Genomic DNA, 72089 nt, shown 5'->3' with positions numbered 1-72089 from the left:
AAATTGCACGACCACTTATCAGTTGGTTGAACCAACAACAACAACAACAACGTCGTGACTTCTCGGCTAATATTCTGTCTCCTCTGCTACAGTCTCCAATCTCCACCTGTGCGCTTGCAAAGGGAGAAAAATGTTATTTCTTAATACTAACTTATATGATGCTGCGTCACACTGCGTCTCTGCAAAATTTTCCAACACAATAACACACGCCCTTTTCTCTAAAACTCTGCTTTCTTTACTACCTGTATCTATTCTGATCCCAATCTATGCAAATAGCTATTTAATACATGAAGGAAAGTTCTTGAAAGTGCTACTGCTGCGACGTGCCACACATAACTATCCTGACACTTTCCTACCTTGGTAGCTTACCTATTTTACCTATCCTGGCAGGATTGCCATTTTCTGTGGGTGTGTGGGTGCTATTCTGTCATTCTGCGCAACGGATTAATCTAAGATGTACTCTTTACCCTGTGGTTCTGGCAAGATGCAATTTCCACCCCCACACTACTACAGAAGTCAGACAGACGCTCCTAACGTTCTAAAGAGAAATGCCTGAGAAACCTTCAGCAATAAATATCTTCTGGGGTCGTTCGCGGTAAGGAAATGACACAAAAATTCACAAAATTCCTTACGTAACTATTGGGACACATGGGTACTGGGGTAGTGCTAGTTAATGTAAGAAAAACATGAAACTAACGAAAATTATTTTTTTTCCAAAACCTCTGAGAAATCATAATGCCACTTTTAGTTATGAACTTAACAAGTTATTTCCGAGTTCTTTTCGGAATGTGAAGCTACCTCTTAAAGATAGGGTCCGTTAATGAAATTTTTATACCAAGTTTAAGATTGTTATTGACTTGGCAGAATGGCTGAGAGCTGCGCCTACTTAACTTGAATAATTATCCGATAGAATGTTGCTAGGTACGGTCGAGGCTGTCGCGTGTGAAATGCAGTGAAGTGTACTGTCGTGGACGTATGTGGCTCGCAAGAGCTGTAGCGCACAATACCGTAAGCTGCAATGACTCCTGTCTGCGCCGCTCGCTGCTGACAAATAAGATAACTCTCGTTCTATCTTCGCCAATCAAACTCTCCCTACGCCTTGATGAAGTCAAGGTCTCCTATTCGCTCCTAGTCTAACTATTGGCGTGGTATACCGGTCAGATAACCAGTCCACCGCGATGCCACTCAAAAATTCCCTCACAGGCGTTTGACTATAACTTTGTCCGTTCACACCACCAACACAGTGAACAATGCTTAATCGCAAGGACTCAGTATAGAGTCACACTCCTATTCCCTCTCGACAGAGGTGCTCTCCCAGTGAAGTACTGAGGAGAGACTTGTTCCTCACTCTTTGAGTACACGTACGAGCACACACGCTCTCGTTACGTGTTCTCACTCAAAGAGCGACAACAGAATGGCCCCTCTCCATGCCAGACGTGAAGGGGTATATCTTTTGGTCTCTTCCATTACTTCTTCAGCTCAAGGCGTCAGGAATATTGTCTGCCAATCAGCATTGCTCTTCTAAAACGGGAGAATGACGTTTCGTTTAAGGCGATCAATATGGAAATCTGTAGCATCGGCGTTTGGCGTTTGCTGTCTCCCTGTGAAAACCTCGGAAACTGCGTGATATGTTTGTAAAGAATGGGCAGGCTAGGCGCTCCCACACAATGTAGCGGAATTTGCTTTTAAGCCGAACATGGGGTCATTCTCCCTTTGACTCGGGCAAACGCTGTCTGCTCTACGGGCGGTCGCCGGCCGATGTAGATAGGTTGACTCGTCCTCTGAAGGGACCGGCCTCCTGGCGTGCAGTTTGCCTCTCCCAAACTAAAAGCTTTTGTGACCGTCGTGTTTTGAAAGTGTATGTGTACACCAGCCTCGAGTATTTCATCCTCAGTGCACACTTGCGATTTACTTGTTATTTGCATATGGTTTAGATGAATTCATACAACATTGACTTTATCTTATAGAGTTCGGATTCGAATGAAGCGTCTTGATGTGCGGAATATGATTGTGAGGGCGGAATATGTAAGCAATGAAGGTCAGAAGACCACGATACCTTACACAGTTTAAGTTATTCGTAATTGTAATCCCAAAGTATTTAGCAGAGTTTACAACCTTTATATTTGCGTGATTTATTGTGTAACTGAAATTTGGCGGACTCCCTTTTGTGCTCATTCTGCTAGCTCTTTCTGATCGACATTCAACAAATAAAGGCCCCATTCAGGCCAAAATTTGTCATACTTAACTCTTCACGTAAAACATATGTTTTCTTCTTATATACCTTCGATAAGAGGTACGTCATACACCTATAATAATGTATCTGCCAACATCATCTAGATATTTTCTTACAAAGATGAGCCAAAATATTATCAACACTGTCCACCAAGAGATGAAGTGCTGTCAAGTGGCACTTTCGTCACGTAACGCGATAAGGAAAGGTTACAGGGTATTTCACAGCCCATATTATAGGCTTCTATGGTTTGTGGATGGGACTTAGCAGAAAAAGTTTTGATACGGAACCCATGTCTGGAAGTTTACCGTTTGAATGTAAAAGAAGTGCTGCACAGTTTGCACTGTGATGTAACCATGCCTAACATATAATATGAAATCTCCAACACTGTATCGATCACTTCACATGTAAATAAAATAGAAACTATATAAAAATCTTCATGTTTGTAGCTTGTGAACTTTTGTGTCGTCTTGTTGTCACTGTAGGCTTGTACCATTCGAAGCCAAAGAGGATCTTGTTTGTTGGCCAGTATCCTCTTTCTGTAACACAAACTACATGCTTTAATTAACAGGGTTCTTTATTCATAACAATAAGAAGTTACTTAACTCAAGATTCCATGTTCTTAGGTATAAGCTCTTCCGTAATAGTCCATGTTAGCCTCACTGCTGATGAAGTACAAGTCCCACTATGTACACTACTCTGGTCGCTGTGTGCTGCCTAAGTCTGAGCTAGAGGCTGACCTAACAGCGACTGCGACTCCCACTGTGCTGCGACTGATGACTGAACTCATTAACTCACCAGAACTGACTGGGCTCTCCTGCCCGTGGCGGCGATCTAAATAGTGGTGGCCGAGAGGGCGCTCACAGCGCGTTTCTTGCCAGTCTGTCTTTGGTCTCTATCGATCTTCTCGCAATGTCTTTGCAGCCTAGTGTGCTGGCGCTAGCGTACGCCAGCGCAATAACAACCATTCTACTGAAGACAAATTTAAATTAAGTGTGCATAAATATGCCAATTTTTATAAAGTACTTTGCATAGATGGTAACACCAACTGTTTCAATGTTTATATTTCAATTTATGTAAGACAGTTAGAACAATTTGTTCAGTATCTGTGTAAATGATTGAAATCTTTCGTCTTCATGCACATTAGCTCTGTTCTGGTTCCTCCAATTTAGTGGGTAGAGCAGTTGTAGAGAGGGATTCTGAGAAGTTACTTGGAACGGACAGACTTGTTTTATACAGACATAAAGGACCACTATGGTTTTGTAGTGCATGTGAGCAGAAAATATCGATAATGTGGAAGTTGTATTATTATTGTGATCAGTCATCTGACAAACTGAGAATACAGTAGACATGATGAAGAAACTGTGTTTATTTGGTAGTTAGAAAACCATCGAACTTAACAATACCAAAAATAGTACCATTTCTTCCTAGAAGCAAAATCTGTGGACATGATCACACCCTTGAGAAGAGACAACGAATCCAATATCAAGAGAATAAGCTAAGTACAGATTTAATAGTTATACACTCATGTTCAGAAAAAAACAGAGTAACTTGAACAACAAGAGACTGGACGTTCGTATTCACGGAACACACACACTAATATGTTCTGTCAGCCCACAGGTTCAAGGTCAACATCGATAACATGGTGCAACACCACCTACCGGTAAAATGTGCCTGCAGTCTCGTTGTCACTGTAAACTAAAGATAATGGATCAGTGTGACTCCAGCAGATGTGCAGGATGTCTCGCAGATGTATGTGTGAACCGTACCATCAGATCAGTGAGTCTGAAAGGAGGCCCATTATTGGCATTAGGGAATGTGATGCATCCATCCGGGAAATTGCTGCTTGTGTGGGACAAAGTGTTTAAACAGTGCAACAGGTGTGTGCAGAATGGTACACAGAAGGCCGTAGAACACGATCCAATGGGTCAGGGCGCATCACCCAGATCACCCCCTGACAAGATCGAGGCCTCATCCAAATGGCATTGCAGGACTGACCTGCGTCCTCCTCGGCTCTGGCGCAACACTGGATAAGTGTAACGCATCGTATCACATCAGGGTTGACTGTCCCCGTTTATTATGGCATGGGTTACATACACGTCGCCACTTCTCCGCCTATCTTTGACGAACGTGGAGAAACGTGCTAGACGGCAATGGTGTATAGAACGATGTCACTGGGGACGGTGATGACATCAGCTAGTGTTTTGGGACGAATCCAGGATCTGTTTATTTGAAAATGATGGCCGCATTTTGGTTCACTGCAAACAAAGGGAGCGGTATCAAAGTGACTACATTCGCACAAGATATACAGCGCCAACTGAAGGCCTAATGGTTTGGGGTGCTATTGTGTACAACAACAAATCACAGTTGGTGTGTATCCAGGACACTGTGACTAGTGTGACCTACGTGAATGACATCCTGTGACCCGAGCCATACCCTTTCTACACAACACACTACACGCCATTTTTCAGCAAGACAATGCACAGCCACATGTTGCTGTACCATAACGTGCCTTCTTGATGTCACAGGATGTCAGACTTTTGCCATGGCTCACCAGATCACGAGACTTGTCACCAATAGAAAATGTTTGGGATGTGGTGAAACGACAGGTCCAGCGCTGTGACTGAATGCCAACTTCCACAAACGAACTTTAGAACCAGATGAATGCAGCATGGATGGCTGTACCACAGGACACCATTCGCACATTATGCCCGTCGATGCAATCACGCATGGAAGATGTTATCAGGACCTATGGCGGACTGTGTGCCTACTAGGCAAAAGGAGACATGCTGAACAGAGGTGTCTGAAATTATAATCATTTTTGTAGAACATACTAATGTACATGTCCCGTGAATATGAACATCCTGTCTCTAGTCATTCAAGGTGTTCTGTTTTCTTCTGTACGTGAATGTACATTGTGCATGTGTTTTTTCAACTTCATTCAAAGTAACTAACACTTATGCTGTGAATACGTTATTGTGTAGACATTTATAAAAGAGGCATATTAAAGCACGTAGCGGATACAAAGAGCTGTGACCTCTGTCCTCTGCAGAAGCCAATAGCATGAACAATATTTCGAGTACTCGTTATCGGGTTCTCTTCAACGTGACGAAGGATGTCCTCTTCAAAGTCGAGAGTACGGCGCGTCCGTGGAGCACCGCGGACAACTTCCTCACTGTAAACGTACAAGTTTCTTGCAGCCGTTCTTTTAGTCCGACCAAAATGATGTATGATGTCACAATTACAGCAGGAAACGATGACGGCCCCCTGTTCTCAGTTTGTGTCGGTTCTAGGCGCTCAGTCCGGAACCGCGCGGATGCTACGGTCGCAGGTTCGAATCCTGCCTGGGGCATAGATGTGTGTAATGTCCTTAGGTTAGTTAGGTTTAAGTAGTTCTAAGTTCTAGGGGACTGATGACCACAGATGTTAAGTCCCATAGTGCTCAGAGCCATTTGAACCATTTTCAACATTTCCATCTGAGACATGACTAACAGTGGTCCTGGTCGATGTTGTTGACTACTTCAGCTGAAGTTCATAACTGTGAGAGAGCTCGGCTCTACATTGACCTCCATGCGAAGGTGTTACTGTCCCGGGTCAGAGGGTTTGTCTTCTTAAGATTTACCCATTCGTTGTTGCGGATTGCAGTGAAATGTCGCTAATGTGTCTGGTATTGATATCAGTTGCCGACTTCGGCGTGGCACCACAATCTCTGGACATAAAACATGTTCTTTATCAAAACTTTATCCATCCCGTCTATAAACCCTAACAGTCTATAATAGGAGCAGTGGAACACGCTGTATGACTGTAGATGAGACGAATGGGGATTCATTCTAGCAATGATAGGAACATTTCAGGAATGGCAAAGCTGGTTGTCTGTTGGAGTGCTACTCTCGCGAGTACCTATGGAAAGTGGTTGAAAGTCGGTTACACCACGAGTAGGCGACTAGGTGTTGGATGCCCACGCCTCATCACAGAACGTGGATGTCAGACGCTCGCCTGCCCTCGAAAGCAGGGTAGGTGTCAATCTGCAACAGAAAGGATGACAGAACTACATGCGGATGCAGGCACAAGTGCTGCAGAGCTTAGTGTTCAGCTCACATTGTAGAATATATGATTCTGCAGCAGACAATCTTTACGAGTTCCTATGTTGTCCCAACGACATCTTCAAGTACGATTGCCGTGTACATGGAATCATCGACTCTGGACCGTGGATCATTGGAAAAGTATCGCCTGGTCGGATGAATCACTAAGTCGATGGTCGTTCCCGGATATGCCCTCATCCAGGTGACCGGTTGCACCATGGTATGGACACAGGCCAGTAGGAGCTATGGGGGACATTACCCTATGTTTTCACGTGGCCTGTGGCAGTAATCAAAAGCGCCATGACAGCTGTAGACTACCTGAACATTATGGCATCCCCTCGTACTTGACGCCTGCCCGGCGGCGATGGTATTTCCAGTTATCTGTCCGTGTCACAAGGCCAGAATCGTACTACAGTGATTCCAGGAGCACGGTCGTGAGCCCACGTTGATGTCTTGGCCACCAGATCTGCCTGATCTGAACCCGATGGAATACATCAAGGACGCTATCGGATGTCAATTTCACGCCCACAAACCACAGACTAGTGATTTACGGGAATTGCGTGACTCGTGCATAGACGTGCATTGTCTTCGAGAGAACTGTGGCCATAGTTGAGATCAGTAGCTCATTTCGTAATGTCGGAAACGAAAGATGAAAATCATCTTAAACATTCACCGTTTTTTGACGAATTTCCGCTGTCAACAAACAGCTAGAAACAAAAGAAATTTCTGCAAGAACGGAGTTGCACTTTTTCCATTTGAAGAACACACACAGCACGTCTGCCTTACAAAGCCGTATCAACAGAATTATTCCTCGGATCAAGTTGACACTTGTTATGTAAAATGTGCCAGTATAAGAATACTGTAATTTTATTGAACTACGACTCGGTTGGAAAACCTTTTTTATTTACAGGAAATGACGAGTTTCGCTCATTAGGGACATCATCAGATTGGCTTGGGGGGGGGTGAAAAATGACAATAGTGAGACATATATAGATTAAAATGGGGAAATGGAGTTAATACAAAAACGAAAAAGGGGCAGAGTTCCAGGCTGTGCTGCCGTCTCTACAGTTAACCATTGCTGTGAAGTTACTTAAAAATTAATGTGGAAAACCAACTTTCTCACGGTTCTTCTACGTGGTTTTTCACTACATCTGCCGAAATGCTGTATGAGATGAACTGGTTGTCGTCACGAAAGCAGTGCAAAAAGTGTATCGAAACATTAAATGTTCCACTAACACATAACGTAAAGTAGGTTCTCCTTTCGTTATGGTGTGTTAAACAAGTGCCTCGTGTGTCCACGGGAGCCTAACACCGATGAAGATGTTTGTAGTGGCGAAAAGTGGATAATTTGGAGTGACGGGCAGGCGGGTAATGAGGGAAGCTTGTAGCGGCTCCTCCTTCCGCTTACAGTGTGCGCTGCTAATTAATCAATTACGGAACAATGGCCGCTTTCTCCCTTGAACTACAACCACTGTGATTCAGAAATTTGGAAGTTGTGCGGCAGCAGACTCCTACAAGCAATGTAACTAAACGCTTGAAGATTAGAACATTTATTGACAACATCTTGTGTTTTTTCGCTCTTCTTTGGCTACCGTATTCCAGGCAGTGTACGTGACTCAGACTTTCGTACCAAAAGGTTTACAAGGAATAAAATTGCAAATGTTTACCAATACACAAGGTATTTCGCAATTCCTATTACAGGCATACAGAGGTTTCACATAGGCCTTAGCAGGCCTCGGTAGCGTAGCCGCCTACCACGCAACGGGCCTGGGTTCGATTCCCGACAGGGGTTTGGTGTTGTGTGTCTTTCATCATCATTAACTCGTAAGTCGCCGATGTGGCGTCACCTAAAAAGGATTTGCAATATGGCAGCCGAAGTCCTCCGAATGGGGCCTCCCGGCCAACAACGTCATACGACCATTCCATTATAGCAGATACTGTTTTGATGATCTGTTTTATGTGATACACTGTTTTATGTGATCTACCCAACTAATCTTCAGCATTCTTCTGTAGCACCACATTTCGAAAGCTTCTATTCTCTTCTTGTCCAAACTATTTATCGTCCATGTTTCACTTCCATAAATGACTACACTCCATACAAATACTTTCAGAAACGACTTCCTGACACTTAAATCTATACTCGATGTTAACAAATTTCTCTTCTTCAGAAACGCTTTCCTTGCCATTGCCAGTCTACATTTTATATCCTCTCTACTTCGACCACCATCAGTTATTTTGCTCCCCAAATAGCTAAACTCCTTTACTATTTTGAGTGTCTCATTTCCTAATCTAATTCCCTCAGCATTACCTGACTTAATGCGACTACATTCCATTATCCTCGTTTTGGTTCAAATGGCTCTGAGCACTATGGGACTTTACATCTATGGTCATCAGTCCCCTAGAACTTAGAATTACTTTAACCTAACTAACCTAAGGACATCACACAACACCCAGCCATCACGAGGCAGAGAAAATCCCTGACCCTGCCGGGAATCGAACCCGGGAACCCGGGCGTGGGAAGCGAGAACGCTACCGCACGACCACGAGATGCTATCCTCGTTTTGCTTTAGTTGATATTCATCTTATACACTCCTTTCAAGACAGTATCCATTCCGTTCAACTGCTCTTCCAAGACCTTTGCTGTCTCTGACAGAATTACAATGTCATCGGCGAACCTCAGAGTTTTTATTTCTTCTCCATGGATTTTAATACCTACTGCGAATTTTTCTTTTGTTTCCTTCACTGCTTGCAAAATATACAGATTGAATAACATCGGGGAGAGAATACAACCATGTCTCACTCCCTTCCCAACCACTGCATCCCTTTAATGCCCCTCGACTCTTATAACTGCCACCTGGTTTCTGTACAAATTATGAATAGCATTTCGCTCCCTGTATTTCACCCCTGCCAAATTCAGAATTTGAAACTTTAACCACTAACTGCACCCTATAAGCTCTACCAGTTTGTACAGGGAATTAAAAAATATCCTCTACAGAGTAATAACTTCTAGAAATTCTCCTAAAGTTCTCTTCCCGTATGAAACAAGACGCTTCTACTAGAAAAGTTATTAAATACCATGTATTTCACAATATATACTAAAACGAGAAAGAAACTGTTATAAGCATGTGTTTCAAATACAGAGATATCTAAACAGGCAGAATACGGCGCTGCGGTCGGCAACAAGTGTCTGATGCATTTGATTCGAGGATTGGATCCCCACAGATCATAATCGAGAACTGACACTGCCTGGGCTACACTCAGGGTGTATTATCGAACTGGAAAAGCAGCAAAAGTTCCTGTCATATTTTCGCCCGTCTGCACGCCGTCACGGCTACCCGCCGGGAGCCTACCGTAGCTAACCACCGCGCCACCGCCGGATGCTGCTGCCTCCCGGTCACCGCATCCCAGTCGTTGGTGCTTCTGCTGCTGCTTCATCAGCCACCTGGTCTCCGGCTCCCAGGGCTCGCTGCTGCTGCTGCTGCTGCCTCCCGGTCACCACATCAGAGTCGTCGGTGCTTCCGCTGCTGCTGCCTAAGCCACCTGGTCTCCGCCTCCCAGGGATCGCTGCTGCTGCTGCCTCGGCCTCCTGGTCACCGCATGCCAGTCGTCGGTGATTCTGCTGCACCTGCCTCATCCCAACCGGTCTCCGCCTCCCAGGGCTCCCTGCTGCTGCTGCCTCAACCTCCCAGTCACTGCACCCCAGTCGTCGGTGCTTCTGCTGCTGCTTCATCAGCCACCTGGTCTCCGCCTCCCAGGGCTCGCTGCTGCTGCTGCTGCTACTACTACTGCTGCTGCTGCCTCCCGGTCACCGCATCAGGGTCGTCGGTGCTTCCGCTGCTGCTGCCTAAGCCACCTTGTCTCCACCTCCCAGGGATCGCTGCTGCTGCTGCCTCGGCCTCCGGGTCACCGCAACCCAGTCGTCGGTGATTCTGCTGCAGCTGCCTCATCCCAACCGGTCTTCCCCTCCCATGGCTCCCTGTTGCTGCTGCCTCAGCCTCCCAGTCACTGCACCCCAGTCGTCGGTGGTTCTGCTGCTGCTTCATCAGCCACCTGGTCCCCGCCTCCCAGGTCTTGCTGCTGCTGCTGCTGCCTCCCGGTCACCGCATCAGAGTCGTCGGTGCTTCCGCTGCTGCTGCCTAAGCCACCTGGTCTCCGACTCCCAGGGATCGCTGGTGCTGCTGCCTCGGCCTCCGAGTCACCGCATCCCAGTCGTTGGTGATTCTGCTGCAGCTGCCTCATCCCAACCGGTCTCCCCCTCCCAGGGCTCCCTGCTGCTGCTGCCTCAGCCTCCCAGTCACTGCACCCCAGTCGTCGGTGCTTTTGCTGCTGCTTCATCAGCCACCTGGTCTCCGCCTCCTAGGGCTCGCTGCTGCTGCTGCTGCTGCTGCATCCTGGTCACCGCATCAGAGTCGTCGGTGCTTCCGCTGCTGCTGCCTAAGCCACCTGGTCTCCGCCTCCCAGGGATCGCTGCTGCTGCTTCCTCGGCCTCCCGGTCACCGAATCCCAGTCGTCCGTGATTCTGCTGCACCTGCCTCATCCCAACCGGTCTCCGCCTCCCAGGGCTCCCTGCTGCTGCTGCCTCAGCCTCCCAGTCACTGCACCCCAGTCGTCGGTGGTTCTGCTGCTGCTTCATCAGCCACCTGGTCTCCGCCTCCCAGGGCTCCCTGCTGCTGCTGCTGCTGCTGCTGCTGCCTCCTGGTCACCGCATCAGAGTCGTCGGTGCTTCCGCTGCTGCTGCCTAAGCCACCTGGTCTCCGCCTCCCAGGGATCGCTGCTGCTGCTTCCTCGGCCTCCCGGTCACCGAATCCCAGTCGTCCGTGATTCTGCTGCACCTGCCTCATCCCAACCGGTCTCCGCCTCCCAGGGCTCCCTGCTGCTGCTGCCTCAGCCTCCCAGTCACTGCACCCCAGTCGTCGGTGGTTCTGCTGCTGCTTCATCAGCCACCTGGTCTCCGCCTCCCAGGGCTCCCTGCTGCTGCTGCTGCTGCTGCTGCTGCCTCCCAGTCACCGCATCAGAGTCGTCGGTGCTTCCGCTGCTTCTGCCTAAGCCACCTGGTCTCCGCCTCCCAGGGATCGCTGCTGCTGCTGCCTCGGCCTCCCGGTTGCCGCCTCCCAGTCGTCGGTGTTTCTGCAGCTGCTGCCTCAGCCGCCTGGTCTCAGCCACCCAAGGCTTGCTGCTACTGCTGCTGCTGCCTCAGCCTCCCGGTCGACGCCTCCCAGGTGTTGGTGTTTCTGCTGCTGCTGCCTCAGCCACCTGGTCTCAGACTCCCAGGGATCGCTGCTGCTGCTCCCTCAGCCTCCCGGTCGCCGCCTCCCAGTCGTCGGTGCTTCTGCTGCGGCTGCCTCAGCCACCTGGTCTCCGCCTCCCAGGGCTAGCTGCTGCTGCTGCTGCCTCGCCCTCCCTTTCGCTTCATCTCAGTCGTCTGTGATTCTGCTGCTGCTGCCTCACCCACCAGGTCTCCGCCTCGCAGGGCTCGCTGATGCTGAGGCTGCTGCAGCTGCTTCGGCCTCCGGGTCACCACCTCCCAGTCGTCGGTCCTTCTGCTGCTGCTGCCTCAGCCACCTGGACTCCGCCTCCCAAGGTTCACTGCTGCTGCGGCCTCGGCCTCCCGATCTCCGCATCCCAGTCGTCGGTCCTTCTGCTGCTCCTGCCTCAGCCACCTGGTCTCTGCCTCCCAGCACTCACTGCTGCTGCTGCCTCGGCCCCCCTGTCGCCGCATCCCAGTCATCAGTGTTTCATTTGTTGCTGCTTCAGTCGCCAGGCCTCCGCCTCTCAGTGCTCGCTGCTGCTGCTGCCTCCACCACCGGGTCGCCGCCGCCGCCGCCTCGCAACCGCCTCCCAGCATTCGCTGCTGCATCTGCAACCGCCGCCTGATTTCCGCCTCCCAGTGCTCGCTGCTGCTGCTGCTGCTGCTGCTGCTGCTACTGCCTCCAGCCCCTGGTCGCCCCCTCCCAGTGCTCACTGCTGCTGCTGCTGCTTCTGCCTCCGGCCCCTGGTCGCCGCCTCCCAGTGCTCACTGCTGCTGCTGCTGCTACTGCCTCCGGCCCCTGGTCGCCCCCTCCCAGTGCTCACTGGTGCTGGTGCTGCTTCTGCTGCTGCTGCTGCTGCCTCCGGCCCCCTGTCACCCCCTCCCGATGCTCACTGCTGCTGCTGCTGCTGCTGCTGCTACTACTACTGCCTCCGGCTCCTGGTCGCCCCTCCCAGTGCTCACTGCTGCTGCTACTGCTGCTGCTGCTGCCGCCCGGTCTCCCCAGTGGTAGGTGCTGCTGCTGTCTCCACAGACTTTTCGACGCCTGCCAGTGCTCGCTGCTGCTGCTGCTGCTGCTGCCTCCGACCCTTGGTCCCCACCTCCCGGTGCTGCTGCTGCCTGTGCCGCCAGGTCGATGCCTCCCAGTGCTCGCTGCTGCTGCTGCTACTGCCTTCGCCTCCTGGTCGCCCCCTCACAGAGGTCTGTACTGCTGCTGTTTCTGCCTCCACCGCCCGGTCGCCACCTCCTAGTGCTCACTGCTTCTGCTGCTGCTCCCTCAGCTTCCTGGTCGCCGCCTCCCAGTGCTCGCTGCTGCTGCTGCTGCTGCTGCCGCCTCCGACCCTTGGTCCCCACCTCCCGGTGCTCGCTGCTACTACTACTGCTACTGCCCCGTCCTCCTGGTTGCCACCTCCCAGTGGTCAGTGCAGCTGCTGCTACTTCCTCCATCGCCTGTTCGTTGCCTCCCAGTGCCCGCTGCCCCTGCTGCTGTTGCCGCCACTACCAGGTTGCTGTCTCCTGGTGCTTGCTGCTGCTGCTGATGCTACCTCCGCCACCTGGTCGGTGGTGCAGCTGCTGCTTCCTCCACCTCCTGGTCGCCGCCTCCCAGTGCTCGCTGCTGCTGCTGCAGCCTCCGACCCCTGGTCCCCACCTCTCGGTGCTCGCTGCTGCTGTTGCTGCTGCTGCCGCCGCCGCCTGGTCGCCATCTCCCGGTGCTCACTACTACTGCTGCTGCTGCTGCTGCTGCTGCTGCTGCTGTCGCCTGGTCCTTGTCCCCGGTGCTTGCTGGTGCTGCTTCTGCTGTGTCCGCCGCCGCCTGGTCGCCGTCTCCCGGTGTTTGCTGCTGCTGCTGCTGCTGCTGCTGCTTCCACCTGGTCGCCGCTTCCCAGTGCTCGCTGCTGCTGTTGCCGCTGCCTGCTTGCTGTTTGTCAGTGCTCGCTGCTGCTACTGCGACTTCTGCTGTTGTTTCTGCTGCTGCTGTAGCCACTATCTCCCGGTGCTCACCGCCGCCCAGTGCTCGTCGCTGCCCCTTGCTCATCGCTGCCCCCCGTTTTAGTTCCTTTCGTACTTCAGCGTCCTGTCACCTGTGGGCACTGCCTGCAATCATAGACACCCCTACTACCACCATCATCTATACAGCCGCCCAGTGCTCGTCGCTGCCCCTTGCTCGTCGCTGCCCCCCGTTTTAGTTCCTTTCGTACTTCAGTGTCCTGTCACCTGTGGGCACTGCCTGCAATCATACACCCCTACTACCACCATCATCTACACCTCCCCTCCAATTCCCCCCACTGTGACATCGCAGACTGGTTCCTCTGGGATTAATCCGTCTCGTCCACCTCCCCTACTCACAGTCTCCTCTCCCTCTATCTTCATCAATGTATCCTTACCTCCTGCCCCTGCTCCTGCCCCTGATCCTGCCCTTGCTATACCTCCCTCTCCTGTCACCCAGCAAGACGTTTTTCCTCCCCTCCCCACCCTCCCCCCTGCAACCACCCCTGCTTCCCCCACCCTAATAACTGTCTGCTGTGCCACAGCGTCCTACCCTCTTACCCGAGTGCCACTGCCTCACACGAGAGCCCCGCCACTACCACCTCCCCATCCATCCGGTCCCTCATCCCTCCTCCCAAGCCACACCCACCAAAAAATCTTCCATACACCCCAGTAGTGACCTCTCCTCCACTCTTTCCTACAAAAAACCACAGCCCATCCCACTTCCCTCTGACCCCGCCATGGAATCCAACCCACCTCCCAAGCCCTCTCCCTGTATACCTTTGCCCTAGCCAATCCTAATCCAAAAGTCCTCGATGTCTGCACCCTCACCCTTGAAATCCGGAAGTACATCCCCAGTGCACCCATCACGCAACTTATCCCTCGCAGAGACTCTGTTCTCATAAAGTCCACCCTCTCCCTCTTTTCATACTGATCTCCTTCGGCGTCCTCCCTGCATCACCTTTGGCCCCCATGCATACCTCACCCCTTTCCTTACATCGTCCTCTCATTGTGAGCCCCAAACCCCTCATCATGTGTCAACCCTCACTGCCGTGATCACAAAACTCGGTACTGTGGTCACTGAGGCTGAGGTGTTGGTGTAACTGAACACCTACCCTGCCCTGGAAATCTGCTCAGCCCGCTGTATTTACAACTCCGCTGGCCGTACCTTCCTCATGCGTATATTTAGAGTCCGCCTCCTCCGTCGACAACTTCCTCACACAGGGAGCTCTGATTTTCAACCGCCATCACACTATTGCCCTGTCCCATTCCCCTCCACAATCCTACGGGTGCCAGCAATATCTCCTGTACAACGACCACCTCACCCAAAACTGCAAGAACCCCGCCACCTGCCCCCATTGTAAAGCCTCCCACTTCCTTAAACAGTGTTCCAACCTCGCCTCTCCCCCTTCCTGCAACACCTGCAATGAACCTCACCCCACTCATTCCTCCAAATGCAAAGCAAACGCCTCCCACCAACCCTGAATTCGCTGTCCCCATTCTCCCTTATCGACCTGCCCATCCACCCCAACAATTCCCTCCACCCTCCCCCTACAGCAGAAGATATCATATGGTTCCTCACCATCGTCCTGCAGAACACCCACCCCTTCCAGCGCCCCCACATACACCAGCACATTTCCCTCGCCACCTGCTCTATTTTCCACTTTACCACCTACGCCACCTGCTCCCACAACCAGGTCCACTTTACCTTCACCTACCTCGACACCCTCATTTAAGCCCCTCTCTCTTCATCCCGCTTCCTTTCCACCTCCAACCTCCTGGCACATCACCAGTATCGTCACCGCTATCTCAACATTCACTCCCTCACTGCCAACAAATATCTCTTCATGCATACCCTATCCCAGCACCAGGTTCACTCATTCATCCTTAATGAAACCTTCCTCCAACCCCACCAAGCTGTCTGCACCTCCCCCAATCTCCTGCACTGGCAGTCCCTTTCCCCTTCTCTGAGGTGGGGTCGCTATAGGCCACCTTAAGCATCTCCCTGTCCGGCCACAACCACTCCTTGATGACCAACTGAACACCTTCACCTCAGGATATTTTTTCCCTCCCTCATCATCACCTGTGCCACTATATCCGCCCCACAGCTCCTCTCCCCTTTGACTTCATTTCCCATGTTGACCATACCTTCTCCACCCATATGATTGTCGCTGACCTCAACATCCACAGCCGTGACCCTACTACCCTTCAGTGGTGCCATCAGTTCCTTGCCACTCTCCATGCTGACCCTGTTCCTCTCTCACAGCACACCCGTCCTGAAAGTAACTCCACCTCTGATGTTATCCTCGCTTCCCCCAACCTCCTTGAATGCATCGCCATTGACGTCCTCGATCCTGTTGGTAGTGACCATCTCCCTGTCCTTCTCACCATCTCCTCTGCCCCTGCAGCCACTCGTCCAGCTGCCCGTCCATAGTCTGTCCATGATAACAGCCATGCTGACTGGGATGCCTACCGGGAATCCATTGCCTTACAGGTCGAAAGCCACCCCCTCACCTTTCAACATCCTGCTGACATCACCCATGCCTCTTCCTTCCTTCAGAAGATCATCACTGACGCTGTGGAGGCTCATGTCCCTACCAAACTCATTCACCCTCACCGCCCTATGCTTCCTCCACAGGCCGTCCTTCTGAATGAATCCTGCAGGCTCTACTGCCCCTTCCTCCGCAACCGTGACCAGGATACACTCATTTGCCACCAGCAATTACAGCGACACATCCGGAACCCCTTTACAGCAAAGAAACGCCAGGACTGGCGCCAGACATGCACTCCTGGTCAACTGTCGCCTTAGTGGTAGCCATCCCACCCCACATTACCCTATCCTCCATGACGATCCACCCTTTCCTGACAACCTCAGTAAAGCTAACCATTTTGCTTCCCACTTCTCCGAGGTCTTCTCCATTCCTGATGATCCCCATTTTGATTACTCCCTCTTCCCCACCATCCTTGACCGCACTGACACCTGTGTCCCACCTCTTGCCCCCTACCTTCCAGTACTTGGATCTGTTACCCTCCTCAGACATCAACTCCCCCATCACCGCACATGACATCACACTCATCCTCAGCTCCAAATGCAACGCCGCCCCTGGTCATGATGGCGTCACCTACTGCCACCTCAAGGAATCCTCCCTCATCCTTCCCGGCTGTCCTTGCTACTCTGTACAATGTCCTTCTCTCCACTGGACTTTAACCTGACCTGTGGAAGACTTCCCGTGTCGTGCTGTTCCCTAAACCCAACGAACCCCCTCTGATACCCCTTCCTATTGTCCCATCTGCCTCACCTCCGTCTTCAGTAAGGTCTTAGAGACCATCCTCTCTCACCATATTCACCGCCACCTAAACCAGCACCACCTCCTTCCCCTTACCCAATGTGGCTTCCGGCCTTCCTTCTCTGCCGACAACCAGCTCCTTAATCTTACCAGTCTTCTTTCCCTCCAACTTAACTCCCATCTCTCCACTATCTTCATTTCCCTTGTCCTCCAGAACGCCTATGACCATGTCTGGCATCCCGTGCTCCTCTTCAAACTCCAGACCTATGCACTCCCCATCAACTTCATCTGTCGCGTTGCTTCCTTCCTCTCCCATCGTCCCTCCTATGTGACTATCCTCAATTACAACTCCCATACTTTCTATCCCTGTGCCGGCGTGTCCCAAGACTCTGTCCTTTCCCCTCTCCTCCATCTCCTGTACATTAATGATATGCCCAAACCTCCCCAGTCTGTTCATCTCCTCCAGTTTGCTGATGACACCGCCTTCCTAGCCCTTTATCCTACCCTTCAACGGTCCCAAAGTACCCCCAAACCCACCTTGACCAATTCACCGCTTGGTGCAACCAGTGCTTCCTGTGTATCAACCCCTCCAAGACCCAGGCGATCATCATAGGCCGCACCATCCGCCCCTTCCGTCTACATGATTTCTACCTCACCATTTATGGCCATCCTATCCACCTCACTCCTACCCTCAAATACCTTGGCCTCACTCTCAACCGCCACCTCACTTGGACTCCCCATCTCCTTATCATCCAACACAAAGCTCACAACAGACTCCTCCTCCTGCAACTCCTGTCTGGCCAGACATGGGGTCTGCATCATTCCACCATCCTTCACACCTACAAATCCTTGATCCGCCCCATCCTCTGTTATGCCAGCGTGGCTTGGATATCCGCCCTTCCCAGGTTCTGTAAATCCCTCCAAATCCTCGAACAACATGCAATCCACCTGGCCTTCTGCATCCACCTTCCATCTCGCATGCGCATCTTTAACGACCTCATCCCCTTCCCCCACCTTTTCCTTTTCCTTGAACACATCTGCACAACATATATTGTCTACCACATTGGTCCCCGCTCACCCTCTGCTGTCACCCTTCCTCTCCACCCCCAGCCTGTTGCTGCGCTTTTACCGTTGTGTCCCACCCTCTCTCCATCTCCACACCCTCTGTCTCCTTTCCCAACACAACTTCCACCATCTACCCCTCCCAGATGACGAGCTTCGTTCTGACATCTACATTTGCTACCAACTCTAACCCCATCTTCCTCCTGCCTCCTCTTCAGGGCTCCCTCTCCTCCCCCTCCCTTCTCTTGAGTGGCTTTTCCCTCCTACTCCCCCTCCCTCTCTTGTGCTCCTCTTCAGTGTCTCTGCACTCCCTTATGCCTTGTCTTCCCTCTTCATCTACTGCCCCACCAGTCTCCTGCCTCTTGGTGTACCCACTGACGCCCCTACTCTTCTCATTCCGCCGCCTCCCCTGCTGCACCTTGCTCTCCCCTTCTTTTCCATCCTCCCCGGCATCTTCCTCGGCAGGTCCCACCTGGCAGTTTCATTCTTCATTGTGTGTGCTCCAAGTGGGTTTAAAGTGTGTTGTTCTGGAGTGTTTTTAATACTGTGGCCAACTTTTAAACTCTGCGTGTGCCTTCAGTGTCTTCTTGGTGTTTTAAGAATCGCAACTGTGTTTTTTAACTTTGTGTCGATTTTTTTAATTGTCCCCCATGAACGTCTGCATGTCAGTGTATTTTTACCTCCATTATCTCCCCTTACTCTGTTTTATGTCCCCCTCTTAATCGCCTTATATGTAACATTTTATTCTTGTATTAGTTGTCATGTCACTCGGCTGAAGAGCGGCGGATTGTGCCGCTGACAGCCCTCACCTGCCCATGTAGGGCAGGGGAATGAAATCACAATAAAGAAAAAAAAGGAAAAAATTACACAGTTGTTAGAGCGGTTCCTGTTGGTACAATGGCAGGTTATCAAGATTTCAGTGAGTTTAAACGCGGTGTTATAGTCTGCACACGAGCGATGGGACAGAGTATCTCTGAGGTAGCAACGAAGTGGGGATTTTGCCTTACGACCACTTCACGTGTGTATCGTGAATATAAGAAAGTCAATAAAACATAAAATCTCTGACGTTTCTGTGGCCAGAAAAAGATCCTGCAAGAACTGGACCAATGATGACCGAAGAAAACTGTTCAACGTGATGGAAGTGAAACTATTCCGCAAATTACTTCAGATTTCAATACTGCGCCATCAACAAGTGTCAGCGTGTAAACCTTTCAACGAAACATCATCGATATGCGCTTTCGGAGCCGAATGCCCACTTTTATATCCTTCATGACTGCATGACACAAAGCTTTACGCCTCGCCTGAGCCCATTAACACCGACATTGTACTGTTGATGATTGAAAACATGTGCCCTGTCGGACGAGTCTCGTTCAAATTGTACCGAGCGGATGGACGTGTACGGGTATGGAGACACCTCATGTGTCCATTGACCCTGCATGCCAGCAGGGGACTGTTCAAGCTGGTGCAGCCTCTGTAACGGAGTGGGGCGTGTGCAGTTGGAAAGATATGGGACCCCTGATACGTCTAGATACGACTCCGACAGGTGACACGTAAGTAAGCATCCTGTCTCACCACCTTCATCCATTCACGTATGTTGTGCATTCCGACGGACTTGGACAATTCCAGCAGGGCACCCCACACGACCAGAATGGAACACTCTTCTGAGTTTAAACACCTTCGCTGGCCACCAAACACCCCAGACATGATCGTTATTGAGCATATCGGAGATGCATTGCAACGTGTTGCTTAAAAGAGATCTCCACCCCCCGTACTCTTACAGATTTACGGACAGCCCTGCAGGATTCATGGTGTCAGTTCCCTCCAGCACTACTTCAGACATTAGTCGAGTCCATGCCACGTAGTGTTGAGGAACTTCTGCGTGTTCGTGGGGGTCCTACACGATATTAGGCAGGTGTACCAGTTTCTTTGGCTCCTCGGTGTTTATTATGGAGAGGTATTCCGAAACAAATATTGTTACGGGACAGATAATCGTTCCTTAACAATACGTCACAAAGGTGTTATGGTAATGGATGGAGTAGCATGCACCAAAACGCTGCGCAGGGTTAGCCGAGCGGTCTAAGCGCTGCAGTCATGGACTGTGCGTCTGGTCCCGGCGGAGGTTCGAGTCCTCCCTCGGGCATGAGTGTGTGTGTTTGTCCTTAGGATAATTTAGGTTAAGTAGTGTGTAAGCTTAGGGACTGATGACCTTAGCAGTTAAGTCCCATATGATTTCACACATTTGAACATTTGCATCGAAACAGAGAGTACAAGTAGATAGAACAATTAAAGAAAGCAACTTGCCCTGTCAGTAATGAACAATGGAGTAAACCCCCAATGTGCGGCCCACATGTGATCAAGAGCAGACTGACCAACGTATCCGAACCAACTGAGACGTCATTGCTGATGAAGCTGTGGCGGAATTCGAAACAAGTAATGGATGTGAATATACTATCAACCATAATGACCTACGCTAAGAGAATGTGTGAGCAGTACGTAACAAGGCGCTGTCCGATGGTCACAGGCGTGACGTACATTTGGAGCGTTATGTGCATTAAGATGCTGTCTTTCTCCATCGCTCGGTAACAGGAGACGGTTCTTGGGTAGGTGTAAATCGATTGAGAGGAAGCACATGCGTTTCCAACGAAGTCGTTAATATCCTTCAGTCCATGATGTTCCATCCTCCTGTCCAGAGCCACTACGATATCATTTCTAGTGTTACTTAAAGGAAAGTGCTTCATCATTACTTTCTCAAATATGTTCGAGTTCTCGTTTCCATAATGCTGACTTTCGAAAACACACAAACATTCTGTTTCACGATGTTGGCTGTCCTCATTTCCTCTTGCAAGGTTTCATCACAAATGTTGCCTCCTACGTCGGATTAACTGCTATGACTACACATTAATTTTCTAAATGATTCTCACACAGGCTCATGAAGAAGAACATTTGAAAACTTGGAAATCACTCGTCTTCCATGTCAATACTATCCTCATGTCACACATTAGATCGTACTTCAGCTGAGTCAACCGTGGTACATAATTTTAACTGATTGTCAATGATCTCTCTATTTGTTTTACTTACTACCTTGTCAGATCGGAATCTCTACAGGAATCTCTACTGGTTTTGCAAAGGTTTTTACACTTCGCATAGTACGCTGAATAACGGAGAGCAAAGGAATTACCACTTTGCAGGACACAAAATCCCGGACGAGCCCCCAATTGCGGGCTTTCATATATAACTACGCACCCTCCGACTCTGTGTTGCAATATTAAAAGATTTGGCTAGTATCGTTGTCTAGAGGCTGGGATTCGTAGTTGCCGCATCACAAGCCAAATACTGCTGTGTCTAGAGTACACAATATGAATAGACACATGAATCAAATGGTTCAAATGGCTCTGAGCACTATGGGGCTTAACATCTGAGGTCATCAGTCCCCGAGAACTTAGAACTACTTAAACCTAACTAACCTAAGGACATCACTCACATCCATGCCCGAGGCAGGATTCGAACCTGCGACCGTAGCGGTCTCGCGGTTCCAGACTGAAACGCCTAGAACCGCTTGGGCACACCGGCCGGCAGACACATGAATCGAATGGTCCAAGGTTCCTATCACTCGGCAACTTCGAATTAATATAGAAATTTATAAATGAAATATTGCAATTAAATAAAATCTGTAGGTACTATCTTAACGACTTTAAATGATGAGTACGATAGGAGAAGTACTTTTGAGAATGCGGTATATTTCTTCAAAACACTTATTGGTGTCGATGGTCCAGCAGTTAAATAAAATATAATTTGAATAACAGGGATACAATTGATTCCTACTGTACGTAATTAGTTATGAACAACAACATAGCTCAGGAGATATTTACTTCTAAACGCACACTACGTCTTCACTGCAGAAGCCACGGAAATCACACAAGAGCACAGGTCGGTACTCTGAAACATTTCTTTCTCTCGCAAACTGATCCACTCCAAGTGTTTCCCGCGACCGTGCGTCCGGCGCGCCGTCCAGCAATTTGCGTGTCCTCTCCCCTGCTGTCCGAGTCCCTGCCCAGAACTCCTCACCCCAACTCGCTTCCATCCAGTCTCCCCATTCACGAGCGCTGTCATTGCTAGAGCGCTCGCGCCATGTCTTCATGACAACGCACCCACACAAACATAATGAAACACATTTAAGCACATGCGAAATACTGGATTTATATTTAACTACTTGAAATTAAATGAATATTCCTACGGCTGGACCATAAACACGCTCTAACGCACATTATTAAACACATAAACAACTAAATAAACATATAACAAAAGAAAGGAAGCAAAAGGTAGGCCAGGAGTCTAATGTCTCTGTGCTTTCTAAATCACAGCAAATAATTGACCAGTTCCTTCATCAATAGCATATATCGGATATTAACAAAGACATAGATGAATCAATATATATATAAGCATGTTGCTACCGTTTCTTCGTGTAACTGTGGAGTACTTATGGCCTGACGCGATCGATAGTAATCGGCCACTTTGACCTCCAATAACTCATGTACTATTCAAGTTACATGCCTGTAATTCAAAAGACATGGCGATCGACAAAATCGGATGAAGCGTTTATATTTTGGAAATTCGTTGCTGCGTGTTACTTCTATAATTTGTAGTCAGATACTAAACTTTAAACTAATAAAGATATTGAAAATCTGATTACACCATCAGAATCGTCGTTCAAACAATGGTAATGTACATGTTTCGTTTTGAGGTATCATGATGCATCTGGCTACTATTGATTCCTATACGAACTGTGAAACGGCTCTGAGCACTATGGGACGTAACTTCTAAGGTCATCAGTCCCCTCGAACTTAGAACTACTTAAACCTAACTAGGCTAAGGACATCACACACATCCATGTCCGAGGCAAGATTCGAACCTGCGACCGTAGCGGTCGCGCGGTTCCAGAATGAAGCGCCTAGAACCGCTCGGCCACACCGGCCGGCAACTGTGAAATGTTTGTCATGATGGTTTCACAAAGTCCGCCATCTTCGGCACTCCCAGGGTGTCTCCTTCATCAACACAAAGCACCGCCCTCGTCACAGACACGCGGCTGGACCATGTGATGGGGCTACCACGCGCGTCCGGTTAACTTTCGCCACCACGTGTTTGCTACCGGGCCGCGGCTTTGACGAGCGTCCTGTGCGGCCGCCTGAACATAGAATATTTCCAGGGCGCCACAGTTCGCCCCTTACCTCGCAACCTTCACACATGGAAAACAGGACACATAATTGATCAATTACATAACATAGACGGACCGGTCTCCATGGTGTCGGTGACAGCGTAGATGTCTCGCAAAGCAGATGTTGCTGGTTCGAGCCTTGCATTTAAGTGTCGTTGCTTAGTGGAGTCTCCAAAGAATAAGAAAACAGCCGTCAGGCCAAGTGAGCGACTATTTCGGGATCGTCCATTGTAGTCCGTTAGCGTACAAGGGGTACGTTTCGCGGTAAAAATGCAGGCGCTTACATTCCGACGTTAATAAATCACCTAAATTTGATTTCGAAGTGTTAGCATCGAAAGTTTCTGCTGTCGATTGGATAACTTTGGAAGAATGACTTTCTTTAGTCTTGATTAAGTAAGTTCCCAGCTTTCATCTACAATTATTTAATTGCATTGTTGAAGACTTCAGTTTCAATGGCTCGACCGTGATTCCAAACAAGCGCTTCCTGAATAGGCCTCTAGTGCCTCACGTCAGACTTAGATTGTAATTCTAAACAAAGAATTTGCTGTTCGTAATACGCTCAGTTGAAAATGATTCTTTAGGTTAATTATCTTAAGAGTAGCTTTTATTCAATTTAAATCTTTTTTTTGTTTGAATCGAACACAAACGAAAATTAAAGAATGCGAAGAAAGAGGAAAATCCTGATTAGATTAAGAAGTACAGTGTTTCCTATCCGGTGCACCTCTCTTTAATTTTTAAACAGTCATTCTGATTGTAAACGACAAGTCGGTGACTCTTATATTTCCAGCTGTAAATCTGAAACGGTGAGAAATAAGATTACAGATAGCTATGGTAGTTTGATAATAGCACTCTGGATTTTCACAGCCTTCTGTCTAATGGAAATTCTCCCTCCTGCACAGAGGCTTTTCTGCAGCTCATTCACGATTTTAGGCGCTAAGACAGACTAATCCTGGCACCTGTTCATAATGAGCCGAACCAGCGGACCAGTATGGTCATCGTGGGAGGCCCGGACACAAACCAGTTGTTTTCGGGTGGAAATTAATGCAATGTCATTCAGTTCGTACACTGAGCGAGCTGTGGAGAAGGAGAAAATTGAAAAGGGAATTGCAGTTCAGGCAGAAGAATTTCAATGTCTGAGGTTTGCCGATGATATTTTCATCCTGTGAAAGACGACAAAAGATTTGGAAGACAGATTGAATGGAATGAATAATGTCTTAAAAAAGTTTATAAGTATGGTCATCAACAGAAGTAAAGCAAGTATAATGGAATGTTCTTGAACTAAATGAAGCGATTTTGAGGGAACTGGTTAGGAAACGACACTAAAAATAGTAGATTAGTTTAGATATTTGGGCAGCAAAATAAGTGATAATGGCCGAATTTGGGAAGGCAGAAGATGCAAACTGGCATTAGCAGAAAAAAGCACATCAGAAAAAGAGAAATATCAAATGTTTTTTATTCCAGTCTTTGATCACAATAACAATTCTTTAGATGATGTCCAGTTTCAGTCCGTAATGACCATCCTCAGATCTACAATATTCAAATATATACACCTAGTGACCAGTGTCACTTTCAGCTTAATACAGCAATACGTATCACAATATACTATCATGCAACCAGGGAAATGTACAGATAAACTACAGTAAAACGTACCTTTTTTACACCACTCCTAAAGTGATAATGCCATAATGGAATCGTATTAACATATAAATATAATCAGCACAGCATTGTCACATAGATCTAGAATAAGGTGTAGAATAGGCCGCATCGTCCACACAGTCATTATTGCAACTGGCTACTGAAGTACAGTAGTTACCAGAGATCTGTTTGCCTACATCCTCCCTAGATATCGCTACTGTGGGCTTAGATGTAGTCATCATTTACGCAAAAAACATAATCTGGTAAAAACACGTTGGGTAAAATACATGCAGCAGACTTTTAAAATAGATAGTTATCATAGAAACCAATTCTGATGCATTGGTGTGACGTCATAAGCGCGTGACTGCTTGAGAGATCGCTCTAGATGATAATAAAAAAACAGAAAGTAAATAGTAGGGAGTACCACAATTATCTAAAAAAAAAGAATGAATGAAGAAAACCAGAAAACTATTCCAATGAAATTTTTCGGAAAAATAGAAAAGTGTTTGAATAAATCTAAGATTAATTGTGGTTTTCAAGTTAACAACACTCTGAAACTCCGTGTAAAACATAGTTTGAGTAAAGATACTGATACATTTGACGCTTCTGGGTTTGTAGCAGTTGTGACAAATTTTACATTGGTCAAACTGGCCGTTCAAAAAATGGTTCAAATGGTTCTGAGCACTATGGGACTCAGCTGCTGTGGTCATCAGTCCCCTAGAACTTAGAACTACTTAAACCTAACTAACCTAAGGACATCACATACATCCATGCCCGAGGCAGGATTGGAACCTGCGACCGTAGCAAACTGGCAGTTCTGTTAAAATTAAATTCATGGAGCATTTGCAGGCACATAACAAAACTGCATTGGGTATGCATTTGGTAGAGACTGGCCACACTGTAGGAAATATCCAGAGTTGTACGCGTATTCTACACAGGGCAGAGAAGGGTCGCGCTCTCGACTTGTTGGATGAGTTGAAGATGTACATAGGCAAAAAGCATGAGCCCAATGGACAAAGCAATTTTGGACCGAACGCCTACAATACTTTACTTGATTATGGTAGTACGTTATCAAATAATCTCTCGTGTATTTATGCCTAGCCTTACTTGATGATTTATGTCGAGAATATTAGGCATTTGCCTTACTTCCATACATTAGTCGCTCTAATCCTGTAACTGATTATGTCCTACCTATTCATGGCATGTATAGCCAGGCTATATAATTTTATTTATTGACTGTTAATATGTTGTTCAAACGTTTTCTGTGGGAGACATATCACGATGTATGTAAAGCCCTCTAGTGATTAAGTTATTACGATCGGTGCACGGCTACATAACATCCTGGCGGCCGACTCAACAGAGGGCGCTGATCATTAATCTGTCTTTTTTCAGCTGCCTATAGACATTTTATCTTTCATAGGCAATTTATGGGTTGCTACAGACATTGTATTCTGCCTGCCAGCCAGCCAGCCAGCGTCAGCGCCAGCGCCAGTAGCGTGGGACTCTGGTCTTCGTCAGTCTTCGTCTTCATCCGTCTTCGTCTTCGTCTGTCCCCAGCTTTTTTCCCTTTCCTTTTCGTCCTGTGTATTTTTGTTTATCCCTGTCGTCATGTCAGCCCCCACCACCACTACCACCACAGCCATAGTTTATACTTCCCCCTCCGCTGCCACCACCCCCCTCTTTCCATCGCTCCTCTACTCACTCTCCCTTCGCCCTCGCTCTTTGCCGCCCCCTCTCCAGCTTCTTCCTCCCGCTCCTCTCCCTCTGATCCTTTCCCCCCACTCCCCCAGCCTGTCACTGCAGCTCCAGCTAGGGTGGTGGCCCGTCGGGCCACTGCTCGTGCCCAAGTATCCCCATCGCGGTCACCGCCGTCGCCGTCGTCGTCGTCGCCTTCACCGTCACCATCTACAGCGGCGACTGCTGTGTCTACGCCGGGACCTGCCCCATCCCACCACCTCTCGTCTCTCATATCACCACCCACCCTTCTGCCGCCATTAAACGCCCTAGTGGCACCACCACCTCCTCCGCTCCCAAAAAGGCCCTGCGCTGTCCTCCTTCCCTCCCCCAGGATGCCACGGATGTCTCCCTGCCTGGCCCTGCTCCCTTCGCCTCCGCATCCTCCTCCTCCTCCTCCTCCTCCGCCTCCTCCTCCTCCTCCTCGCCCTCTTTATACAAATACCTCCTCTCCCGTCCTGATCCTTCCCTTCTTGAGGCCAAAATCTCTCCCTCCTCCTCCGCCAACACTTCCCTGGTGCCCCCATCTCCCTCCTCACTCCTAGACGTGATTCTGTTCTCATCTCCTCCCCCAGCCCCACCCTCCATACTGACATCCTTTCCCACCTACCCATCACCTGCATTGGCCCCAACTCCTCCCTCACCCCTGCTCCTTCTCCATGTCCTACTCGCCAACCCCAACTCCCACGTCGCCCGCCGACCCTTACCGCCGTGATCACTCAGCTCAGTCTGACGATCACGGAGGAGGAGGTGTTGGCAGAGCTCGGGGCGCATCCCACACCCACACTGAAGGTGCGGGCGGTCCGCCGCATTTTCAACTCGCCCCCCCCCCTTCCGCCTTATGCGGGTTTTCTCCAAGGACGCCCCCTCCATTGACCGTAACCTGAAGGAGGGTGCCCTCCTCTTCAACCAGTGCTATAAGGTCGACCCCTCCCGTTCCCCTCCTCAATCCCTGCGCTGCCAGAGCTGTCTGCACTATAACGCACACCCGACAGCCGAGTACCTAGAGGCCCCCACCTGCCCGCATTGTAGGCAAGTGCACTTCCTCCAGCAGTGCCCTAACCTTCAATCCCCTCCCTGCTGTAATACCTGCAATCTCCCCCCATCCCACCTACTCCCAGAAGTGTAAAGCCCGACCCCCTCCGAGCACTCCAGAACTCACTGTCCCTGTCTATCCTCTGGACGCCGACACCCCTCCTGGCAATTCCCTTCATGCCCCCACCCCCACCGCTGAAGACATCATCATGTTCCTCACCATTGTCCTACAAAACGTCCACCCTTTCCAGCTCCCTCACACCCTCCAACAGGTCTCCCTCGCCACCTGTTCCATTTTCCACTTAAAACTGTATGCCAACTACTCAAACAACCAGGCCTATTTCACCTTCTCCCATCTTGACACCCTTGTCTAAATCCCTGTCATGGCGCGACAGCACCGTACCAACAACATCCGCTCCCTTCCCGCCAACAAGACCCTCTTCCTGCACACCCTTGCCACCCACCATGTGGATGCCTTCCTGCTCAATGAAACTTTCCTCCAACCCCACCACACCGATCACACGTCGCCCTACCTCTTTCACCGCTCCGATAATCCTCTCCCGATTGCGTGTGGCGGAATTGCCATTGGTCACCACCGCCAGATCCCAGTTCGGCTCCATCCTCTCCTTCCCCACCCCACTGAACACCTGATCCTCAGTCTCTTCTTCCCCAGCCTTACCGTCACCTGCGCCACCATCTATGTCCGCCCTAACTTCCCTATTCCCCTCGACTTCCTCTCCCACATTGACCATACCTTCTCCTCCTACGTGATCGTCGCTGACCTCAACATCCATAGTCGTTCCGCCGCCCAGTTACGGCGGTGGCAACGGTTCCTCTCCTCCCTTCAAGGCGACCTTATCCCCATCCCCCAGCACACCCGTCCCAAATCCAACTCCACTCCCGATGTTATCCTTTCCACCCCTAACGTCCTTGGCCGCATAACGGTGGATGTCTTGGAGCCTATTGGTAGCGACCATCTCCCTGTCCTCCTCACCGTTTCAGACGGTCGTCGCCCCTGCCCCGACCCTCGTAATGAGCCTCCCCCAAGTACGTCCATGACTATTCCTGTGCCAACTGGAATGCCTTTCGGGATACCCTCTTCACCCAGGTCGATAGCCACTCTTTCACCTACCGCCACCCTGACGATGTAAGCCATGCCGCCTCCTTTCTCCAGCAGACCATGTCTGAGGCCGTCGATGTCCACATTCCTACTGTCGCCATCCACCCCCACCGTCCTACCCTACCCAAACAGGCCATCCTCCTCCTCCGTCAATCCCATCGTCTCTACCATGCCTTCCTCCACATGCGTGACCCGGACACACTACGATGCCACCGGCAACTCCAGCGACACATTCGTAATTTGCTCGTTGCTAAGAAACGCCGGGACTAGCGACAGATATGCACCCGTTTAAATGCTACCCTACCTATAAACTCGTCCAAGTTCTGGCCAGCCTTCCGTCGCCTTACCAGAACTAAACCCTCCCCCTACTATGCTCTTCTCCATAATAATGATCCCTTCCCTGACACACTTAGTAAGGCCAATCATTTTGCCTCCTATCTCTCCAATGTCTTTCCCATCCCCGATGATTCCCAGTTCGATTACTCCCTCTTCCCGGAAGTCCGCGATCAAACTGACACCTCTGTCCCTCACCTCGCACCTGGTTTCCACTACTTGGACAACAATGCACACACAGAACTCAATGCCCCTATCAATACACAGGATCTCATTGCTACACTCCGCACGAAACACAACACCGCTCCTTGTCATGATCGAGTTACCTACCGTCACATTCGTGAAGCTCCTGTCTCTTTCCTCTCCACCCTGGCCAGGCTCTACAATGTAGTCCTGTTCACCGGTTACTACCTGGACCTGTGGAAAACTTCCCATATCTTGATGTTCCTTAAACCTGGTAAACCGCCGCCCGCCGTCTCTTCCTACTGTCCCATCAGCCTTACCTCAGTCTTCAGCAAGGTCCTGGAATTTATCCTCACCCGCCACATCCACCAGCATCTCCATCAGCACCACCTCCTTCCCGTTACCCAGTGTGGCTTTCAGCCATCCTTCTCTGCCGACAACCTTCTCCTTCACCTCACTCATCTCCTTTCTGCACAGCCTAATTCTCGTCGCTCTGCAATCTTCCTCTCCCTGGACCTCGAACGTGCTTATGACGGCGTATGGCATTCCGGTCTCCTCTTCAAGCTCCAAACCTTCGGCCTTCCCGTTAATTACGTCCATCTGATCAGCTCCTTTCTCTCCCACCGTCCTTCCTACGTCACCATCCATAACACGGATTCCTACACCTTTTTTCCCCTCCGCCAGTGTGCCCCAAGGCCCTGTCCTCTCCCCCCTTCTGTACCTTTTATATACAGCGGACATGCCGCCGCCGTCACCCACTGTCCACCTTGTCCAGTTTGCTGATGACACTGCCTTCCTTGCCCTTGCCCCCACCCTGCAGCGCTCCCAACACCTTCTCCAATCCCATCTTGACCGGTCCACCACTTGGTGCAACTAGTGGTTGCTCAAGGCCAATCCCTCCAAAACCCAGGCGATCATTGTAGGCAAAACCACCCGTTCCTTCCGCCTCCTTGATTTCTATCTCACCATCTTTGGCCATCCTATCGCCCTCACCCCCACCCTTAAGTACCTTGGCGTCACCCTCGCCTGTCGACTTTCCTGGACCCCCATCTCTGGACAATCCAAGCCAAGGCTTACTCCTGACTCCATCTCCTCAAGCTCCTTTCCAGCCGTACATTGGATCTGGACCCCTCCACCATACTTCGCACCTATAAATCCCTCATCCACCCAATCCTTTGTTACTCCCATCCGGCCTGGATCTACGCGCTCCTACCTTTTATAAAACCCTTCATATCCTTGAATGCCGTGCTCTTTGTCTCGCCTATCACATCCATCTCCCCTCCCCCACGCGGATCCTGTATGATCTCATTCCGTTCCCCCAACTCCTCCTTTTCCTTGAAAAAATTTGGATCCAGTAGACCTCCTGCAAGCTCAATCTTCCTCACCTATTTGTCTCGCCCATCCTCTCCCACCCCCACCCGCTGCCGCACTGGTATTCCCACGTCCCACCCAGTCTCCATCTCTCCACCCTCCTTACCCTCTCCCAAGGTGGCTTCCGCCAGCTCCCCCTCCGTGATGATGCCCTCCTACCCTCCATCTACCCCTCCTACCAACTATGATCCTCCCACCTTCCTCCTGTGTTTGCTCCTTTAGGCACCCTCCCCCCTTCTCTCCCTCCTCCCACCCTCCTCCATTTCTCCCGACTCCTCCCCTGGGCTTCCCCTCCCCAGTCCCTCTCCTCCTACTCCCATGTCCTCAGTCATTGGCATCTTTGTTCTCCCCTCTCCCCCACCTCACTCCTATTCCCCTCTTGGCAGGTCCCCGGACTCGCACACGCTAAGTGGACATTCACGCCCTGGAGATCATCGCCATCAGTGTCTCGTATGTGCCGTCGTGTTTCATGTTCAGTGTTCACCGTCACACTCCATCGTTCACCAGTGCCATCGACATCTTCAGTGTTTGTGCTTCGTGTCAACAGTTTGTAGTGTGGATTTTCATCAAGTGTGAACGGCTTCATGTTTTTTTATGTTCATGTGTCTGTTTTTTCCCCGCCGTTTTGATCCAACTCATGTTTGTTCTCTGTTTTTATCATTGTACTATCTTTGGCTGAAGAGCGGCGTATTGTGCTGCTGCCAGCCTACCTGTTATACGGGTTTTAAAACCACAATAAAGAAAAAAAATGTACTGTCATGTCTGGTGGTAATCCCGAAGGATACCACCCATCGATTGTGCCTTTCCGGTTATAATTCAAGTGAAAAGTCACCCTGCGGCAGACCAGCCAGCAGCGGTTCCTGCCAGCAGCCAGCGTCCAACAGCGGTCAGAGCCAGCAGCCAGCGTCCAGCAGCAGTCCCAGCCAGCAGCCAGCAACCAGCAGCGGTTCCTGCCAGCAGCCAGCGTCCAGCAGCAGTCCCAGAAAGCAGATAGCAGGCAGAAGCCAGCGTCCAGAAGTGGTCCCAGGCAGCAGCCAGCAGCCAGCAGCGGTTCCTGCCCACAGCCAACGTAAAGCAGACGGCGTCCAGCAGCGGTCCCAGCCACCAACCAGCAGCGGTTCCTGCCAGCAGCCAGCATCCAACAGCGGTCCCAGCCAGCAGCCAGCAGCGGTTCCTGCCCACAGCCAACGTAAAGCAGACAGCTTCCAACAGCGGTCCCAGCCAGCAACCAGCAGCGGTTCCTGTCAGCAGCCAGCGTCCAGCAGCGGTCCGAGCCAGCAAAGAGCAGCCAGCAGCCAGCGTCAAGCAGCGGTCCCAGCCAGCATCCAGCGTCCAGCAGCAGTCCCAGCCAGCATCCAGCAGCCAGCAGCGGTTGCTGCCAGCAGCCACCAGCCAGCAGCGAGCGTCCAGCATCGGTTCCTGCAAGCAGCCAGCGTCCAGCAGCCTGCAGCCAGCAGCGGTTCCTGCCAGCAGCCAGCAGTGGTCCCAGCCAGCATCCAGTGTCCAGAAGCGGTCACAGCCAGCAGCGGTTCCTGCCAGCAGCCAGCAGCCGGCGGCCAGCGTCCAGCAGCAGTCCCAGCCAGCAGTGGTCCCAGCCAGCAGCCAGCGTCCATCAGCAGTCCCAGCCAGCAACCAGCAACCAGTAGCGGTTCCTGCCAGCAGCCAGCGTCCAGCAGCCAGCAGCGGTTCCTGCCAGCAGCCGGCAGCGGTTCCTGGTAGCAGCCAGCGTCCAGCAGCCAGCTCCAGTGTCCAGCAGCGGTCCCAGCCAGCAGCCAGCAGCGGTTCCTGCCAGCAGCCAGCAACCAGCAGCAGATCCTGCCAGCACCCAGCGTCCAGCAGCCTGCGTCCAGCAGCGGTCCCAGCCAGCAGACAGCATGCAGCAGCAATCTCAGCCAGCAACCAGCAGCGGTTCCTGCCAGCAACCAGCAGCCAGCAGCGGTTCCTGTCAGCATCCAGCAGCCAGCAGCGGTTCCTGTCAGCAGCCAGCGTCCAGCAGCGGTCCCAGCTAGCAACCACCTGTGGTCCCAGCCAGCAGCTAGCAGCAGTAGCAGCAGCAGCAGCAGCGTCTCCACCGGCCAGCGCGCCATGTCGCCCACCCCCCTCCACCAGCAGTAGCAGAGTGTTGCTTCGGCCCCAGTCTTTCATCGTTCTCCATCCCTTTTACTCTGTGTTTCTCGTCCCCTTGCCCGTCATTCGTTTGCATCTTTGTCCTGTCCTGTGTTATTCATCTTATCATCGTGTCAACCCCCACCACCACCACCACCACTACAGCCACCATCACTGCCATAGTATACACATCTCCCTCCGCTTCTGCCACCACTATCATGTGGTGTGCCCAATCTCCCCCCTCTCAGTCCATCCCCCCCACACTCCTCACTCTCCAATGTCCCTCACTTTTTGTTGCTCCATCCCTGGCTCCTCCCTGCCTCTCCTCCTCTGATCCCTTCCCTCAACTCCCCCCTCCCCCCTGCTCCTTCCGTTTTCGCGACAACCGCTTGGGTAGTGGCCCAGAGGGCCACAGCCCACGCTCAACTTTCCCCTTCGCTGTCTTCCTCATCGCCATCGCCCTCACCATCTCCGGCGCCAACTCCAGCACCGGGACCTGTCCCTCCACGCCACCTTCTAGTTGTTCCTGTCCCCCCCACATCCTCCGCCGTCGGCAAACGCCCCAGTACCACCCCTGTCTCCTCTGCACCTAAAAAGGCTCCGCCTCGTCCCCCTTTCCCTGTCCAGGATGCCATGAATGTCTCGCCGCCTGTCGCTGCCCCCTCCTCCTCCTCCTCCTCCTCCTCCTCCTCCTCCTCCTCCTCCTCCTCCCCCTCCTCCTCCTTCCCCTCCTCCCCCTCCTCCCTCTCCTCCTACCGTTACGTCCTCTCCCATCCTGATCCCTTCCTACTTCAGGCCCGGAACCTCACCTTCTCCCTTCGCCAGCATTTTCCTGGTGCCCCCATCACCCTCCTCACTCCTCGCTGTGATTCGGTCCTCATCTCCTCCACACAGGTCTTCTTTCCCACATCTCTGTCACCTGCTTTGGCCTTAATGCCTCCCTCACCCCTGCCCCTTCCCTGCTTGCCACCCGCCAACCCCAACCCCCGCATCCCTCGCCGACCCTCATGGTCGTGATCACTCGGCTTAGTCCGACGATCACAGAGGAGGAGGTGTTGGCGGAGCTCAAGGCGCAGCCCCATGTGGAGGTGCGTGCAGTTCGCTGCATCCACAACACAGTCGGCCCGAGACGCTTTATGTGGGTCTTTTCCGAACATGACCCCTCCATAGACCATCTCCTGAAGCAGGGTACCCTTCTTTTTCACCAATGCTACCAAGTTGACCCTTCTCTTTCCCCTCCTCAATTCCTCCGATACCAGAGGTGCTTGCAGTATAATGAACACCCGACATCCGAGTGCTGTGAGACCCTACCTGCCCGCACTGTAGGCAAGCCCACTTCTTACAGCAGTGCCCCAATCTCCAGTCCCCCCCTCCTGTAATACCTGTAACCTCCCTCATCCTACTTACTCCCAGAAATTTAAGGCCCGACCACCTTATACAACTCCTGAACTCACCATTCCTGTCCACCCTCTGGACGCCGCCACCCCTCCCGCCATTCCTCACCATCGTCCTTCAGAATGTTCACCCTTTTCAGCGCCCCCACACCATCCGACAGATATCCATCGCCGCCCGTTCCGCTTTCCACCTGAAGATGTATGCCACCTACTCCAACAACCAGGCCCATTTCACCTTCTCCCGTCTTGACACCCTCGTCTAAATCACTGTAATGGCGCTTGACACCCACCGCGTGGATGCCTTCCCCCTCAATGAAACTCTCCTCCAACCCCACCACACCGTCCACACGTGGCCATAGCTCCTTCACCGCTCCGATAATCCCCTCCCGATTGCGTGTGGCGGAATTGCCATTGGTCACCACCGTCAGATCCCAGTTCGGCTCCAACCTCTCCTTCCTGATCCCACCGAACACCTGATCCTTAGTCTCTTCTTCCCTGGCCTTACTGTCACGTGCACCACCATCTATGTCCACCCAAACTCCCCTATTCCCTTCGACTTCCTCTCCTACATTGACCATACCTTCTCCTCCTACGTGATCGCCGCCAACCTCAATATCCATAGTCATTACGCTGCCCAGTAATGACGGTGGCATCGGTTCCTCTCCTCCCTTCAAGGCGACCTCATCCCCATCCCCCAGCACACCCGTTCCAAATCCAACTCCACTCCCGATGTTATCCTTTCCACCCCTAACCTCCTTGGCCGCATAACGGTGGATGTCTTGGAGCCTATTGGTAGCGACCATCTCCCTGTCCTCCTCATCGTTTCAGACGGTCGTCGCCCCTGCCCCGACCCTCGTAATGGCCCTCCTCCTAAGTACGTCCATGACTACTCCGGTGCCCACTGGAATGCCCACTGGGTTCTCTCCACCCAGGTCGATAGCCACCCCTTCACCTACCACCACACTGATGATGTAACCCATGCCGCCTTCTTTCTCCAGCAGACCTTGTCTGTGGCCGTGAAGGCCCACGTCCCTACTGTCGCCATCCATCCCCAATGTCGCACCTTACCCCCACAGGCCATCCTCCTCCTCCGTGAATCCCGCCGTCTCTACCGTGCCTTCCTCCACATGCGTGACCCGGACACACTATGATGCCATCTGCAACTACAGCGACACATTCGTAATTTGCTCGCGGCAAAGAAACGCCGGGACTCGCGACAGACATGCACCCGTTTAAATGCTACCCTACCTATAAACTCGTCCAAGTTCTGGCCAGCCTTCTGTCGCCTGACACCTCTGTCCCTACCCTCACTCCTGTTTCCAGTACTTGGACAACACTGCACACACGGAACTCAATGCCCCTATCACTAAACAGGACCTCATTGCTACACTCCACACGAAACGCAACACTGCTCCTGGTCACGACCATGTCACCCACCGTCACCTTCGTGAAGCTCCTGTCTCTTTCCTCTCCACCTGGCCAGGCTCTACAATGTAGTTCTGTCCACCAGTTACTACCCTGACCTGTGGAAAATCTCCCATTTCCTGATGTTTCTTAAACCTGGTAAACCACCGTCCGCCGTCTCCTCCTACCGTCCCATCAGCCTTACCTCGGTCTTCAGCAAGGTCCTGGAATCTATCCTCATCTGCTGCATCCACCAGCATCTCCGTCAGCACCGCCTGCTTCCCGTTACCCAGTGTGGCTTTCGGCCGTCCTTCTCTTCCAACAACCTTCTTCTTCACCTCACTTATCTCCTTTCCGAACAGCTTAATTCCCATCGCTCTGCAATCTTCCTCTCCCTCGACCTCGAATGTGCTTATGACGGTGTATGGCATTCTGGTCTACTCTTCAAGCTCCAAACTTTCGCCCTTCCCATTAACTACGTCCGTCTGATCAGCTCCTTTCTCTCTCATCGTCCTTCCTACGTCACCATCCATAACACGGATTCCTACACCTTTTTTCCCTCCACCAGTGTGCCCCAAGGCTCCGTCCTTTGCCCCCCTTTCTGTACCTTTTATATACTGCGGACATGCCGCCTCCGTCACTCCCCGTCCACTGCCCATGACACTGCCATCCTTGCCCTTGCCCCCACCCTGCAGCTCTCCCAAGACCTTGTCCAATCTCATCTTGACCGGTTCACCGCTTGGTGCAACCAGTGGTTGCTCAACGTCAATCCCTCCAAAACCCAGTCGATCATTGTAGGCAAAACCACCTATTCCTTCCGCCTCCTTGATTTCTATCTCACCATCTATGGCCGTCCTGTCGCCCTCACCCCCACCCTTAAGTACCTTGGCGTCACCCTCGACCATCGCCTCTCCTGGACCCCCATGTCCGGACAATCCAAGCCAAGGCACACTCCCGACTCCATCTCCTCAAGCCCCTTTCCGGGGGTACGTGGGGTCTGGACCCCTCCACCATACTCCACACCTATAAATCCCCCATCCACCCTATCCTTTGTTACGCCCATCCAATCTGGATCCCCGCCCCCCCCCCACCTTTTACAAATCCCTTCAAATCATTGAACTCCATGCTCTCTGCCTCACCTATCACATCTGTCTCCCCTCCACCACGCGGATCCTGTACAATCTTATTCTGTTCCCCCACCTCCTCCTTTTCCTTGAAAGGATATGGATCCTGTAAACCTCCCGTAAACTCGATCCTCCTCACCCACTTGTCTCGCCCATCCTCTCCCATCCCCACCTGCTGTTGCGCCTGTATTCCCACGTCCCACCTGGTCTCCATCTCTCCACCCTCTTTACCCTCACCCAAGGTGGCTTCCGCCAGCGATGTGGCATGACGAGTGGCGTAGCCTGACTTCGCCGAATAAACTGCGGGCTGTTAAAGAGATGACCGATGTGTGGTGGTCCTCCCTGCGGGCTTCTCGCAGGGACTCTGTCATCCTGTGTCGGCTCCGCATCGGCCATACCTACCTGACGCACGGATATCTTTTGCGTCAGGAGGATCCCCCCCACCCCCCTGTGTCAGTGTGGGTCCCGGTTGACGGTCGCCCACATTTTGTTGGAGTGTCCCCGACTGCGCACCCTCTGGTAGTCCTTTAATCTCCTGGGCACGTTTCCTTTGGTTTTAAGCGACGATGCCTCCATGGCTGACGACGTTTTAAATTTTATCTGTGGTAGTCCTTTTTATGGTTCCATTTAGCGGGGTTCTGCCCCTTTCCCTTTCTGCGTCTCTTGTCCTCGAGTCTCTCATTGGTTGCAGATTTTAGTGTGTATTCGGATGGTTGACACTTTCCGTTTTTTGTTCTCATGGTCAGTCAACCAGTCTCCGGCCCTCTTCTTTTCTTCCGTTTCTTTCTGTCCGGTGTTCGTCTGTACTCTTCTTGTCTCTAGCGTTCGCTTCCACATTGGTGTTCTTTCAGTGACTGGGGGGAGGGGCGTCTCCTCCCCCCTTGGGGTTTTACCTGCTCTGTAAATTTTCGTCTCGCCTGTTTTTGGAATGGGGGACTGATGACCTTAGCTGTTTAGTCCCCCTTAAACATCCCAACAACCACCACCACCACGGCTTCCGCCAGCTCCCCATCCCTGATGATGTCCTCCTCCCCTCCATCTACCCCTCCTACCAACTATGATCCTCCCCTCCCACATCCTGTGTCTTTTCCTTTGGGCATCCTCCCTCCCTGCTCTCTCCTCCCCCCCCCCATCCGCCTTCCTCCACCCCTCTTTCCCCCGGGCTCTTCCTCCCCCTTCCTCCCTCCCCCCTATCTCCCCTGCCCGTGGCATCTCTGTCTGCTCTCCCCACTCCCTCTCCCACTCCCCTCCCCTCCTCCTCTCTTGGCAGGTCCCCGGACTCGTACACACTTAATGAACATTCGCGCGCCGGAAATCAACGCCTCGTGTTTCTGTGTGTGCCGTCGTTTGAGCTTAAGTGCTTCAGTGTTTTCCGTTTGTGCACCTACGTTCGCGTGTGACAATTTTCGTCTATGTATGTGTCCAAGTGTCTGAACAAATTTTATCTTGGCCTCTACGCCCGTGAACGTATTTTACAAAGTGTTTGTCTCCGTTTATATGTCCATTTGTCTCTTTTGTGTTTCTCTATGGCCCAAGAGCGGCGTAGCATGCTGCTGCTGGCCTGCCTGTAAACAGGTTTAAAAATAACAATAAAGAAAAAAAATTATTGTTCCGTGGGACCACATTAAGGAGAAGTCTCCATGGTCATGGAACGAGTCAATACATGAAATTATAACACGATTGTAGAAACAGGTAAAATGAAATATAAGAAACATATTCAGGCGACAAGTCGTAAGTTTAAATAAAGAAAATCAACAATGTAACACTGGAATTTGCTTAATTTTTTAGCTCTACCAGGAGCTCCTCGACAGAATAGGAGTAGTGAGCCATGAGGAAACTCTTCAGTTTAGACTTAAAAGTGTTTGGGATACTGCTAAGATTTTTGAGTTCTTGTGGTAGCTTATTGAAAATGGATGCAGCAGAATACTGCACTCCTTTCTGCACAAGAGTCAGGGAAGTGCATTCCACATGCAGATTTGATTTCTGCCAAGTATTAACTGAGTGAAAGCTGCTAACTCTTGGGAAAAAGCTAATATTGCTAACAACAAACGACATTAAAGAGAATATATACTGTGAGGACAATGTCAAAATTCCCAGACTATTGAATAGGGGTCGACAAGAGGTTCTCAAACTTACACCACTCATAGCTCGAACAGCCCGTTTTTGAGCCAAAAATACCCTTTCTGAATCAGAACAATTACCCCAAAAAATAATACCATATGACATAAGCCTATGAAAATATGCGAAGTAGACTACTTTTCGCGTTGAAGTGTCACTAATTTCAGATACTGTTCTAATGGTAAATAAAGCAGCATTTAGTTTCTGAACAAGATCCTGAACATGGGCTTTTCACAACAACTTACTATCTATCCGAACGCCTAGGAACTTGAACTGTTCCGTCTCGCTTATAATATGCCGATTCTGTCTGATCAAAATATCAGTTCTTGCTGAATTGTGAGTTAGAAACTGTAAAAACTGAGACTTACTGTGATTTAGCATCAAATTATTTTCCACAAGCCACGAACTTATTTCATGAATTACATTATTTGCTAATGTTTCAATATTACACACAAGATCCTTCACTACCAAGCTGGTGTCATCAGCAAACAGAAATATTTTTGAATCACCTGTAACACTAGAAGGCATATCATTTACATAAATAAGAAACAGCGGTGGCCCCAGCACCGATCTTTGGGGAAAGCCCCACTTAACAGTGCCCCATTGGGACTGAACATCACTACCACTCTCAATATTGCGGTTAATTACCTTCTGCTTTCTGTTCTTAAAGTAGGAGGCGAACCAATTGTAAGCTACTTCCCTTACTCCATAATGGTCCAACTTCTGCAGTAATATTTTGTGGTCAACACAGTCAAAAGCCTTCGTTAAATCAAAGAAAAAACCTAATGTTCGCAAACTTTTATTTAATCCGTCCAAAACCTCACAGAGAAAAGAGAATATAGCATTTTCAGTTGTTAAGCCATTTCTAAAACCAAACTGTACATTTGACCGCAAATTATGAGAATTTAAATGCTCCAGTAACCTTGTATATACAACCCTCTCGATAACTTTAGAAAACACCTATGGCATAGAAATAGGGCTATAATTGTCAACATTATCCCTGTCTCCCTTTTTATAAAGTGGCTTCACTACCGAGTACTATAATCGGTCAGGAAACGGACCACTCCAAAATGAAAAGTTACAGATATGACTACGTACTTGGCTAACATACATAGAACAATACTTCAGTATTCTGCTACATACCCCGTCATATCCATGAGAGTTCTTGGTCTTTAGTGATTTAATTATTAACTCAATCTCCCTCTTGTCAGTATCATGGAGTAGCATTTCAGGTAACAGTCTCGGAACACTTTTTTCTACGAGCGCTATTATGATTCCATGTTGGGACTAGGTTTCTATTTAGTTCACCTACTATATTCAGAAATTGATTATTAAATACTGTGCATATATGCAACTTATCAGTAACACGGACATTCCCACTACGCACTGATTCTATATCCTCGACCTGTCTCTGCAGACCAGCCACTTCCTTTACAACTGACCATATGGTTTTAATTTTATACTGAGACTTAGCTATTCTATCTGCATACCACATACTTTTTGCCTTCCTAATAACTTTTTTAAGCACCTTACAATACTGTTTGTAATGGGCTGCTGCATTTGGATTGTGACTGTTTCTAACGTTTTGATATAATTGCCACTTTGTTCTACAAGATATTCTTATCCCTTTAGTCAGCCACCCAGGCTGCCTGTTTGTGCTAGTACCCTGTTTTGAACGTTCTAACGGAAAGCAACTTTCAAGGAGCACGAGAAAAGTCTTGAGGAAAGCATTATATTTATCGTCTACTGTATCAGCACTATAAACATCTTGCCACTCTTGTTCCTTGATAAGGTTTACAAAGGTCTCTACAGCAACTGGATCAGCTTTCCTATAAAGTTGATAACTATATTTAACATGTGTTGCAGCACAAAAATCTTTTAGAGTTAAAATTTGTACATCATGATCTGAAAGGCCATTCACCTTTTTGCTAACAGAATGCCCTTCTAGTACTGAGGAATGAACAAAAATATTGTCTATGGTTGTTCTACTGTTCCATTGCACTCTCGTTGGAAAGAATACGGTTTTCATAAGATTAAATGAATTAAGAAGGTCTACCAGCATCCTTTTTCTTGCATAATCACTTATACAATTAATATTGAAGTCACCACATATAACTAACTTTTTGTATTTCCTATAAAGTGAACCAAGAACCTCCTTTAGCTTTAGCAAAAATGTTGTGAAATCGGAGTCTGGGGATCTATAAATAACAACAGTAAGATGTTTAGCTCCACTAAATTTAACCACACCTGTACAACATTCAAACACCTGTTCAGTGCAGTACTTTGGAACATCAATTGACTCAAATGGGATACCGTTTTTCACATACATGTCTATCCCCCCACACCGCAAAGAGCTCCTACAAAAGTTGCCAGCCAACCTGTATCCTGGTAAAGGAAGCCTCTGAATTATCTCCTTATTTCAGAACTGTTCAGATACACCAATAATTTCAGAGTCAACATCTATAAGCAGTTCACTAACTTTATCCCTAATACCTTGTATTTATTGATGAAATATACTAATTCCCACATTAATCGTATACCTAACCTTTGTCGAAAGTGGTTTCTTTGTTAGAGACACTTCCCTTAAGCAAGAATACCTATCCGCAGACTTCAATCTAAAAAGGGTGCAGCTCTAACACCCACAACTACCGGAATTTTCCCATGAGTGATCCCACCACCCCCACCTATGCTGTCACCTATAAGCTTTACCAACCTCCACTTTCCATACCTGTTGAGGTGCAGACCATGTCTAGTGAAATCCGTCCTGCTGATAGACTCCACCGACACCACTGAAATGTGACTCATGCCTTCTGTCATCAGCGCACCCCCAAGTCTAGCGTTATTACACCTGACGGCTGTATTAAGATGAGGCCGATCGTGACGTTGAAACAGTTCCAAGAAATGCACATTCGTGTTGCCAATCTGAGTGGCTATCTTTTCCAGGTCACCATCTATGTCATACTCCCCATCCCTCTCAATACTATTACCAGCCCCACCCACAAGCACTACCTGATCCTCTTTAGTAAAATCCCTACATAACCCCCCTATGTTAACAGTCACCTGAGCCAATCCTGCATTAGGCTTCACAATGCTGGTGACCTGGTACTCACTCCCCAATACTTCCTGCAACTGCTAGCCTACTCCCTCAGGGGGCTCAGCATTCATTTGCTGGGTACGGGCTTGGCGAACCCGTGGTCCTCGAGCTGTGGACTGGTGTGCGCCGCCAGTCTGCTGATACCGTAAGCTCTGGGAATGCTTCAGCGACCACCGTTTGGCGCAACGGTGGAACTTTGTGTGTCTTAGGGACTGGGGATCTTGGCTTGGTTGCCTAGATCGCGAGGACGGTACATACCTCTATAAAAAAAACTTCAATCTTAAGGTGTGCTGCGCGCCGATAAGATGCATGGCTGTTGAGGTGGAACAGTCGCAAGCGGGCAACCTCTGGGGAACCTGCCGAACCTCAGTTGTACAAGGCTTATCCAGGCATGCGGATGGACAAGTTTCCCTAGCTGCTCGTGGGACGACCATGAATACCACGAATTCTTCCTGTTTTCCTCCTTCTAATTTTTCGCTGGCCAGTGGGATGGGTGGACTGCTGGTAGGAACTACCGCCCAATCCAACAAGAGGGCTAGGTTAGCCAGTCTTCCTGACTCCGGCGTCAGCAAACGTACAGCAGTTCAGAGTAACAGAGCACATACTGAAAACCAGAATGTGTTTTTAATTATAAAAAGGAAAGAGGGTTCCTCTGAAAAGGCTTCGCCATTCTACACTCCTGGAAATGGAAAAAAGAACCCATTGACACCGGTGTGTCAGACCCACCATACTTGCTCCGGACACTGCGAGAGGGCTGTACAAGCAATGATCACACGCACGGCACAGCGGACACACCAGGAACCGCGGTGTTGGCCGTCGAATGGCGATAGCTGCGCAGCATTTGTGCACCGCCGCCGTCAGTGTCAGCCAGTTTGCCGTGGCATACGGAGCTCCATCGCAGTCTTTAACACTGGTAGCATGCCGCGACAGCGTGGACGTGAACCGTATGTGCAGTTGACGGACTTTGAGCGAGGGCGTGTAGTGGGCATGCGGGAGGCCGGGTGGACGTACCGCCGAATTGCTCAACACGTGGGGCGTGAGGTCTCCAACAGTACATCGATGTTGTCACCAGTGGTCGGCGGAAGGTGCACGTGCCCGTCGACCTGGGACCGGACCGCAGCGACGCACGGATGCACGCCAAGACCGTAGGATCCTACGCAGTGCCGTAGGGGACCGCACCGCCACTTCCCAGCAAATTAGGGACACTGTTGCTCCTGGGGTATCGGCGAGGACCATTCGCAACCGTCTCCATGAAGCTGGGCTACGGTCCCGCACACCGTTAGGCCGTCTTCCGCTCACGCCCCAACATCGTGCAGCCCGCCTCCAGTGGTGTCGCGACAGGCGTGAATGGAGGGACGAATGGAGACGTGTCGTCTTCAGCGATGAGAGTCGCTTCTGCCTTGGTGCCAATGATGGTCGTATGCGTGTTTGGCGCCGTGCACGTGAGCGCTACAATCAGGACTGCATACGACCGAGGCACACAGGGCCAACACCCGGCATCATGGTGTGGGGAGCGAACTCCTACACTGGTCGTACACCTCTGGTGATCGTCGAGGGGACACTGAATAGTGCACGGTACATCCAAACCGTCATCGAACCCATCGTTCTACCATTCCTAGACCGGCAAGGGAACTTGCTATTCCAACAGGACAATGCACGTCCGCATGTATCCCGTGCCACCCAACGTGCTCTAGAAGGTGTAAGTCAACTAACCTGGCCAGCAAGATCTCCGGATCTGTCCCCCATTGAGCATGTTTCGGACTGGATGAAGCGTCGTCTCACGTGGTGTGCACGTCCAGCACGAACGCTGGTCCAACTGAGGCGCCAGGTGGAAATGGCATGGCAAGCCGTTCCACAGGACTACATCCAGCATCTCTACAATCGTCTCCATGGGAGAATAGCAGCCTGCGTTGCTGCAAAAGGTGGATATAGACTGTACTAGTGCCGACATTGTGCATGCTCTGTTGCCTGTGTGTATGTGCCAGTGGTTCTGTCAGTGTGATCATGTGATGTATCTGACCCCAGGAATGTGTCAATAAAGTTTCCCCTCCCTGGGACAATGAATTCACGGTGTTCTTATTTCAATTTCCAGGAGTGTATATCCAAAAGGGTCTAGAAGGAATAGCTAAAACTTTAAAATCAGTGAAGCGTTTACGGAATGGGACACTGCTTGTTGAAACATCAACTGCTCAGCAAGCAGTTAACCTTCAAACAGCTAAAAGCTTGGGGGAATACACTATCGATACAGAGCTTCACAGCACCCTGAACTCCAGTAAGGGTGTTGTTACCTGTAGGGATCCGTGGACATTCCTGTAGAAGAATTAAAGAGTGAGTGGGCTCAGGAGGGAATTGTTGACGTTCAGAACATCATGAAAAGGGTGGATGGGAACCTGGTGAAATCAGACTCCTTCATTCTTACTTTCAATACCCCCAAACTCCCAGAACACGTCAAGGCAGGATTTCTTCGACTAAACGTCCGGTCTTATGTCCCAAACCCAATGCGCTGTTTCAAGTGCCAGCGTTTTGGGCATACAACTCTAGGGTGTAAGGGAGAAGCGATGTGTGGCAACTGTAGTAAGGCTGTCCATGACGGAATTGACTGTTCGTCGCCTGTCAGATGTGTAAACTGTTCTGAAGGCCACCCTGTTTGGAGTAGGGACTGTAGAATCTTCCTAGAGGAACGTAAAATACAAGAAATAAAAACAACTAAGCGTATCCCCTACGGTGAAGCCAAAAAGATCTTTAAGGCCATGCAGCCCCCTACATTCGTTACGTCCTTTGCTTCCATTGTTCAGAAGCCGCCTCTGAAGGTCGTTGCATCTACACAGACGGAGGTTGTTAGCGCTGGCACGAACACGTGCACATGTCAGTGCACTTGCAAGGCAGCAACTGTATCAGAGCCTATAGCCCCTCCTAGAACAGCAGAGAAAGGTACAGTAGCTCACATTGATGGGCCCCAGGCATCTCCGACTGCTGAGGCTGTTCCAAAGCCCAGCATGGTCATAAACGCCCCAGCTCCGGTTCCAGCAAAGCCCTCTAAACATAGGAAAGCCCATGTGAAGCAGCACCAGCAGATTAAATCGGCTGGTAAAGCCTCGGATCATGTTAATGTGGTCCCGCTAGACGCTTCATCAGACTCTTCCCCAGAGCTGATTGAGTCTGAGAATATGGGACAATCATCTCGCCCCAAGACTGAGCCTCCACCCGCTGCAGTCTACCCACCTCGGCGGAAAGAGAGGCAGAAAATACAACCACCGTGATGGCTCCCATACTACAATGGAACCTGCAAGGGTTCAGGACACATGTGGAGGAACTACATCTATTGATTCAGGATAGACCTATGTGTGTATGTCTGCAAGAGACAAATTTCAGTGAAACATATACCCCAGAGCTACGTGGTTATGTCCTCCACAAAAAGGACGACCTGAGTGGACAGAGGGCTCGAGGAGGAGTAGGTATCTTCGTCAACACCGACTACCACTCCTCGCCTCTCTCCCTCATGACGGATTTACAGGCAGTTGCAATATTAGTACATGTGCGCCATATGCTAACAGTATGTTCGCTTTACCTGCCCCCACATGATGTGCTTGACGAAGAGGCTCTCAGTGATCTTCTTACACAGCTCCCCCACCCGTCATCCTCTGTGGTGATTTTAATGCAGACAATATGCTTTGGGGCTCTGTGAATACTTGCCCCAGGGGTAGAGCAATTGAGAGGCTTCTTCTGTCTACCAGTGCCCATTTGCTAAATACAGGTCGAAGCACGCATTTTTGCATTGCAACTGGGTCGTTCTCTGCCATTGATCTCTCGCTTTGCTCTCCAGCCATCGCCCACACTGCTGCATGGGACGTGGTTGATGACTTACATGGCAGCGATCACTTCCCCATCCGTATTCACCTGCCACATGCAGTGGAACCAGAAAGGAAACCGCCTCGATGGGTGCTCGGTAGAGCCAACTGGGCACTGTATAGTCAACTCGCCCAGTTTGAACATTGGGTCAGTGTCCAGGAATGGGTGGATCATATTACTGAAGTGATCCACCGCGTCAGTGAAGCGTCCATCCCACAGTCCACGGGACAACCGAAGCGGCAGCCTGTCCCTTGGTGGAGCGAGGAATGCCGGCGTGCAATCAGGGCTAGCCGGGCAGCTCTGCGTAGGTTCAAATGCCGGCCAACTGTAGAGAACCTTGCAGCTTTTGGGGTGGCGAGGGCAAAGTGTCGTCGGATTATACGAGAGAGCAAGAAGAGGTCGTGGCAGGCGTTCCTGGACTCCATCAACCGTTCCACTTGTTCCACAAAAGTATGGGAAGCCATCCGGAGGATTTCCGGTAAACGTAGCAGTTTACCGATAGCTGCTGTCCTGAACCAGGGATGCCTCCAAACGACACCCAGAGCCATTGCTCAGACGCTGGCAGAGGATTTTGCACAAAGTACTGCCACTGCAAATCAGGATCCAGCGTTTCGTCGCTACCGGGCGACTGTCGAAAGAGCGAACTTGGACTTTCGGTCGAACAGTTCTGAGGCCTACAACTCCCCTTTCTCCATGTGGGAACTTGAATCGGCTCTTAGTGAGACATCTGACACTGCACCGGGTTACGACCGCGTCCGGTACTCCATGCTTCGACATCTGCCAGCGGCGTCAAAGGAAATCATCCTCGAATATTTTAATCTCATATGGCAGACAGGAGTGTTCCTCACCTCGTGGCGGGAGGCAATCCTCATCCCTCTCCTCAAACCAGGAAAGGACTGCACATGTCCCAGTAGTTATCGTAGTATCTCCTTGACAAGCTGTGTCGGAAAGACCCTGGAACCGATGGTTAACCGGCGTCTGGTCTGGCTGTTAGAGACCAGACAGCTCCTTAGCCGCTTTCAGTGTGGATTCCGAAAATTTCGGTCCACGGTCGACAACCTGATCCTCCTAGCGACGGCTATTCAGTAGGCTTTTCTCCGTCAGCATCACTGTATTGGTATCTTCTTTGATATCAGTAAGGCATATGATACTACTTGGAGATACTGTATTCTTGCACAACTGCATCAATGGGGCTTTCGTGGCCGCCTCCCGATTTTCATTCGGTCTTTCATGTCTCAGCGGTTTTTTCGGACCCGCGTTGGTAACACACTGTCTGATCGCTTTGAGCAAGAGAACGGTGTCCCCCAGGGCAGCGTTTTAAGCGTTACCCTCTTTGCCACAGCCATCAACAGTATAACGTCTACAGTGAGGAGTCCAGTACAGTGCTCCTTATTTATGGACGACTTTGCTGTTTTCTGTTCCTCCTCCAGTGTTGCAACCGTGAGCCGTCAGTTGCAGCTAACAGTGCGGCGGTTAGAGGAGTGGGCTGCAAAGACGGGTTTTCGGTTCTCTGCCGATAAGTGTGTTTGTGTTCATTTTAATCGTTCTCGTCGTCTTTTTACTTTGCCTGCCTTGCATATGGAGGATACTGTCCTACATTTTAGAGACACAGTGCGGTTTCTGGGCCTAATTTTTGACTCCAGGTTGTCATGGCTGCCACACCTACGTGACTTGAAAGCCAGAACCCTGAAGGCACTCAACATCCTCAAGTGCCTCAGCCACAGGTCTTGGGGAGCGGACAGGGCGCGTCTCCTTCAGTTTTACCGAGCTTTCGTGCGTTCACGGTTGGACTATGGGTGCACAGTATATGGGTCAGCGAGGCCTTCTTATTTGCAGATCCTTGACGCTGTTCACCATGCTGGGATTCGACTGGCCACAGGTGCTTATCGGACCAGTCCCATACCCAGCCTCTGTGCTGAGGCTGGGGAACCGCCACTTACCATCCGGCGGCAGCTCCTGCTGGTGCGCCAGGCTTGTAAGTTTATAGCAGCTCCCAGCTCGCCTGCTCACCATCTTGTTGCCCATCCACCTCTGGACCGCCTTCTTTCCCGCCGTCCCCGGGCAACGTTGCCGTTTGGGATCCGTGTGCAACGTGTACTAGAGTCTCTCGGTGTGGAGTCTGTACAACCCCAAATGCAGGGTTTTAACCGCCTGCCACCCTGGTTACTGAAGAGGCCCGGAGTGATTTTAGATTTATTGCAGTACAAGAGAGATTGCACTCCTGCCACCGCTTTTAATGCAGCATTTTCTGCCATTTTATCTGAGCACCACGACTATGTAGCTGTTTTTACGGATGGGTCGAAACAAGGGGATTCTGTTGGGTGCTCAGTTGTTTTTCCAGATCGTGTCTTCAAGGTCCGCCTGCCTCAGACTTTCGCTGTCATTGATGCTGAATTGTCTGCGATCTTGCGGGCACTGGAGCACATGAGACATTCTTCCTCTGCTAAATTCCTTGTCTGTTCTGATTCACTCAGTGACCTTCAATTATTGCAACGTTTGTATCCGGCAGACAAAACTGTCCAGACCATCCAGGACGCCCTCCTCCGACTACAGCGACTGGGGAAGGTTGTACCTTTCTGCTGGGTTTCGGGGCATGTTGGCATTGCTGGGAATGAAAGGGCAGATCTCGCAGCCAAGGAGGCGTGTCTCGCCCCACAAGTATCTCAGTGTGCTATCCCCTTGCACGCACTCACCTCGCTGTTGAGCTCACGGGTTATGCGTCGGTGGGAGGATGAGTGGCTGGAAGTGACTGACAATAAGCTCCGTATAGTCAAGCCCACAACGCGTGTGTGGTGTACTTCCTTTCAGCCCCATCGACGGGATGAGGTTCTCCTCACTCGGCTTCGAATAGGCCACAGCCCTATTACGCATGGCTACCTGCTCCGGCGAGAGGACCCTCCAATGTGTGGTGCTTGCGGCGTCCAGGTCACTGTGCGCCACGTTTTATTGGATTGCGTTTTATTTTCTGACCAGCGGGCCGCAGCTGACTTGCCAGCGGACTTGCCATCTCTTTTAGGCAACACGCGGACGAACGTGGCTAAAGTTTTAAAGTTCTGTGACATGTCAAATGTTTTTACAAAGATTTTAGGGAGAGGATTTTAATTTGCTCGCTGTGTGACAAGCTAGCCCATATTTTATGTAAGTGGGCAGCCAATAACAATTTCCTGTGACATTCTTGTTGCTATTTTTCCCCTTTCCTTAGGTTTTACTTTCTTATGTACCATTTTCCTTCTTTTCCTGCTTTCTTTGAGTGTGTGCTTTAGTTTTCTTAGGTCTGTCCACGTTCGTTCCTTTTAATGTGTGTCAGGGCGCTGATGACCTCGATGTTGAGCGCCCATAAGCCCCAACACACCACCACCACTGCTAGCCTACACCTCTACCATGAGAACTACCTAACAGCAGAACCTTCTTCTTTCTCTTAGACTTTGCAACTGTCCTACCCACCGTAACTGCTGAGGTCTGTTGCATACTTCCTGCATCTACAGCTACAGATTCCTCTCCACTAGACTCTGACAATTGGTCATATCTATTGCAAATACCAATAGTAAAACTATCTGAAAATCTCCTATTCCTATCAGATATCTTGCCAACAGCCAGCTCCCATTCCCCAAGCCCCTTCTCCCTCCTCATCCTATCTAGCTCCTCCTGTGCGTTTTTCAACTGCACCTGAAGGGCACAGATCTTATGCTCTTGCTCCTCTATCAACTTATTCTTACTACGTAACCTGCAGTTCCAGGAGAGGATCTCATCAGAATGCCCACTGGCTTCCCCATTGAATTACCCCCAGTGAAAATACTTCGAACAAGTCTCACACCGCAATCCACTACTCACGAACCTATGGCAAAACCCACACTTGTCACTCATGGTAAAATTTTACAGTTATTGAAATAAGAAAACAACTTTATCTAAGTTCCGCTACTACAATAAGAAGATGTTAAAAACTGACTACAATAATCACAAACTTGCTCTACAAGGGAAGTAACAAGTATTATTGACAGTATTAATCAACAACAAATGAGAATATAACAAAGTACTAAAACAGAAAGAAAATTAAACGTCTAATTACACAGTAACGAAACTAAAAGCAGTTCGCAAAAATTTCTTCTGAAATTATTTCACCAGAAAACACCAAGTACACCGGTTGAAGAGTACTCAAGTTCCTAAATAAACTACTCTACACAATCAATTAAGTAGTACTTAGCTTTCGATGCGCCGCTACGGCTGCAACTGGTCAGCGCGGAATGTAAACACCGGTAAGAGGTTACGTTGCTCGATACGAAACACTCACAAATATCAGGTCACAACACAAGAAAGGCAGAGGTGAATGAAGAAACCACTAATAAGTCACTTATATAGTAAATATTATCACAAAAACGTTAAAATATGTATCTGAAACCTAAAAATACACTCCTGGAAATTGAAATAAGAACACCGTGAATTCATTGTCCCAGTAAGGGGAAACTTTATTGACACATTCCTGGGGTCAGATACATCACATGATCACACTGACAGAACCACAGGCACATAGACACAGGCAACAGAGCATGCACAATGTCGGCACTAGTACAGTGTATATCCACCTTTCGCAGCAATGCAGGCTGCTATTCTCCCATGGAGACGATTGTAGAGATGCTGGATGTAGTCCTGTGGAACGGCTTGCCATGCCATTTTCACCTGGCGCCTCAGTTGGACCAGCGTTCGTGCTGGACGTGCAGACCGCGTGAGACGACGCTTCATCCAGTCCCAAACATGCTCAACGGGGGACAGATCCGGAGATCCTGCTGGCCAGGGTAGTTGACTTACACCTTCTAGAGCACGTTGGGTGGCACGGGATACATGCGGACGTGCATTGTCCTGTTGGAACAGCAAGTTCCCTTGCCGGTCTAGGAATGGTAGAACGATGGGTTCGATGACGGTTTGGATGTACCGTGCACTATTCAGTATCCCCTCGACGATCACCAGAGGTGTACGCCCAGTGTAAGAGATCGCTCCCCACACCATGATGCCGGGTGTTGGCCCTGTGTGTCTCGGTTGTATGCAGTCCTGATTGTGGCGCTCACCTGCACGGCGCCAAACACGCATAAGACCATCATTGGCACCAAGGCAATAGCGACTCTCATCGCTGAAGACGACACGTCTCCATTCGTCCCTCCATTCACGCCTGTCGCGACACCACTGGAGGCGGGCTGCACGATGTTGGGGCATGAGCGGAAGACGGCCTAACGGTGTGCGGGACCGTAGCCCAGCTTCATGGAGACGGTTGCGAATGGTCCTCGCTGATACCCCAGGAGCAACAGTGTCCCTAATTTGCTGGGAAGTGGCGGTGCGGTCCCCTACGGCACTGCGTAGGATCCTACAGTCTTGGCGTGCATCCGTGCGTCGCTGCGGTCCGGTCCCAGGTCGACGGGCACGTGCACCTTCCGCCGACCACTGGCGACAACATCGATGTACTGTGGAGACCTCACGCCCCACCTGTTGAGCAATTCGGCGATACGTCCACCCGGCCTCCCGCATGCCCACTATACGCCCTCGCTCTAAGTACGTCAACTGCACATACGGTTCACGTCCACGCTGTCGCGGCATGCTACCAGTGTTAAAGAGTGCGGTGGAGCTCCGTATGCCACGGCAAACTGGCTGACACTGACGGCGGTGGTGCACAAATGCTGCGCAGCTAGCGCCATTCGACGGCCAACACCGCGGTTCCTGGTGTGTCCGCTGTGCCGTGCGTGTGATCATTGCTTGTACAGCCCTCTCGCAGTGTCCGGAGCAAGTATGGTGGGTCTGACACACCGGTGTCAATGTGTTCTTTTTTCCATTTCCAGGAGTGTATATGAAAACTTAGAGAGCGATTCCATACGCAGTCACGCGCTTATGACGTCACACCAATGCATCACAATTGGTTTCCATGATAGCTATCAATTTTAAAAGTCTGCTGCATGTATTTTACCTCATGTGTTTCTATCAGATTGCTTTTTGCGTAAATGATGACTACATCTAGGCCCACATTAGCGACATCTAGGGACGATGAAGGTAAACAGATTTCTAGTAGCTACAGTACTTCTGTAGCCAGTTGCCATAATGACTGTGTGGACGATGTGGCCTATTCTACACCTTTTTTTAGATCTATGTGACGATGCTGTGCTGATTATATGTTTTGACAATGTTATTATGGCTTTATCACTTTAGGACATGGTGTAGAAAAGGTACGTTTTACTGTATTTTATCTGTACATTTCCCTGGTTGCATGAAAGTATATTGTGATACGTATTGCTGTATTATGCTGAAAGACACTGTTCACTAGGTGTATGTATTTGTATATTGTAGATCTGAGGATGGACATAACGGACTGAAACCGGTCATCGTCTGAAGAATTGATATTGTGATCAAAGACTGGAATAAAAAACATTTGACAGTATTGGATCACTGTTTGTATATGCGACTATGTCGCAGTTGGTGAAAAGAGAAATATGTTAAGTTCTAGCATAAATTTAAATGTAAGGCAATATTTTCTGACGATATATCTCTGGAGTGTAGTCTTGTACGAACGTGAAACGTGGACGATACACAGTTAGGACAAAAATAGAATAGAAGCTCCTGAAATGTGGTGCTACAGAATAATGCTGAAGATTAGTTGGGTAGAGCCAATAACTAATGAAGAACTGCTGAATCGAACTAGGGAAAAACGAAACTTACTACGCAGCTTGACTATAAGAAGGGATCAATTGATAGAATACATCTTAAGACATCGAGAAACCGCGAATTTGGTAATGCAAAAAAAAGAAGGAAGATAGTTTAGTGTTTAACGTCCCATCAACATAGACGTCATTGGAGACAGAGAACAAGCTCGGATTAGGAAAGGATCGAAAGGAAATCGACTGTGCCCTCTCAAAGGACAAAGAACACCCGAAGCATTAAATGCGTCATTCGCCTTAAGCGATTTAGGGAAACTGCAGGACACCTAAATCTCGACGGGAATACCGTCATCCTCCCGAGTGTGAGTGCAGCATGGTAAACACTGCGCCACCTTGATCAGAAGGAAATGTGTGTGCGTGTGTGTGTGTGTGTGTGTGTGTGTGTGTGTGTGTGTCTACAGCTGAGGATAAAAACTGTATTGTGTGAGCAAGGCTTGAATACAGTAAGCACGTTCAGAGACCTGTATATTGCAGTTGTTATGGAAAGATGAAGAGGCTTCCACAACATAGACGAGCTTGTACAGCTGCATCATATCAAAGACTTAGACAGCGAGTCATGATAATGGCGTACAATTTTCTATTACTACGCGTTGCGACACTGCACAGGCTAAATCCAAGATTTCTCCACAGTGTGGCACGGAATAATCCTACATGTCACCGTTGGTGGTAATACGCTCATTGAATGGGGATGTTAACTCCGACACACCTTCGAGGAATTTGAGAGGATAGGGCTACATACGGGATATAGCGTTCACCTTAATCTATAGGGTGTTCAGAAATTCCCGTTACAAACTTCTATGATTTGTGTCGTCTCCTTGTCACTGTAGGCTTGTACCATGGAAAGCAAGGAGAGGATGTTGTTTGGTGGCTGGTATCCTCTTTCTATTACACAACTGCACACATGTATTAACAGGGTCTTTCATTTATCAGAACAGAAAATTACTTATCTTTAAGTTAGTTGTTGTGGTGCAAACTCTTTTCTAACAGTCGACGTTAGCCTCACTGCTGGTGAAGTACAGGTCCTGCTATGTACACTACTCTGGTAGCTAGGTACTGACTAAGCTAGAGGCTGAGCTGAGCTAACTGCGACTGACTGCCACTGGGCTACGACTGATGACTCGACTCGTTGACTCACTGAATGACTGACTTGACCCTACGGACCGTGGAAGCAATCTAAATACTGGCGGCCGAGAGGGCGTTTGCGGCACGTTTCTTGCAGTCTGTCTTTGGCCTCTCTGCTGATGGGTTCGCTTGTTCTGGTACCTATTATCGATCTTCTTGGAGCTTCTTTGATACCTGGAGTGCTGGCGACAGCTTACACCAGCACAAAGCATATAATATCTTGCATAGGAATCAATTTCCAGAAATGTACTGCTTCCATTCTATGATGACTTCAGTTCAGATGTTTAACCCACCCATTTGTGCTAAAGGACATGAATTAGGTGAGATGCAATACAATTATTAGATAACAATACGAAAGGAAACACAATGAAACTCACATTTAACACTCTAGCACATTTTTTTGCTAAAGATAACTTGTTTACATTATTTCAAAACAAAAAGAACCCAGCATACTGTACATACAGAACAGTACTGATGCACTGCAGCAATGGCTCGATGTGCCTATCACCAACGTTTTTAAAGACATTGTACCTAAAAAAAACTGTTCTGGTACACACTCTCCATCCTACATTGTGACACTTCAGTTCCTAGTGTAGTGGCCAGGACTCGTGGCAGCAGGTCTTCCTTTGTCTACACAGGAGTCTCGTAAATTAAACTCTACATATGATCCACAAGAAGTAGGTGACGCAGTGGCTAGCACACTGGACTCGCATTCGGGAGGACGATGGTACAATCCCGCGTCCAGCCATTCTGATTTAGGTTTTCCATGATTTCCCTAAATTGCTCCAGGCAAATGTCAGGATGGTTCCTTTGAAAGGGCACGGCCGACTTCCTTCCCCACCCTTCCCTAACCCGATGAGACCAATTACCCCGCTGTCTGATCTCATTTCCCAAACAACCCAACCCAAGAAGTAGTCCATAGGAGTTAAATCCAGTGATTGCGGCGGCCACAAGTCTGGACCATCTCGGCCTATCCCCCCTGCGGGTCCGGGGTAAGAATAGGCCCGCGGTATTCCTGCCTGTCGTAAGAGGCGACGAAAAGGAGTCTCAACTGTTTTAGCCTTTAATGTGATGGTCCCCACTGGGGTTTGACCTCAATTTTTCCAAATTCAACAGAAGTATGAGCCTTTTGGGGAAGGAAACCTTACATGGTGCACCATCAGTCCTTTGTGCCCTAAGACCTTGGCACTCTTTATCGTCTTGGTGTCGTAACTACACCTTCCATCCCTTATATTGGGCATACACCCCGATGGATTGTGTAAGTTACATCATTAGTGCGTCACCATCTGCACCCACGATCACTATGAACTACCTATGGCACCCAAAATCCAGTACTGTAGCCAGCCCGTTGTGGTGGGGTCGTCATGTACCGTCTAGGTTGTAGCCCCCTGACAACACAGGGATTGTACTGCCGATGCCTGAGCTGGCACCTCCCCACGTAAGCCAAGGAGTAGATGCCCGTCTCTCTGGGGCATCGGGACTCCTGGCAACGGCCATCCTGCCAGGTGGCCTTTGCTGTCACCATCTGCACCCACGATCACTATGAACTACCTATTGCACCCAAAATCCAGTACTGTAGCCAGCCCGTTGTGGTGGGGTCGTCATGTACCGTCTAGGTTGTAGCCCCCTGACAACACAGGGATCGTACTGCCGATGCCTGAGCTGGCACCTCCCCACGTAAGCCAAGGAGTAGATGCCCGTCTCTCTGGGGCATCGGGACTCCTGGCAACGGCCATCCTGCCAGGTGGCCTTTGCTGTGGCTGGGTGGCGCCTGTGGGGAGAGCCCCTGGTCGGAGTGGGTGGCATCGGGGTGGATGCCCCGCAACGAAGCGGGTGAAATCTCACTCTGGTGGTCGCCCGACCGCCAATGTCTCTAAGCGTGGTAAGGTGGAATTTAACGCTGTGACATATAGCCCGAAATCGTTCCGTTCCCTAGCCACACCATGGGAGGAACGTAGGGCTGCGGACAGACAGGAGTCGTATTCACCGCGATACCTTGTGTGCAGCAGAACTGATGGGGATTCGTTTTTGGGAACTAAGCCGCTTTTCTTCGTGCACAATCTTGAAGATAAGTTTGGGGAGGTGGCGTTTCTTTCCAAAATGAGGAGCGGGGCCATTCTGATACAAGCAGCTTCATCTGCACAGTCCCGGGCATTACCCGCCTGTGAGAAGCTCGGTGACATCCCCGTTACCGTCACTCCTCATAAGTCTTTAAATTTGGTCCAGGGGATTATTTTTCATTAAGATCTTCTGCTCCAGTCTGATGATGAGCTACGGGAGAACCTGGCATGACGAGGTGTGCAGTTTGTCCGTCGTGTCTTTAGGGGGCCCAAGGATAATATGGTCGCTACTAGTGCCTTCATCCTGGCCTTTGAGGGCGACTGCTTGCCTGAGAAGGTCAAGGTCATGATCTACCGGTGCGATGTCAAGCCCTATGTCCCGCCCCCTATGCGATGCTTCCAGTGCTGGAAATTCCTCCAGGTGCACTGCCAGCCCCACGTGTCGTGATTGTGGACGACCTTCGCATCCTAATGCTCCATGTGCTCCGCCTGCCACCTGCGTTAACTGAGGGGAGCATCATTCTCCCTGCTCGCCAAACTGTGCAGTCTACCAAAGAGAGCGGAAGATACAAGAAATTAAGACCCTGGACCGTTTAACTTACCAAGAGGCAAAGAAGAAGCTAGATCGACTCAACCCCACACCTATGTTGAGGAGTTACGCTACCGTCACACTGCCGCCACCAGCTCCTGCAACGACTCCCTTCTCCGTTGGCCCACAGAGAAATCAAGTAACGCCTGCCCCACAGCTGGGACAGGCCACTCTCTCTTCCACTGCTCCCAAAACACTCAGTTTGGGAGCAGTGCGCCCCGAACAACCGGGGACGTCAGTCCCCACCTCTCAGCCGGAGGGGCGGCAGCCCTCTCCAGCTACTCAGCCGGGGGGCGGCAGCCCTCTCCGGCTGTTCGGCCGGGGGGACGCAGCAGCCTCCTCCGGCCTCACTTGTTCCGAAGGGATCCCTTGGGGGAGTCCCTCCCAAGGACTTCCCAGTGTCTCACAAGACACTAGCCAGTGGCTGAAGAAAGTACCAGCTGCTGGTCGAAGGGCTTCCCGCTCTTCGTCTGTTCCTGATGGTGCATCAGGAAAGCCCTGCCGGCATGCAAACCCTCCTCCGAAAGACAAGAGAGACAAGAGAAAGAAGAGGAAGCTCTCTAAGAAGGATAAGGGCCCAGTGGTTCCCGTACCACCACTTCCTGTCAGCTGAGTCTCTGAGGATGAGGTCGAGCTCTTTGCGTCCCCTGATGACCTCGATCTCGCCGTCTCCTCGGAAACTATGGCCATAGCGACGTCCGTCACTCAGTCGATGGCAGCATGTGACCCTGCGAAGTAATTTGCCTTTCCGTGCCTGCATGCCCCTACAGGACACGCTTTGTACAATCCTCCAGTGGAATTGTGGCGGTTATTTTAGCCATCTACCTGAGTTGCGTCAGCTTCTAAGCACGACACCTGCTTTGTGCATTGCCCTCCAGGAAACCTGGTTCCCAGCAATGCAGACCCCTGTCCTTCAAGGATACAGGGGTTATTACTGCAACTGTAGCACTTACAATTGTGTGTCAGGTGGAGCCTGTGTGTATGTCCTTAACTCTGTATATAGTGCTCCTGTGCCCCTTCAAACATCATTGGAAGCTGTGGCTGTCAGAGTAAGGACTACTCCGGACATAACCGTCTGCAGTGTCTATCTCCCTCCAGGTGGTACAGTCTCCCTGACCGAATTGGCTGCACTTGTCACCCAACTTCCCACGCCTTTTCTTCTCCTGGGGGATTTTAACGCTCACAATCCCCTGTGGGGTGGAACGAAGATTACTGGCCTTGGCAGAGATGTGGAGAATCTCATCTCCCAACTCGACCTCTGTCTCTTAAACACTGGCACCGCCACACATTTCAGTGTGGCGCATGGCACGTTCTCGGCCATAGATCTGTCGTTGTGCAGCCCAGGGCTTGTACCATCGGTCCACTGGAGAGTCCATGACGACTTGTGTGGTAGTGACCATTTTCCCATCTTCCTTTCACTACCCCAGCGTCGCTCCCATGCCCACTTGCCTAGATGGGCATTTAGCAAGGCAAATTGGGAAACGTTCTCCTCTTCTGCCACTGTTGACTCTCTCCTTCACGGTACCATCGATGTGGCGGTTGAGACACTGACTGCAGCTATTGTTTCCGCTGTGGAACGCACCATTCCTCTTTCGTTAGGGTGCCCCCGGCGAAAGTCAGTGCCTTGGTGGTCCCCGGAGGTCGCTGAAACCATTAAAGAACGTCGGCGGGCCCTTCAGCGACATAAGCGGCACCCGTCTTTGGAGAACCTCATTTTCTTCAAACGTCTACGTGCTCAGTCACGGCGGCTCATCCAGAGGCGGAAACAGGAGTGCTGTGAGAGGTACGTTTCCACCATTGGTTCCCGTACCTCACCCTCCCAGGTGTGGATGAAGATTCGTCGCATCTTTGGATTGCAGCACTCTACAGGTGTCCCAGGGCTTACCATCAACGGGGCGCTATCCACCGATGCCGATGCAGTTGCCGAGCATTTCGCGCAGCTCTATGTTCGGGCCTCTGCATCAGGGAATCACCCGCCCGCGTTTCGCGCGCTAAAACGCCGGGAGGAATGCTAACGGCTTTCATTTGCTTCTCGCCACCCTGAGGCGTATAACACCCCGTTTAGTTTGTGGGAACTCCAAAGCGCCCTGGCACAGTGCCCCGACACAGCCTCTGGGCCAGACGGCGTCCACCATGAGATGCTCAAACACCTGTCCCTGGACTGTCAGCGATGTGTTCTTGCCATCTTCAACCGCATATGGGGCGATGGTGTCTTTCCGTCGCAGTGGCGAGAAAGTACCATCATTCCGGTGCTGAAGCCTGCTAAGGACCCGCTTAATGTGGATAGCTATCGGCCCATCAGCTTGACAATTACTCTGTGCAAAGCTCCTGGAACGTCTGGTGAGTCGACGTCTGTGTTGGCTGCTCGAGTCTCGGGGTCTTCTGGCTCCGTGCCAGAGCGGCTTCCGTCAGGGCCGTTCCACCGCCGATACTTTGGTCTTCCTTGAGTCTGCAATCCGCACTGCTTTTTCCAGGCGCCAACACCTCGTCTCCGTCTTTTTCGACCTCTCCAGAGCATATGACAAGACGTGGCGGCACCATGTTCTCGCCATGTTGTACGGGTGGGGTCTCCGGGGATCTCTCCCCATTTTTATTCAGAATTTTTTATCTCTTTGGACATTCCGCGTTTTAATTGGTACATCCCAAAGTTCACTTAATATCCAGGAGAACGGCGTTCCACAGGGCTCTGTATTGAGCGTGCCCCTTTTCCTTGTGGCCATTAACGGCCTTGCAGCAGCAGTAGGGTCGTCTGTCTCACCCACGTTATATGCTGACGATTTCTGCATCCTTTCAGCTCCTCCACCATTGGTGTTGCAGAACGTAGGTTGCAGGGAGCCATACGCAAGGCGCAGGCATGGGCCCTAGCCCATGGGTTTCAATTTTCTGCTGCGAAGACTTGTGTCATGCACTTTTGTCGGCGTCGAACTGCCCATCCCCACCCTGAGCTCTATCTTCAGGATGCCATGCTCAGGGTTGTTGACACTTACCGTTTTCTGGGATTGCTGTTCGATGCCCGGCTCACGTGGCTTCCACATATTCGTCAGCTCAAGCGTCAGTGCAGGCAGGCTCTACAAAGCCCTCGTGCTGTCCCGACTGGATTATGGGAGTGTGGCATATGGCTCAGCGTCGCCCTTAGCATTGCAACTGCTGGACCCCGTTCACCATTGTGTGTTTCGACAGGCGACAGGAGCATTCCGCACCAGCCCTGTTCATAGCCTCCTTGCTGAGGCTGGGGTTCCTCCGCTTCGTATTCGGCGTCAACAACTGTTAGCGAACTATGATGCCCACGTCTGTTGTTCGCCCCGTCACCCTAACTACCGTCTCCTTTTCGCTAATGCGGCAGTCCATATCACACACCAGCGGCCACGATCAGGCCATACAATTGGGATCCGTGTTTGGTCGCTCCTTCGTGAACTCGAGTGTTTGCCTCTTCCGTCTGCTTACCAGGTCCGCCCACATACACCACCTTGGTGTATTCGTCGGCCGCAGCTTCGGCTGGAACTTTCCCGATGGCCTAAGGATTCGGTTCCTCCTGCAGTCTTGCGCCGCCATTTCCTTGCTCTCCTCGGCGCATACCATGACTCTGAGGTTATCTATACCGATGGCTCGATGGTTGGTGGCCGTGTGGGGTACGCTTATGCTCATGCGGACTATGTCAACCAGCGCTCCTTGCCGGAAGGCTGCAGTGTTGACACTGCAGAACTGACAGCCATTTTTCGTGCCCTTGAGCATATTCGTACCAGGACTGGAGAGTCATTCGTCATTTGCAGTGACTCGCTCAGTAGTCTGCAGGCTCTTGACCAGTGCTACCCACGCCATCCCATTGTTGGTGCCATCCAGGGGTCCATTCACACTCTTGAACAGCGTGGTCGTTCAGTGGTGTTCATATGGACCCCGGGCCACGTTGGAATAGCGGGAAACGAACTTGGCGACGAGTTGGCCAAAGAGGCAACCCGCAAACAGACGCTGGAGATCGGCCTACCGCCAATTGATCTCCGAAAGATTTTGCACCGTCGAGTCTTTGGGATGTGGGGAGACGAATGGCGCACTCTGTCTGCACCCGCTAAGCTGCGGCAAGTAAAGGAGACCACGACTGTGTGGAGTTCCTCCATGCGGGCCTCTCGCAGGGATTCTGTTATTCTCTGTAGGCTCCGCATTGGTCACTCTTGGCTGACGCATGATCATCTGCTGCGTCGAGAGGACCCCCCTCATTGTCGCTGTGTTGCAACCATGACGGTGGCCCATCTGTTGTTGGAATGTCCTCTTTTAACCGCTCTCAGGTGTGCTTTTAATCTCCAGGGTGATTTATCCTCTCTTTTAGGTGACAATGTCTCTATGGCAGATCGGGTTTTACGTTTTATCCGCGCAAGCCGCTTTTATAGCTCCATTTAATTTTATTACATCACCCTCTTTTAAGCTGTATTTTTAATTAGTTTTGTGTTGTAATTCGACTCCATCCTAATCTTTTAGGAAGAGGTTTTAACGTGTTGCAGAGTGGCTGGCTCATCCTATTATTTTCGTGATCAGCCAGTTACGATCCTCTGCTGTACAGTTTTAATTCTTTCTGCCTTTCTTCTCTATGTTGTTTTTGTTGCTGTGTTCCTTTTTTCATGTTTCTTTATTATTGACCGTGGGGATTTTCTTCCCTTGGAATTTTTATCTTGTGCTTCGAATGACAAATGGATGGTTTCACTGTGCTCTGTGTGTTTATGAAACAAGGGACCGATGACCAATGCAGTTTGGTCCCTTTAATCCTCAACCAACCAACCATCTCGGCCTATTCATCTATCGCCACATCGTCTGTTGAGATGTCTCCAAACCACACATGAGAAATGAGGTGGTGCATTATTATGCTGAAACCACATTTCCTGGTGGACACTCAGTGACACAGCTTCCAAGAAAGCGTCCAGTACGTCTTAAAAGAAGATCAAATATGCAGGACATGTTAGCTTGAGTGGAAGATGATATGACCCAGTCACATGACCGTCCAGAATACCTACCCATACGTTAATACCAAAGTGGTACTGAAATTCCTAAACATACGAGGCACAAGTGTTTTCGTTTGCCCAGACACGACTGTTACACGATTTCACAGCACAGTCCCTAATGAATTTACGTTCATCTGTGAACAGAACTCGCAAGGAAATAGGAGTGTGTCGCTGTAAAGGTGCATAAACCACATGCAACAGGCAAAACGCTATAGAACATCGACTGGGCCCATAGCACGTATCCTTTCTAAGTGGTACGTATGTAGTTTTTGCTCAAGCAGAAAGTCTCAGATGGTACTGTGACTAACACCCACTGCTGGCACAATTGTTCGAGTACTCGTTGACGGGTTCTCTTCAACGCGATGCAGTGCACCTTTTTCAAACTTGGACGTGCGGAGTTACCGTGGAGCACCACAGTCATGCACCCTCACGGTGAAGGTACCTATTTCTCGCAGTCGCTGGGGAACTTAGGCAAAAAGTTTGTGAGATGGCGGCTACGTTGCGGAAAACGCTTGTGACACAGCCAAATAACAGCTCTTCCGTTACTTCGAGCTTCGCACACACAAGGAGTATGTCTGTGTATTCTGAAAACGTGTACCAAAGCGCCGCGCGGGTAGCCGTGCGGTCTGGGGCGTCTTTTCACGATTCGCGCGGCTCCCCCCGTCGGAGGTTCCAGTCCTCCCTCGGGCATGGGTGTGTGTGTTGTCCTTAGTGTAAGTTAGTTTCAGTTAGTATAATTAGTGTGTCAGCCAAGGGACCGATGTCCTCAGCAGTTTGGCCGCATGGTCCTTACCACAAATTTTCCGTGTACCAAACCATTTTTAATGTGTCGGAGACCCTGAGGCAATGAATAGGTTCTCGCAGCAAGGCAGACCTTAAGTCTGCCGTAGTTCAAGTAATCCTGTCTACCCTACTGCATACCAGAACAACCATCTCTGAGACTTTTCTGTTTCCCTCAGCAGACGTACACATCTGAACTGAAACCGTCGAAGAGCGTAAACGGTACGTTTCCACTTTTCCAGACGTGTTTTCCTATTCAAATTATCTACTCACTCCACTCTGCTACAAGTCCTAGAAGTTTCTAACGGCAGTTTCCGAACACTCTGTATTCATCTATACATAGTGTTACAAAAAGGTACGGCCAAACTTCCTGGAAACATTCCTCACACGCAAATAAAGAAAAGATGTTATGTGAACATGTGTCCGGAAACGCTTAATTTCCATGTTAGAGCTCATTTTAGTTTCTTCCACCTACGCTCAGTGGAGCACGTTATCATGATTTCATACAGGATACTCTACCTGTTCTGCTAGAACATGTGCCTTTACAAGTGCGACACAACATGTGGCTCATGCACGATGGGGCTCCTGCACATTTCATTCGAAGTGTTCGTACGCTTCTCAACAATAGATTCGGTGACCGATGGATTGGTAGAGGCGGACCAATTCGATGGCATCCACGCTCTCCTGACCTCAACCCTCTTGACTTTCATTTATGAGGGCGTTTGTAAGCTCTTGTCTACGCAACTCTGGTATCGAATGTAGAGACTCTTCGTGCTCGTATTGTGGACGGCTGTGATACAATACGCCATTCTTCAGGGTTGCATCAGGGATTCCACGTGACGGAGGGTGGATGCATGTATCCTCGCTAACGGAGGACATTTTGAACATTTCCTGTAACAAAGTGTTTGAAGTCACACTGGTACGTTCTATTGCTGTGTGTTTACATTCCATGGTTAATGTGATTTGAAGAGAAGTAATAAAATGAGCTCTAACATGGAAAGTAAGCGTTTCCGGACAAATGACCACATAACACATTTTCTTTCTGTGTGTGAGAGGAATGTTTCCTGAAAGTTTGGCCGTACCTTTTTGTAACACCCTGTATATACAGCGTTTGTCTAAAAAGTTTCGAGACTAATTTTATTGCTGGCGTACAAGCGACGTCAGCGCAGTAACTACGGTGGTAGCTCCAATTAACAAATGTAAACAACAAATGCACATTTAACTCCTCAGTTGTTAAAAAGCAGTGTTAAGTAGTGAACTTGTAGCCGTAGTATGTCAGTCTTGTTGTGTTACAAATGTCATTGCAGCAAACATCTCTAAATCACGTGTTCAAGACATTCTCCAGAATGTTTTGAAGAAAATAAGTGTTTTCCCGCACGCCTTTGAGTGCCGAACAAAAACAACAGCACTTATGGACATCTGTCGCGACTTGATCGAAATGCAAATAGCAGACAGTTCTTCTTTTGTGGAAAAAAAGCATCACGGACAGCGATACGAGGTGTTATCAGTAGGAGCCTATCACGAAACGACAAATTACAGAATACACATGAAATGCCAACGCTCTTATGACATAACCGGCAGTTGCCAGTGTCACATCCGAGTTGAACAACATCCTAAAGTAGGACTTTCCCACAGTTCGTCATGCTTATATGAACGTCCTGCCCGTTGTACTCAAGTGGGAGTTGGAGGGTGACTACGTAGGATACCTGAAGTATTAAATCGATCATATTAAATGTATTTTACTAACCCAGTCTGCAAATATTTTGGACAGACAGGGTATATCTAATTTAAAGCCACCTACAGCGTTTTTCTGTCTGAATGTAAAGGCTAATCTCAGAAACTGCTCCAGGAATTTCTATTCGATTTTCACTGATAGGAAAAGACTGACGCATAAGGAAGATTTGTGTGTATAATTTATTACCACTAATCGACACAGACCTTCCGACCCTAGACACCATGTGCTACCTAGGGGGGGGGGGGTCTCTAGTTCCATGTGTAATTTCCACAAACATCCGCAGCAATGGAAACACAAACCTACATTGCAAAAGCGGTCTCCACATTCACACCCACGGAGCACATACGCTTTTGATACACCATAACAAGTTCGAGTAAGTCATTGTCAAACAATCTACTCATGTTCCTTTACTCTCCATTTCCTAGTGGTTAGCCCGCATCTTGTGGTCGTGCGGTAGCGTTCTCGCTTCCCACGCCCGGGTTTCCAGGTTCGATTCCCGGTGGGGTCAGGGATTTTCTCTGCCTCGTGATGGCTGGGTGTTGTGTGATGTCCTTAGGTTAGTTAGGTTTAAGTAGTTCTAAGTTCTATGGGACTGATGACCATAGATGTTAAGTCCCATAGTGCTCAGAGCTATTTGAACCAACCTAGTGGTTATAGAGACGTACAGGATCCGCTGGTTTTTATGATTTGGCAAAAATGTTTTATTCTAACTTCGTGGGCTGATGTCCTTGCTGTCACCACAGTCGACAGTTAACCTTAGGGAGGGATATCACGTGTGCCATCTGTCTGTGAATTTTGTAAACTTTGTTCTGCGTGCTACTGGTATGCATGCAACAACACGCGCTACCAATATGTTCCCAAACGCTGCGCATAAAAATGGGATTTTTCCGTGGTTCATACCTCGGGTTCTATCGATGACCGGGAGAATGGATCAAATGTTTCAAAACTCCCTTGGTCTAGTCATCATTTGTATATCAAACAGAGGGGTCTTACAGTACAGGGTCAATTTCCAACATTATACACTTCCTCCATCTTAGGTAAATGGAATAAATCGGTCGGTTCTTTTTGCATTACATCTGGTCTTCGGTGCACCTAAGGGGCTTATGGTGATACCATTTATATCATCGGCAGTTCCAGGAAAAAAAAACAGAAAAATCCGTTTTTCATCATCATCAGCATATATCTAATTAATTGCCACACCAAATTGCTCAAATTTTAACGGTATATTCCCCAGCCTTTTATCTAGAAGTGTCATCTTCCCGTTTTCAAAAATCTTATTCCGTTATCGAAGAACATCCCTAAAACATGGTTTCTGGATACCAAAACCGAGACGTGAATTCCAAGACGGCTACGCACAGAAAATGGCTGAAATGTTTATGATATATTCCTCAGGTCCTGATCTCCAACAGTCTTGAAAATTGTCTTGATATCTTTGTCCGTTTTCGAGATACAGAGGATCAAAGTTACCCTACTCGTACACGCAAAATACGGTGTGAGGCTAAAACGCAGATCATCAAGTGACGTTGCATGGATAAATATGCTGTAAAGTGTCTCCATTATCATCAGAAGGGTTTTGGGAAACTTATGTTGTAGTACCGAAGCGCATGCAAAATTTTTGTTTACGTAAAACACAGTCTGAGGTGTAAAATTAGTTCTGCGTTATTTCTATTTCACTTAAGTAATGATCAAAATTTTGATGACTCATAAAGTTTATCTCATATGAACGACACGCCCTGATGTATCAGGGAAAAGAAGGCAACCAGCGGAAAAATGCTCCTATCGGGGCATAAAACGGCGATTATTCTCCTGGTTAAATGACTCTGACTGAAGAGTGGGGTAGCAGCTGCCTCATTCTACCTTTCTCAGCACCTTTAAAAAATTTCCAATAATTTTGTCATACGAACATATCTGCGCTGAGTGAAAAGAAAACACTACTGCATGGGACAGTACTAGAAGATAGTAGACAGTTATTGTGGTACAGAAAGAGCAAAGGAGACAACAGCAGTGCGAGAGAAACAGGGGGCACAGTGGTAGAGGAACATAGTTGACAGTGTCAGAACAGTGCCAGGAGAAGAGTGAAGGAGGCAGTGCCAATGGGAGAGCAATAAAGAAAGAAGAAAGCAGAAGTGGGGGATAATGAGAGACAGAAGGGCAACGCGCAAGAGAGAGATAGTGACAGTGAGAAGAGGCAGCAGCAGTTCGAAGCAATGAATGAGAGTAGCAGGCAGCAACAGTGAGAGGGGGCAGTAGCAGTATTACAGAACAAAGGAGACTGTCGCTGTGAGACAGGAAACACTGACAGAGGCAATGACAATGAGTTGGACAGAATGAGTGAGTGAGAAGGTTCAAATGGCTCTGAGCACTATGGGACTTAACATCTATGGTCATCAGTCCCCTAGAACTTAGAACTGCTTAAACTTAACTAACCTAAGGACATCACACAACACCCAGTCATCACGAGGCAGAGAAATGCGTGAGAAGGGGCAAGTGGATGTGGATGGCTATGAGCGACTTACAGTGTTGGGCTTGTTACAGTTAGGGGAGTTTGTGCGAGGCGAGTGAGAGGTGAGTTGCATTTTAAAAAGAACGCGAATGTATTCGCATGACAAAATTTTTGTGAATATTTTTAAAGTTGCTAAGGAAGGCACCACTTTCCAGTCAGAATCTTTTAAGCAGGAAGATATTCGTCTTTTTGTGCTTCGATATGAGCGTTTTACCCGCTTGTTCGTATTTTAACGGCATGGGTATCTGGGATTTTGAGGCGGAGACTGGAAGATCAGCCCAGCATTTACCTCAATGAATGTGGGAAAAGGCGTGAAAGCCAGAAGCAGGTTGGCCAGTATACCACTGCGCGACGCGGATTCGATGTACACTCCTGGAAATTGAAATAAGAACACCGTGAATTCATTGTTCCAGTAAGGGGAAACTTTATTGACACATTCCAGGGGTCAGATACATCACATGATCACACTGACAGAACCACAGGCACAGAGACACAGGCAACAGAGCATGCACAATGTCGGCACTAGTACAGTGTATATCCACCTTTCGCAGCAATGCAGGCTGCTATTCTCCCATGGAGACGATCGTAGAGATGCTGGATGTAGTCCTGTGGAACGGCTTGCCATGCCATTTCCACCTGGCGCCTCAGTTGGACCAGCGTTCGTGCCGGACGTGCAGACCGCGTGAGACGACGCTTCATCCAGTCCCAAACATGCTCAATGGGGGACAGATCCGGAGATCTTGCTGGACAGGGTAGTTGACTTACACCTTCTAGAGGACGTTGGGTGGCACGGGATATATGCGGACGTGCATTGTCCTGTTGGAACAGCAAGTTCCCTTGCCGGTCTAGGAAAGGTAGAACCATGGTTTCGATATGGTTTGGATGTACCGTGCACTATTCAGTGTCCCCTCGACGATCACCAGAGGTGTACGGCCAGTGTAGGAGATCGCTCCCCACACCATGATGCCGGGTGTTGGCCGTGTGTGCCTCGGTCGTATGCAGTCCTGATTGTGGCGCTCACCTGCACGGCGCCAAACACGCATACGACCATCATTGGCACCAAGGCAGAAGCGACTCTCATCGCTGAAGACGACACGTCTCCATTCGTCCCTACACTCACGCCTGTCGCGACACCACTGGAGGCGGGCTGCACGATGTTGGGGCGTGAGCGGAAGACGGCCTAACGGTGTGCGGGAACGTAGCCCAGTTTCATGGAGACGGTTGCGAATGGTCCTCGCCGATACCCCAGGAGCAACAGTGTCCCTAATTTGCTGGGAAGTGGCGGTGCGGTCCCCTACGGCACTGCGTAGGATCCTACGGTCTTGGCGTGCATCCGTGCGTCGCTGCGGTCCGGTCGCAGGTCGACGGGCACGTGCACCTTCCGCCGACCACTGGCGACAACATCGATGTACTGTTGGAGACCTCACGCCCCACGTGTTGAGCAATTCGGCGGTACGTCCACCCGGCCTCCCGCATGCCCACTATACGCCCTCGCTCTAAGTACGTCAACTGCACATACGGTTCACGTCCACGCTGTCGCGGCATGCTACCAGTGTTAAAGAGTGCGGTGGAGCTCCGTATGCCACGGCAAACTGGCTGACACTGACGGCGGTGGTGCACAAATGCTGCGCAGCTAGCGCCATTCGACGGCCAACACCGCGGTTCCTGGTGTGTCCGCTGTGCCGTGCGTGTGATCATTGCTTGTACAGCCCTCTCGCAGTGTCCGGAGCAAGTATGGTGGGTCTGACACACCGGTGTCAATGTGTTCTTTTTTTCCATTTCTAGGAGTGTAGGTCTAACTCACCTTCATGTTTCGCAAGCTAGCGCTCTGCGTGGGTTTCTTTTTTGTGTATGAAAAAATAACTATACAATTCATTATCATTCGAATACGAAACATTAATACAAAGACAATTTTTGATTCATTACAAATAAAAAAATGTCGCAATAATGGCAAGGTGGAAAACCGTTCAATTTAAAAAAATTCACCTTAATTTTTCCTCTTGCGATATTATCTTTTTTTTTTTTTTTTAGGCCATTGGACTCACATGGTCCCAACAAAAGTTAACATAATGAAAATACAATACAAAATGATACCATCGTATCACCTTTGTATTTGATTAGAAAAAAATATGAAAAAGAATGCAACCAGACTGAGGATACTCTACCAGTAGTAGGGTAGACGACCACTCGAAACACCAAAAATAAACTCTGTCCGGTCCCAACTCTCCATTCCACTTCAGTGGTCTACTGGTACAAGCAAATCCATGTCCACCAGAATCAACTTTCTTGGCCAGTAGATCCCTTACAAAAATCTGACAATATCTGGCAACGGCCTTGCCGCAGTGGATACACCGGTTCCCGTCAGCTCACCGCAGTTAAGCTCTATCGGGCGTGGCCCTCAGTTGGATGGCTGACCGTCCGGGCCGTCATGCGCTGTTGCCATATTTCGGGGTGCACTCAGCCTCGTGATGCCAATTGACGAGCTACTTGACCCTATAGTAGCGGCTCTGGTCAAAGAAAACTATCATAACGACCGGGAGATCGGTGTACTGACCACACGCCCCTCCTCTCCATATCCTCATCTGAGGATGAAACGCCGGTCGGAGGGTCCGGATGGGTCGCTTGTAGCCTGAAGACGGAGTGCTTTTTTGACGGTATCTGGAGGAGTACTGCAATTAATTGGGCCTTTCCTGTAGGAAAGTCCGAGAGTCAACCACATCTTTGAGACGGTCCCGTAAAAAGTAGTACTCAGAAAGTCCTTTGATCAAGTTCATTGCATGCATCTTTTACTGGGGAAAGTAGGTCTCAACCTTGCGAACGAGCATTCTGGACACGATCGTGTGGGGCTGCACTAGGAGATAGAAGGCAAGTGTCTTCCGAATGAAAAGCCACACATCTGCTGGAATTACGCATTCCAGGAGATGTTCATCCATGTCGGTCGGACGACGCTGGAGGCACATTGGGGATTCGACCAGAGCAATGTCGTGCAGTCGATGTCTTGGAAACAACTTTTCGTTAACTACGAGGTACCAGGCGAAGTATGTTTGGTGAATCGCTCGCCATACCTCGTGCCACTGCACTCCCGGATGGTGTCCCTCAACCGCATTCCGAGGGTGATTCGTCATCAACAGGACGTACACATTACGCGCCGTAGGTATCTTGGTCCGGGTAAATTCGTGTGCAAAATGGCTCTGAGCACTATGGGACTTAACTGCTGAGGTTATCAGTCCCCTAGAACTTAGAACTACTTAAACCTAACTAACCTAATTACATCACACACATCCATGCCCAAGGCAACATTCGAACCTGCGACCGTAGCGATCGCGCTGTTCCAGACTGTAGCGCCTAGAACCTCTCGGCCACCCCGGCCGGCAATTTGTGTGCACATAGCTATATTCGACGAAGAACAAAATCCAGCTTAATTCTTATCGACAGTGTAACATGGGATCTCCCACATTGATTACAAAGTTATCATCTAAAATGTAAATTCAGTTTGTCAGAGAAAATGAATCCTCTGAGTTCGTTTGACTGTGACAAAACGCCCGTACACATTTGAGAACATTCCTACTAGTGCCTCCCATCCTAAAATGTTACGAACGGAGGTGAAAGAATGGCGAGAAGCGCTTTCTTAGCTAAGCGCCTCGTGTTGCAGCACTGGGTGTCGGCAGCGGAAACAAGGCCGGCGGATGTCTTCTTACCTTCCCCAGAAGTTGCGACCGAGCTCCGGAAGCTGCGGCTCGATGCATGCGTCATAGCGCCTACAACAGCGACACAGCCCACCGACCGCGGCCACATTCCGAAGCACGAAACTCTGCGTGTCGTGTAATAGCTGAACATTGTCAACGTTTTTCAGAAAACGGCTGTTCTAGTACCTGCCGGTCCATCCTTCGATTCTGAAATAAAATCTCAAGGTTCCTGTAGTTCACCACAACGAATTCTAGTACTGTTCCTCCAGAATGGCTATCAACAATGTTTCATCTTATTCTTATTTATTACATTATTTACGTGTTTCGGGCACACCCCGCAAGAGATTAGGATAAAAATAAAAACGCGAGGATCCTATAATTATGGTCAAAAGTGGCATAAAAATAATTACCGAATTATCGGTGGGTGTTGAAGAAACATGTGGTATCGATAGCAAAGATGCCAGGGCATAGTTTCACGTTGGCACCACGACACCGACGGCAGTGTCCTCTAGCAGGCGCTGAAGAGCTCTACGAGCGTCGCTCCAGATTCTTCCCATTTCATCAAGAGCCGGGACACTTCGCACCTTATTGCAAAGTTATGTATTCTTCTTGCAAGAGTAAAGGTGCTTTAACTGTATTTGCAGTACCGACGTGTTTTACCTTTTCCTAACAGAGGGGTATCTGTTGAGAGGCCAGGCAAACATGTGGTTCCTGAAGAGGGGCAGAAGACTTTTCAGTAGCTGCAGGGGCAACAATCTGGATGATTGACTGATCTGGCCTTGTAACAATAACCAAAACGGCCTTGCTGTACTGGTACTGCGAACGGCTGAAAGCAAGGGGAAACTACTGCCGTAATTTTTCCCGAGGACATGCAGCTTTACTGTATGATTAAATGATGATGGCGTCCTCTTGGGTAAAATATTCCGGAGGTAAAATAGTCCCCCACTCGGATCTCCGGGCGGGGACTACTCAAGAGGATGTCGTTATCAGGAGAAAGAAAACTGGCGTTCTACGGATCGGAGCGTGGAATGTCAGATCCCTTAATCGGACAGGTAGCTTAGAAAATTTAAAAAGGGAAATGGATAGGTTAAAGTTAGATATAGTGGGAATTAGTGAAGTTCGGTGGCAGGAGGAACAAGACTTCTGGTCAGGTGACTACAGGGTTATAAACACCAAATCAATTAGGGGTAATGCAGGAGTAGGTTTAATAATTAATAGGAAAATAGGAATGCCGGTAAGCTACTACAAACAGCATAGTGAACGCATTATTGTGGCCAAGATAGATACGAAGCCCACACCTACTACAGTAGCACAAGTTTATATGCCAACTAGCTCTGCAGATGACGAAGAAATTGAAAAAATGTATGATGAAATAAAAGAAATTATTCAGATAGTGAAGGGAGACGAAAATTTAATAGTCATGGGTGATTGGAATTCGAGTGTAGGAAAAGGGAGAGTAGGAAACGTAGTAGGTGAATATGGATTGGGGCTAAGAAATGAAAGAGGAAGCCGCCTGGTAGAATTTTGCACAGAGCACAACTTAATCATAGCTAACACTTGGTTCAAGAATCATAAAAGAAGGCTGTATACATGGAAGAAGCCTGGAGATACTGACAGGTTTCAGATAGATTATATAATGATAAGACAGAGATTTAGGAACAAGGTTTTAAATTGTAAGACATTTCCAGGGGCAGATGTGGGCTCTGACCACAATCTATTGGTTATGATCTGTAGATTAAAGCTAAAGAAACTGCAAAAAGGTGGGAATTTAAGGAGATGGGACCTGGATAAACTAAAAGAACCAGAGGTTGTACAGAGTTTCAGGGAGAGCATAAGGGAACAATTGACAGGAATGGGAGAAAGAAATACGGTAGAAGAAGACTGGGTGGCTTTGAGGGATGAAGTAGTGAAGGCAGCAGAGGATCAAGTAGGTAAAAAGACGAGGGCTAGTAGAAATCCTTGTTTAACAGAAGAAATATTGAATTTAATTGATGAAAGGAGAAAATATAAAAATGCAGTAAATGAAGGAGGCAAAAAGGAATACAGACGTCTCAAAAATGAGATCGACAGGAAGTGCAAAATGGCTAATCAGGGATGGCTGGAGGACAAATGTAAGGATGTAGATGCTTATCTCACTAGGGGTAAGGTAGATACTGCCTACAGGAAAATTAAAGAGACCTTTGGAGATAAGAGAACCACTTGTATGAACATCAAGAGCTCAGATGGAAACCCAGTTCTAAGAAAGAAGGGAAAGCAGAAAGGTGGAAGGAATATATAGAGAGTCTGTACAAGGGGGATGTACTTGAGGACAATATTATGGAAATGGA

The 72089-nt window shown here is 49.6% G+C and overlaps 3 protein-coding genes across 3 annotated transcripts; 1 reads left to right on the top strand and 2 right to left on the bottom strand.

Moving 5' to 3' along the window:
* Positions 1–12380: 12380 nt before the first annotated feature.
* Positions 12381–13006, bottom strand: LOC126297482 (vitellogenin-like). Its single transcript, XM_049988358.1, has 2 exons — positions 12818–13006; positions 12381–12740 (listed from the first exon to the last, which is right to left on the bottom strand). The coding sequence occupies exons 1-2, from the start codon at positions 13004–13006 to the stop codon at positions 12381–12383; spliced, it is 549 nt and encodes a 182-aa protein (XP_049844315.1).
* Positions 13007–13100: 94 nt separating this feature from the next.
* On the bottom strand, positions 13101–13595 carry LOC126297479 (probable E3 ubiquitin-protein ligase IRF2BPL). The gene has a single exon (XM_049988353.1). It carries the CDS (start codon positions 13593–13595, stop codon positions 13101–13103), a length of 495 nt encoding a protein of 164 aa, XP_049844310.1.
* Positions 13596–23212: 9617 nt separating this feature from the next.
* On the top strand, positions 23213–32237 carry LOC126297474 (skin secretory protein xP2-like). The gene is made up of 2 exons (XM_049988349.1): positions 23213–23309; positions 31366–32237. The coding sequence occupies exons 1-2, from the start codon at positions 23213–23215 to the stop codon at positions 32235–32237; spliced, it is 969 nt and encodes a 322-aa protein (XP_049844306.1).
* The last annotated feature ends 39852 nt before the right edge of the window (positions 32238–72089 follow it).

Source organism: Schistocerca gregaria, chromosome X (genome assembly GCF_023897955.1).
Source record: "Schistocerca gregaria isolate iqSchGreg1 chromosome X, iqSchGreg1.2, whole genome shotgun sequence".
NCBI lineage: Eukaryota > Metazoa > Arthropoda > Insecta > Orthoptera > Acrididae > Schistocerca > Schistocerca gregaria.
The sequence above is the reverse complement of the archived record's forward strand: the minus strand, read 5'-3'. Positions and strand labels throughout refer to the sequence as shown.

Excerpts from the sequence above, each read along its gene's own strand:
- LOC126297482 (XM_049988358.1), bottom strand. The coding sequence starts at position 13,006 with ATGGAGGAAGTAGCAGCAGCTGCACTGACCACTGGGAGGTGGCAACCA. Across the intron at positions 12,741-12,817 it reads AGGGAGCAGCAGCAGAAGCA|GAGGCGAAGGCAGTAGCAGC; the intron begins GTGAGCACTAGG and ends GGGGGCGACCAG.
- LOC126297479 (XM_049988353.1), bottom strand. The coding sequence starts at position 13,595 with ATGAGCAAGGGGCAGCGACGAGCACTGGGCGGCGGTGAGCACCGGGAG.
- LOC126297474 (XM_049988349.1), top strand. The coding sequence starts at position 23,213 with ATGTCTCGCAAAGCAGATGTTGCTGGTTCGAGCCTTGCATTTAAGTGT. Across the intron at positions 23,310-31,365 it reads GAAAACAGCCGTCAGGCCAA|CCAGCAGCGGTTCCTGCCAG; the intron begins GTGAGCGACTAT and ends GCGGCAGACCAG.